Source organism: Zea mays, chromosome 4 (genome assembly GCF_902167145.1).
Source record: "Zea mays cultivar B73 chromosome 4, Zm-B73-REFERENCE-NAM-5.0, whole genome shotgun sequence".
Lineage (NCBI taxonomy): Eukaryota > Viridiplantae > Streptophyta > Magnoliopsida > Poales > Poaceae > Zea > Zea mays.
In genome coordinates, this window is record NC_050099.1 from 174,054,254 (window position 1) to 174,125,756 (window position 71,503).

Sequence of the window (71,503 nt, forward strand, 5' to 3'; positions counted from 1 at the left end):
GGGGCACCCCGTGGAGGTGAACAGACACTGGACGACATCATCGATGCCCAGTGCCCGTATCACAAGGACATGCGTCATACCCTGCGGAACTGCAGGGACTTCAAGCATTCCGTCAGGAATGGCCGACCATTCCAGCCTCTACCACCTCCCCCACCACGAGGAGGGCCTAGCGAGCCCAGATAGCCTCAGCAGCAGGAAGGGGGAGGGGGTGGAGCATTTCCACGCGTTGACGGGGAGGTCAATGTCATCTTCGGAGGACATGGGTCGCAAGAGAACAGAAGGCAACAAAAGCTCAATGACCGGCAGGTCATGGTGGACACCACTAATGCCCCAGCTCCCTATCGGTGGTTGAAGCGCCCCAATGCCTTAGGACTCAAATGTGATACAATTACTAGTCCTAGGAGGCTAGTAAACACATTTATACATCAGATAGTTCCAGATCTGCTTAAATGAGACAAACCTATAAAGGTGGCGATCAACTTTAAGAGTTGGTCCACAACTCGGGACATATCATCAGAGTGGGGCTAAAGCAGCCCGATATACTCATCAAAGCAAATCAGTGGTCCAACAACCATAGGCAAGGTTGGGAACAGACGTAACTCTTACCCGATCAACGATCTCCTTCTCTGAAAAACAACAGATAAGCAAGGGTGAGTACTTACGTACTCAGCAGCCCACCTTCAACTACGGAATGGGGAAATCAGATATAATGCATGGAATATGTGTAGCTCAGGATATTTTGCAGAAAGAGCAATATTTTATGCAAGGCTATTTTGTAAAACATTTTATATTTTCCAAAGCGCATCCTCTCCCAAAGGAGCAGGAAGTTTTTCAATATAGAACAAAATCCCCTGGACTAAACCATCTAGGTATCTCAGCAGTTTCCACTGGTTTTCATTTTCAAAAACAGCTACTGGACTTCCCGTCCACCATAGCTCACGGCTCAACCGCCAGACCTTTTAAAACCACTTTTCAAAAGCATTTTTGGAAAACAAAACACTAATTGTCATACCACACCAAACTCGTCCATTCCAGTGGACACGGACTATTCGAATAGGTTTGAACTCTGCGTAGAGGTGTACACTTTACCCACTAGTCCGGTTTCTGCAATCTCACCGTCGTGAGATTCGAATGCCGAATCTCTCTCTTTCCTCGCACGTCCTTACCTTAATGGTTATACCGGAAGGAGTCAGGCCACCGCCATGTCCAAACCGGACAAAACATTCCCCCTCCTTATTCTCCCGGTGCTCCCCAGCCATCATAACCCTAGAGTTTGGACCATACGAGTTCAGATTGAGTGACTGCCCATACAGTCTCGAGTGGTTGTACTTGTCATGAGTACAGGTAGTGAAGGATGACAAACCGGTCCTTATATGAGGGGACAATCCTTCTGCTCACACCTAACCCGGCTGAGCCAACACCTGAGGCCCTCCCCTAAACCAGGGAGTCCCTGATCATCCCGCTTAAAAGGTGATAAGGGTGACAACCCTTCATCATACCCGTTTTGAAAAGCATTTTCTTTTGAAAACTCACACCTTTTCTCAAATCATTTGTAACAAATATGTCAAGATTGATTGCGGCAAGCGGCTGGGTGGCCATAATAACTTGTCTCAAAATCATATCATGCATAAAATAACAGGACGAGGGTTGTGGTTGAAAAATCATAGGTAATTTATGCATCAAAGGGATCCAGTGAGCTTGTCGTGCTTATCCGGTGAAAGGGGGAGGAGCTCGCGGAACTGGCTTATGGCTCCACCGCCTTGCGTAGACTTGCAGATCTGGCCTCCACGAGACGGCACGAACGCTCCGATAACTATGCAACATGAAAAATTAAGCATACAAACCAGCAAGTATATCAACAAGTATTTAGTATAGTGGTCAGAATGGCGATATATGGATGGGTAGAGTCTTGAGCAGAATCTGTGTCATGTGGTGTTGTGATATTACTAGTGGTGGAGTGGAGGTGCTTACCAGGAGGGTGGATTGGAGGCGAAGCGACACTATGCACGTAGCCGGCAGAGCGGAGTAACTGAGTGGTTGGGGTGTTTGCCTTGGCTAAGGGTGTTGAGTGTGTGGAGAGGGAGAGGGTAGCTGGGTGTATTTATAGTTGGGTGTATGTGGTGCAGCACAGTGAAGTTCATTGTTGGTGAGAATAGTGACAAATGAATCGTCTGACTTTGTATGAATAGGAGAGTTATAGGCAGAATATGGGACAAGAGTATTTTGGGAGTTTTTTGGAATATGAACCATGCTTAAGGGATGACATGGTTGGATAGGGAATAATTTGATAAGAATTTAGAAACAAGAATTTTTGGAATCTGAGTTTGGAAGTCTGGTTCGAAGGAATCTCAAAGTTAAGCGTGCTCAACTTGGAGAAACCTGGGATGGGTGACCAGATGCGAAGTTCCCACTGGAAGGAAAATCACAGTCACCGGAGTTCGTATGACTGGAATATTGGTCTGGCAGGTCTTAGGTGGACTAGACAGCATCATGGATGAGTAGTTGAAATTTGGGGTGATCGGATGATCCATGAATAGTATCGATGAATAGTAACGACGAAAAAGTAACTATAGACTTCATCGATAAATAGTAACGATGATGAATAGTAACAGTAAATAGTAACGATGATGAATAGTAATGGTGAATAGTGATGGTGAATAGTCGTATGAACGAACGATAAACGATGAATAGTGACTATGAACGAACGATGAACGATGAATAGGAACTATGAACGAACGGACGAACGATCAGAATTTCGGTAGCATAACAGCAGGACAAAGATTATTTGGACGAACGATGAATAGGGACTATGAACGAGCGATGAACGATGAATAGGAACTATAAACGAACGATGAGCGATCGAATGATCGAACGATCGGAATTTCGGCAGCATAACAGCTGAACAAAGATTATTTGGACGAACGAACGGACGAACGATCGAACGATCAGACGAATGAACGAACGAACCATGAACGATCGAATGATCGGACGAACGAACGAACAAACTAAGAACAGGTGGACGAATGATCGAAGAATGACCGAACGATCCTTGTGCTAGTGTGTGCTTGTGTGGGAAGTGGAGTGGGCGTGTGGGGGGAGGGAGAGAGTTGCCATGAAATGGCTTGGGTGGCTTGAGAGGAGGCCCTTGCCCCTCTATTTATAGCCAAGGTGGGGGATTAGGGGGGAGGATGAGAGGATTAGTGGGAGGATGCGAGGATTAGTGGGACCGAAGGGGAATACCCGCTCTTCGGCATTGTGCTGACCGAAGGGGAATACCCGCTCGGGCACATCTACATGCCCGTCACTTTTGGAACTCCGGAAAATTACAAAACCAAATTCCTAAGGTTCGAGGTGGCAAGCTTCGTCTGCGGATACAACACCATCATCGGCAGGCCAGGATTGGCTAAATTCATGGTCATTCCGCACTATTCGTACATGATATTGAAGATGCCAGGACCTCAAGGGATCATCACCGTGCGCGCTGACTTCCAAGGCGTCGCGGAATGCTTTCGGGGAGCTATCCAGGCAGCCCTCACCACTAGACCGCCAACAACCTCCTCCGTGCAGGCGAACACAAAGCCTGAGGAAGACCTCGCAATACCCGCGAATGAAGCTCAAGCCGTGACCTCTATGCGGCCGACTGAGGAGACAAAGAGGATCAACCTAGGTTTCGCTGATGAATGCAAGACCGCCATCATCAGCTCCAGCCTCGACGACAAATAGGAAAGCACGCTCGTCTAGTTTCTGCAAGATAACCGAGACGTATTCGTGTGGCAACCTGCGGATATGCCAGGAGCCCCCAGAGAACTGGCCGAGCACAAACTGAAGGTCTATCCTCAAGCAAGGCCGACTCGACAAAAATTGCGTCGTTTCACGCCTGACAAGAGAGAAGTTATTCGCGCCGAGTTAGCTCGCTTAGTGGTGGCAGGGTTCATTAGAGAGGTATTGCATCCTAAGTGGCTAGCAAATCCTGTTCTTGTACTCAAAAAGAATAAAGTGGATTGGCGCATGTGCGTCAACTATACCGATCTCAACAAACATTGTCCGAAGGATCCCTTCGGACTCCCTATAATAGATCAGGTGGTTGATTGACTGCTGGATGTTCTATGTTGTCCTTCCTAGACTGCTATTCTGGATACAACCTACCAGAACGCATTCATCACCCCGTTTGGAGATTTCTGCTATACCTCCATGTCGTTCGGCCTCAAGAACATGGGAGCAACCTACCAGAGAGCTATTCAAACATGCTTAGTCGATCACTGGGGCAAGCGGGTGGAAGCTTATGTCGATGATGTGGTGATCAAAACAGAAAACTCAGAAAACTTCATTGAAGATTTGCAGCTGGTCTTCAACAGCCTGAGGCGATACCGGTGGAAGCTCAATCCAGAAAAGTGCGTCTTTGGAGTACCGGCAGGAAAGTTACTCGAATTCATTGTCAGCCACCGGGGAATTGAAGCCAACCCAGAAAAAAACGAGGCTATCATGAGAATGGAAGCGCCGCGATCATAAAAAGGTACAGAGGCTTACTGGATGCATGGCAGCCTTGAGTAGGTTCTTATCAAGGCTAGGCGAGAAAGGCATGCCATTCTAAAAATTGCTCAAAAAGGTGGACAAATTTCAGTGGACCACAGAAGCACAGGAAGCTTTAGAGGCACTGGAAAAGTTCCTGACTACGCCACCAGTACCCAAGCCACCATGCTGAGCCACACCAAATCAATCGGGAGAAGATCTGTTGTTATACATCTCCTGCACGACTCACGTGGTGAGCACCGCGTTAGTAGTCGAGCGGGCGGAGGAAGGACATACATACCCGGTGCAGCATCCGGTCTACTTCATCAGTGAAGTTCTTGGGCCCTCAAAAATGAAGTATCCCCAAGTTCAGAAACTGCTATTCATGGTACTTCTAACCGCTCGCAAGCTCCGTCACTACTTTGATGACCACAAGTCATAGAAGTCACAGGATTTCCAATTAGGGAATTCTCCACAACAAAGAAGCTGTCGGAAGGGTAGCCAAGTGGGCATGTGAGCTGGGAGCTCACGACATAGAGTTCCGACCTCGCACAACAATAAAGACTCAAGCATTGGTTGACTTCGTATCAGAGTGGACTGAACATCAGGTCCCAGACAACCCGGAGGCTACCAAAGTATGGCGAATGTACTTTGACGGCTCGCTGAAGCTGCAGGGAGCAGGTGCAGGGATCCTCTTCATTGCTCCTAGAGGTGAACAACTCAAGTATGCACTCCAGTAATTATTTCCAGCATCAAATAATGGGGCAGAATATGAAGCACTGATCCATGGGTTGAACATTGTCGTGTCATTGAGCATTAAGAAGCTGATGGTATACAGAGATTCACTAGTGGCCATAAGCCAGATAAATAAGGACTGAGATTACTCGACTGATTCTATGGGCAAGTACTGTGCAGCCGTCCAAAAAATAGAGGATAAATTTGAAGGGTTGGAGTTCCATCACGTGGAAAGAGATTGCAACGCGGCAGCGGACGCGTTGTCGAAGCTGGGATCCAGTCGGGCCCAGGTCCCATCCGGGATCTTCGTCCAAGAAGTATCACACCCGAGTATTCTCTCAGATCAGGCAGAAGAGAGCAACACCTTGAGCCAACCAGAGTTAGACCCCAATGACTGGAGAGAGCCTATCATTAGGTACATAAAAAATGAAGAGGAACCGGATGACAAGGTGGCAGCGGAATGCATCGCAAGACAATCAGCCCACTACACCCTCATAGGGGACACACTATACAGAAGAGGTGCGACAGGAATCCTCATGAAGTGCATTCGCTCGGCTATTGGGAAACAACTGTTAGAGGAAATCCATGCCCGACAATGTGGAGTACATGCTGCGTCCAGAACTCTAGTTGGGAAAGTTTTCAGATCTGGTTTCTATTGGCCAACAACGAAGAGTGATGCTGCCGAGTTAGTCCAAAGATGTGAAGCTTGCCAATTATTATCAAAGCAACAACATTTACCTGCACAGCAGCTGCAGACTATTCCTGTAACATGGCCATTTGCATGCTGGGGGTTGGATATGATTGGACCTTTCAAGAAAGCTCAGGGAGGCTATACTCACTTATTGGTTGCCATTGACAAGTTCACAAAATGGACAAAGTATAAGCCCATTGCCTCTTTAACCTCAACCAAGGCAGTAGAATTCATACAAGACATAATATTCAGGTTTGGGATACCAAATAGCATCATTACCGACCTAGGATCCAACTTCACCAGCTCTGAATTCTTCGACTTCTGCAAGCAACGCAACATCCATATTAAGTATGCATCAGTAGCGCATCCAAGAGCCAATGGCCAAGTAGAAAGGGCCAACGGAATGATACTGGAAGCGCTTAGGAAGAAAGTGTTTGACAAGAATGAAAAGCTTGCAGGAAAATGGATCAGAGAGCTGCCATATGTGGTTTGGAGCTTAAGAACTCAACCTAGTCAAGCTCTGCATGGAAATACCCCGTTCTTCATGGTTTATGGTTCAGAAGCAGTGCTACCCGCCGACCTAATATTACTTAGGTACACATCGCCATCATACATGCATGTAATGCCCCACGGTCAAGTATATAAGGCCTAGGGGGTACCCCATCAGATTCATCGACCATCTACTCAGCTCACTAGCTTTCTCCATACAGGAGACTTCCCTTGTAACCCACCACATAAAGATCCACACCAGGAAGTAGGGTGTTACACATCTCAAAGCGGCCCGAACCTGTAGAAAATCGCCTGCCGTCTCTCGTGTATCTCGCACGAACCATTGAGTTACAGTCAACAACACCGTCCTACCCAAAAGCACTGCGAGGGGTAACCCCGGGTGTGCGGTCGAGCTCCAAACACCGACAGTCGGAGTGAAGCCAAACCAGTCGCTCGTTGTTGAACGACCTTGTTGTTCCTGTCCACTTTGAAGTTGGCCAGGAACTTCACGTTTGATTCCTTGATCAGCTGCTCCTGATGCTCCTTTAACTTGAATTGTTCTTCAGCCGACAAGGTTTCCTAAGTCGGATCTATGATATTGCTAGTGGAAACGTCAGATCTATCTTTTGAACTGGTCATTGAGGGTTGATCTGATAGGTCTGCACGCAAAGTCCCCAGCGGAGTCGCCAAAAAGTGTGTATGTGCATTTTGGACCAAACACTAATGATCCCTAGGTCATCCTCGTAGTGAGTTTGAACCTTGGGGATGATCCCTAGGTTTCACCCACAGAGGGTCAAGACCTAAAATGGTTATCCTGAAGGTGGGGCAACATCTCTATGATGGTCACCACCTATTTGGGACAAAACATCAACGAACCCTAGGGCATTCTCTTGATGAGCAATATCTTGGGTTCGGCTCCACGAGGTGGATGGCGCACCGGTCCACGCCGGGTCGCCTGGCGGTGCTCGCTGCGATGGCGCTGACGGTCCGCGGCTCTAGGCCGGACGATCCACAACATAGCGGCAGAAGCAGCTTCTTCCCGGCGCACTGTTCAGACGGTCCGCGCTCTGGGCCGATGGTCCGCGATGACGTAGGGTCATCTTCTTCTCCTCGTAGGACCTAGATCCCACCCCCGGGGAGAGACCTTAGGGTGCTCCAGGTCAGTAGATTACCCAGGGTGTCCCTAGATGACGTAGAGTCGCCTAGAAATTAAGAGATCAATTCGAGAAAGAGATCTTGATTGAAGTAGACGAAATAGATGCTGCCCCTCAGGAGGGGTAAGATCCTAGAGTCGTCCTAGGTCGGCAGGCCACCCTAGGACGGATCTAGACAACGTAGAGTCAAATAGGGGTGGATGCGGATATGCGAAGGTTACAACTAAAGTTATGTTACATATACTTCTAGGGCAGTAAAGGTAAATAAAGTAGATAAATTCGATTGGAATGTGTTCGGGGGTTCTCAATCGACCGTACCCTTTATATTTATAGGGGAGAAGGTCTAGACCTGTTTCTAGGCGATAACCAGCAGATCCCACATGATTATATAAATAACCACACATGAGATAAGGATAATCACCCGAGTTAATCTCATCGCGGGCACGCGTACTGTTCAAGCCCAAGGGCCGAAATGTCCACCACTTTTGGTGCTCAACAATTTGCTTTGAATTATGCCACTGCAGTACTTGATGACGATGACACATTGTCGTTTGTCATTGTGTCATACATTTGATCCTTCCGGCCTTGTAACAAGATAAGGACCAGCCTATCCAAGAATCAGGACCTGTTTAGATCCCATAATCTCTACTACTCTATAAGAACCTAATGTATACCATGGTGCACGGTTCTGCCTCCTCACGGCGCATACGACCCACATGTTAGTGTCTTCCTTCTTCCCCGTGCATGCCCTCTCCCCTCTACCCCTGCATCCGCATGGTTCTCACCGCAATCCCCTTACCGATCAATGCCTTAGCCATGGAAGGAAAAATCCGGCCACTACCACAGAAGGAAACACATCCCCTCGCTGCTATCCACACCTCGTAGCAATCCAGCACGCAGGAATCCTATCGTCGATGACCTGCACGCGCAGGACCACCCCGCCCAATCGTTCTTCCCATACACTGCGGATGCCCCGCTCATATCCTCTGCACCCCAAACGCAATCCACGCCTCGCCGCCATGTAATGAATCGCAACCCAATCCCCTTGTCGCCATCCAGCGCACAGGACCACCATCGGCCCGCATCCCATCGCAAGTGTAGGACCACCCCGCCATCTCATTCTTCCCATTCTACGCGCCAGCCCCGCCCGGATCTTACGATACTCGAGTACTTCCCATTCTACGCACCAGCCCCGCTCAAATCTTGCGATGATCGAGTATAAGATGGAAGACACCTCCCTGAGCACTCAAATCTAAACACCACACCTCTCGGAAACACAAACAGACTTGGTTTACAAAATAGAGAACTACTCATGTGGATGTTCATCTGGCAATTTCATGTTTGTGTTTCTAACTTTTATATATGTTTCCTTTTCTCTAATTGACTGTAGCCTTATCATCTGTGCACCCTTTCTGTAAATAAATAGAGTTTTAGTTGTAGTTGAATCAATATTTGTGGGCAATGTGTCCTGCGCGACATTTTGTATATTGAGTGTACCACATGAACTATTTTAGCACTTGTCAGTTTTTTTATTTTTCAAAACATCAGTCACTCAAATCTGAACACCACACATCTCTTCACAAACATTAATATGATATACAGTATGTTGTCCATAGTTTTGTCTAAAAATATATCTACCTGACCTCAAAATTCATGGTTTCCCTTTATATGAAACTGTAGTTCCTGTCAGATCACGATATTTATATGAAATTGTAGACTTATCCAAAAATTTTGATGGTTCAAACTATGTCATATATACCAGGTTAACCTGTTCAACGTGTTGCAGTTCCTGTCACATCACGATGATCCAATCCCCTTAGCCTTATCCTTTGTCTTATTAGTCCATACTTCAATACAACGTGTTGTTTCAGTTCAGTGTCTCTATCCTGAACCTTTGTGTCTATGGTAAAGTACTCCCATCTAATGCCATTCTTAGTCACGGTAAATTGTTGAATTAGGAAGAAAATGTGTTGCGACACAGTTGTCTATCTTCACACTTTTGTGAATTGATTTAAGGGTGTCACTGTTTTTTCCCAATTCATCTATCGGTCTACTACACAAATTCATGATCTCCCTCTATTTTAATTGTGAGTCAACTATGTCTATCTTCACACTTTTGTGAATTGATTTAAGGGTATCACTATTTTTCCCAATTCATCTATCAGGCTACTACACAAATTCCTGACCTTTCTTTATTTTAATTGTGAATTGATTTAAGGGTAAGTTGCATTCCTCATCCCTTTTTAACATAATTCTCTCAGTCACCTTATTGATTTTTCGTGCTACTATCCTCACATTTTGCTCGACCTTTCACTTCCCAGTATGAAGCAAAAAGCTCTTCCCGGGCTTGACCTATCGAATGAAGCAGCCAAAAATCGTGTTGCTGATTGTTGTTTCCAGCAAGATTGTTGTGACAAGAGCTAAGGTTAGCAGCTGTTTCTTGAGTCCATTATCATTAGAGTACATCTCAGTTTTTTTTCTGATCGCGTTAGTGAAAGGGAAATATGCTTACACCTTTTCCTAAATTGATTTTGGTGGTTGAATTGCCCAACACAAATAATTGGACTAACTAGTTTGCTCTAGTCTATAAGTTTTACAGGTGCCAAAGGTTCACAACAAGCCAATAAAAAGACCAAAGATGGGTTCAAATAAAGAGAGCTAAAGACATCCCAAAGGCACCCTGGTCTGGCGCACCGGACTGTACGGTGCACCACCGGACAGTGTCCGGTGCACCAGGGAACTTGACACTGAACTCGCTACCTTCGGGAAAATGGGAGGTCGCTCCGCTATAATTCAACGGACTGTCCGGTGTGCCAGTGGAGCAACGGCTACTTCGCGCCAACGGTCGACTGCAACCGCATTAAATGCGCTACAGTGCGCGCCAGAGTCAGAGCACGCGTAGAAGGGGCACCAGATAGTCTACAGGACCTGTCCGGTGCACCATCGGACAGCCCAGAGGCCCCACCAGTCAGAGCTCCAACGGTCAGAACCCAACGGCCGGCTGACGTGGCTGGCGCACTGGACTGTCCGGTGCGCCATGCGACAGACAGCCTCCCAACGACCACTTTTGGTGGTTGGGGTTATAAATACCCCCAATCACCCACCATTCATTACATCCAAGTTTTCCAACTTCCTACACCTTACAAGAGCTATAACATTCAATACAAGACACACCAAAGAGATCAAATCCTCTCCCAAGTCCTTAGTTCACTCCAAATCAAATAGTGACTAGAGAGAGAGTGACTTGTGTCCATTTGAGCTCTTGCGCTTGGATTGCTTCTTTTTCTCATTCTTTCTTGTGATCAACTCAATTGTAACCGAGGCAAGAGACACCAATTGTGTGGTGGTCCTTGCGGGGACTTTGTGTCCCGTTTGATTGAGAAGAGAAGCTCACTCGGTCTAAGTGACCGTTTGAGAGAGGGAAAGGGTTGAAAGAGACCCGGTCTTTGTGACCACCTCAACGGGGAGTAGGTTTGCAAGAACCAAACCTCGGTAAAACAAATCCTTGTGTCTCACTCTTTATTTGCTTCCGATTTGTTTTTCACCCTCTCTCGGACTCGTTCATATTTCTAACGCTAACCCGGCTTGTAGTTGTGCTTAAGTTTATAAATTTCAGATTCGCCCTATTCACCCCCCCTCTAGGCGACTTTCAATTGGTATCGGAGCCCGGTGCTTCATTAGAGCTTAACCGCTCGAAGTGATGTCGGGAGATCACGCCAAGAAGATGGTGATCGGCGGTGAGAAGTCCGCTACAAGCCACGGGAAGGCTCCATCAAGGGAGTCCGCCAACAAAAAGAAGGATGGATCCCCTTCACGCATTCGATCGCACAAGAGTGGCGAGAAGAAGAAGAAAATGAAGAAGGTGGTCTACTACGATACCGATTCTTCCTTGCCCTCTACATCCGGATTCGACACCGCGTCCGTCACTTCTAAGCGCCAAGAGCGCAAGAAGTATAGTAAGATCCCCCTACGCTATCCTCGCATTCCTAAGCATACTCCATTACTTTCCGTCCCATTAGGCAAACCACCGACATTTGACGGTGAAGATTATTCTAGGTGGAGTGATATGATGAGATATCACCTAACCTCACTCCACAAAAGCATATGGGATGTTGTTGAGTTTGGTGTACAGGTACCATCCGTAGGGGATGAAGATTATGATGAGGATGAGGTAGCCCAAATCATGCACTTCAACTCCCAAGCCACCACTATACTCCTCACCTCTCTAAGTCAAGAGGAGTATAACAAGGTGCAAGGATTGAAGAGCGCCAAAGAGATTTGGGACGTACTCAAGACTGCGCACGAAGAAGATGAGGTGATCAAGATCACCAAGCGGGAGATGATCGAGGGGGAGCTCAGTCGCTTTCGGCTTCGCCAAGGGGAGGAGCCACAAGAGATGTACAACCAGCTCAAGACCTTGATGAACCAAGTGCGCAACCTCGGGAGCAAAAAATGGGATGACCATGAAATGGTCAAGGTTATTCTTAGATCACTTGTTTTTCTTAACCCTACTCAAGTGCAATTAATACATGGTGATCCTAGATACACACTAATGTCTCTCGAGGAAGTTATAGGAAAATTTGTGAGCTTTGAATTGATGATCAAAGGCTCAAAGAAAATCATCGAGCAAGATGGCCCCTCCACGCCCGAAGCACAACCGGTCGCATTCAAGGCGACAGAGGAGAAGAAGGAAGAGTCTACATCAAGTAGACTACCCATCGACGCCTCTAAGCTCGACAATGAGGAGATGGCGCTCATCATCAAGAGCTTCCGCCAGATCCTTAAGCAAGGGAGGGGGAAGGACTACAAATCTCGCTCCAAGAAAGTGTGCTACAAGTGTGGTAAGCCCGGTCACTTTATTGCAAAATGTCCATTATCAAGTGACAGTGACAGGGGCGACGACAAGAAGGGAAAGAGGAGGGAAAAGAAGAGGTACTACAAGAAGAAGGGCGGCGATGCCCATGTGTGCCACAAGTGGAACTCCGACGAGAGCTCCACCGACTCCTCCTCCGACGAGGACGCCGCCAACATCGCCGTCACCAAAGGACTCCTCTTCCCCAACGTCGGCCACAAGTGCCTCATGGCCAAAGACGGCAAAAGGAAGAAGGTAAAATCAAAATCCTCCACTAAATATGAAACCTCTAGTGATGAGGATAACTCTTGTGATGAGGAGGATAATTTGCGCACCCTTTTTGCCAACCTAAACATGCAACAAAAGGAAAAATTAAATGTATTAATTAGTGCTATTCATGAGAAGGATGAACTCTTGGACTCTCAAGAGGACTTCCTAATTAAAGAAAACAAGAAGCATGTTAAGGTTAAAAAATGTTTATGCCCTAGAAGTAGAAAAATGTGAAAAATTATCTAGTGAGCTAAGCACTTGTCATGATATTATTGCCAACCTTAGAAATGAAAATGCTAAATTAATTGCTAAGGTTGATTCAAATGTTTGTGATGTTTCAATTCCCAATCTTAGAGATGATAATGTTAGTTTACTTGCTAAGGTTGAAGAATTGAATGTCTCTCTTGCTAGCCATAGAAATGAGAATGAAAAATTAATTGCTAAGGCTAAAGACTTAGATGTTTGCAACGTTAACATTTCCAATCTTAGAAGTGAAAATGACATTTTACATGCTAAGATTGTTGAACTAAAATCTTGCAAACCCTCTACATCTACCGTTGAGCATGTTTCCATTTGCACTAGATATAGAGATATTAATGTTGATGCTATTCATGATCACCTAGCTTTAATTAAGAAACAAAATGATCACATAGCTCAACTTAATGCCAAAATTAATGAGCATGACTTAGAAAATGAAAAATTTAAATTTGCTAGAAACATGCTCTATAGTGGGAGACGTCCTGGCATCAAGGATGGCATTGGCTTCCAAAAGGGGGACAATGTCAAACTTAATGCCCCTCCTAAAAGATTGTCAAACTTTGTTAAGGGCAAGGCTCCCATGCCTCAGGATAATGAGGGTTACATTTTGTACCCTGTCGGTTATCCCGAGCACAAGATTAGGAGAATTCACTCTAGGAAATCTCACTCTGGCCCTAATCATGCTTTTATGTATAAGGGTGAGACATCTAGCTCTAGGCAATCAACCCATGCTAAATTGCCTAAGAAGAAAACTCCTATTGCATCAAATGATTCTAACATTTCATTTAAAACTTTTGATGCATCTTATGTTTTAACTAACAAATCTGGTAAGGTAGTTGCCAAGTATGTTGGGGGCAAGCACAAGGGGTCAAAGACTTGTGTTTGGGTACCCAAAGTTCTTGTATCTAATGTCAAAAGACCCAAAACTGTTTGGGTACCTAAAACCAAGAACTAAATTTGTTTTGTAGGTTTATGCATTCGGGGGCTCAAGTTGGATCATTGATAGCGGGTGCACAAACCATATGATAGGGAAGAAGAAGATGTTCTCCTCCTATGAGAAAAACCAAGATCCCCAACGAGCTATCACATTCGAGGATGGGAATCAAGGTTTGGTCAAAGGGTTGGGTAAAATTGCTATATCTCCTGACCACTCTATTTCCAATGTTTTTCTTGTAGATTCTTTAGATTATAACTTGCTTTCAGTTTCGCAATTATGTAAAATGGGTTACAACTGTCTTTTTACAGATATATGTGTTATTGTCTTTAGAAGAAGTGATGATTCAATAGCATTTAAGGGAGTGTTAGAGGGTCAGCTATACTTAGTAGATTTTGATAGAGCTGAACTCAACACTTGCTTAATTGCTAAGACTAACATGGGTTGGCTCTGGCATCGCCGACTAGCACATGTTGGAATGAAGAATCTTCACAAGCTTCTAAAGGGAGAACACATTTTGGGACTAACAAATGTTCATTTTCAGAAAGACAAGGTTTGTAGCGCATGTCAGGCAGGAAAGCAAGTTGGTGTTCATCATCCACACAAGAACATTATGACGACTAACATGCCACTCGAGCTCCTACACATGGACCTATTCGACCCGATTGCTTACATAAGCATCGGCGGGAGTAAGTGCTGTCTAGTTATTGTGGATGACTATTCTCGCTTCACTTGGGTGTTCTTTTTGCAGGAAAAATCTCATACCCAAGAAACCTTAAAGGGATTCTTGAGACGGGCTCAAAATGAGTTCGGCTTAAGGATCAAGAAGATAAGAAACGACAACGGGACTGAGTTCAAGAACTCACAAATCGAAGGCTTCCTTGAGGAGGAGGGCATCAAGCATGAGTTCTCCTCTCCCTACACACCACAACAAAATGGTGTAGTGGAGAGGAAGAATCGAACTCTGTTGGACATGGCAAGGACCATGCTTGATGAGTACAAGACCTCAGATCGGTTTTGGGCTGAGGCGGTCAACACCGCCTGCTACGCCATCTACCGGTTGTATTTACACCGAATCCTCAAGAAGACATCATACGAACTCCTAACCGGTAAAAAGTCCAATGTCTCATATTTTAGAGTCTTTGGTAGCAAATGCTTTATTCTTGTTAAAAGAGGTAGAAAATCCAAATTTGCTCCTAAGGCTGTAGAAGGCTTTTTACTAGGATATGATTCAAACACAAGGGCATATAGAGTCTTTAACAAGTCCACTGGACTGGTTGAAGTTTCTTGTGACATTGTGTTTAATGAGACTAACGGCTCTCAAGTAGAGCAAGTTGATCTTGATGAGCTAGATGATGAAGAGGCTCCGTGCGTCGCACTAAGGAACATGTCCATTGGGGATGTGTGTCCTAAGGAATCCGAAGAGCCTCTACAAGCACAAGATCAACCATCTTCCTCCATGCAAGCATCTCCACCAACTCAAGATGAGGATGAGGCTCAAAATGATGAAGGAGAAGATCAAGAAGTTGAGCCATCTCAAGAGGAGAGCAATGATCAAGGGGGAGATGCCCATGATCAAGACAAGGAAGATGAACAAGTTCCAAGACCGCCACACCCAAGAGTCCACCAAGCAATTCAACGAGATCACCCCGTGAACACCATCCTCGGCGATATTCAAAAGGGGGTAACTACTCGATCTCGTGTTGCTCATTTTTGTGAACATTACTCTTTTGTTTCCTCTATTGAGCCACACAAGGTAGAGGAAGCACTTCAAGATTTGGATTGGGTGGTGGTGATGCAAGAGGAGCTCAACAACTTCACTAGGAATGAGGTATGGCATTTGGTTCCACGTCCTAATCAAAATGTTGTAGGAACCAAGTGGGTCTTCCGCAACAAGCAAGATGAGCATGGTGTGGTGACAAGGAACAAAGTCCGACTTGTGGCCAAGGGATATTCACAAGTCGAAGGTTTGGATTTCGGTAAAACCTTTGCACCCGTAGCTAGGCTAGAATCAATTCGCATTTTACTTGCCTATGCTACTTACCATGGCTTTAAGCTTTACCAAATGGACGTGAAAAGTGCCTTCCTCAATTGACCAATCAAGGAGGAGGTCTATGTTGAGCAACCTCCCGGCTTTAAAGATAGTGAGTACCCTAACCATGTTTACAAACTCTCTAAGGCGCTTTATGGGCTCAAGCAAGCCCCAAGAGCATGGTATGAATGCCTAAGAGATTTTCTTATCACTAATGGCTTCAAAGTCGGAAAGGTCGATCCTACTTTATTTACTAAAACTCTTGCAAATGATTTGTTTGTATGCCAAATTTATGTTGATGATATTATATTTGGGTCTACTAACGAATCTACATGTGAGGAATTTAGTAGGATCATGACACAGAAATTCGAGATGTCTATGATGGGGGAGTTGAAGTACTTCTTAGGTTTTCAAGTAAAGCAACTCCAAGAGGGCACCTTCATTAGCCAAACGAAGTATATTCAAGACATTCTAAACAAGTTTGGGATGAAAGATGCCAAGCCCATCAAGACACCCATGGGAACCAATGGGCATCTCGACCTCGACACGGGAGGTAAATCCGTAGACCAAAAGGTATACCGGTCGATGATAGGTTCTTTACTCTATTTATGCGCATCTCGACCGGATATTATGCTTTCCGTATGCATGTGTGCAAGATTCCAAGCCGATCCTAAGGAAGCTCACCTTAGGGCCGTAAAACGAATCTTGAGATATTTAGTTTATACTCCTAAGTTTGGGCTTTGGTACCCTCGGGGATCCACATTTGATTTAATTGGTTATTCGGATGCCGATTGGGCAGGGTGTAAAATTAATAGAAAGAGCACATCGGGGACTTGCCAGTTCTTGGGAAGGTCTCTGGTGTCTTGGGCTTCAAAGAAGCAAAATTCCGTAGCTCTTTCTACCGCCGAGGCCGAGTATATTATCGCAGGCCATTATTGCGCGCAATTACTTTGGATGAGGCAAACCCTCAGGGACTATGGTTACAAATTAACCAAAGTTCCTCTTCTATGTGATAATGAGAGTGCAATCCGCATGGCGGATAATCCCGTTGAACATAGCCGCACTAAACACATAGCCATTCGGTATCATTTCTTAAGGGATCACCAACAAAAGGGGGATATCGAGATTGCATATATTAACACCAAAGAACAATTAGCCGATATCTTTACCAAGCCACTAGATGAACAAACATTTAACAAACTTAGGCATGAGCTAAATATTCTTGATTCTCGGAATTTCTTTTGATGTTTTGCACACATAGCTCATTACTATACCTTTGATCATATCTCTTTCGTGTGCTATGACTAATGGGTTTTTAAGTATATTTCAAACTAAGTCATAGGTTGAAAGGGAAAAGGAGTCTTCGGCGAAGATAAAGGCTTCCACTCCACTCCATCGAAATTACTCATCCTTTGCCGTCACTCCGCGCCGCTCTCCAACTTTGGTATAATCTTCACTCATATTTTGTTCGCCAAAGGGGGAGAAAATAGTTAAAAAGGGCTTATATCTCACTCAAGTATCCATTTTTGGCGATTAATGCCAAAGGGGGAGAAAGTATTAACCCAAAACAAAAGGACCGCACCACCACCAATTTTCAAAATTTAAGTTAAGAAAAGATTTTGAAATGATGAATTTTTCAATTGGTATCTTATTTTTGATAGAATTTCAAATTGGAACACCCTCTTCAAAAACTAATATCTAAAACCCTCTTGAACACTAAGAGGAGGATTTTATTGAGGGGGAGTTTTGTTTAGTCAAAGGAAAAGCATTTGAAACAGGGGGAGAAAATTTCAAATCTTAAAAATGCTTCTCAAAATCTTATTCATTTACCTTTGACTATTTGCAAAAGGACTTTGAAAAGAATTTACAAAAGAATTTGCAAAAACAAAACATGTGGTGCAAGCGTGGTCCAAAATGTTGAAAATGAAAAAGAAATCAATCCATGCGCATCTTATGATATATATTGGTTTCATTCCAAGCAACCTTTGCACTTACAATTATGCAAACTAGTTCAATTATGCATTTCTATATTTGCTTTGGTTTGTGTTGGCATCAATCACCAAAAAGGGGGAGATTGAAAGGGAAATAGGCTTACACCTTTTTCTAAATTGATTTTGGTGGTTGAATTGCCCAACACAAATAATTGGACTAACTAGTTTGCTCTAGTCTATAAGTTTTACAGGCGCCAAAGGTTCACAACAAGCCAATAAAAAGACCAAAGATGGGTTCAAATAAAGAGAGCTAAAGACATCCTAAAGGCACCCTGGTCTGGCGCACCGGACTGTCCGGTGTGCCACCGGACAGTGTCCGGTGCACTAGGGAACTTGACACTGAACTCGCTACCTTCGGGAAAATGGGAGGCCGCTCCGCTATAATTCACCGGACTGTCCGGTGTCACATCGGAATGTCCGGTGTGCCAGCGGAGCAACGGCTACTTCACGCCAACGGTCGACTGCAACCACATTAAATGTGCTACAGTGCGCGCCAGAGTCAGAGCACGCGTAGAAGGGGCACCGGACAGTCTACAGGACCTGTCCGGTGCACCACTGGACAGCCCAGAGGCCCCACCAGTCAGAGCTCCAACGGTCAGAACCCAACGGCCGTCTGACGTGGCTAGCGCACCGGACTGTCCGGTGCGCCATGCGACAGACAGCCTCCCAACGACCACTTTTGGTGGTTGGGGTTATAAATACCCCCAATCACCCACCATTCATTACATCCAAGTTTTCCAACTTCCTACACCTTACAAGAGCTATAACATTCAATACAAGACACACCAAAGAGATCAAATCCTCTCCCAAGTCCTTAGTTCACTCCAAATCAAATAGTGACTAGAGAGAGAGAGAGAGAGTGACTTGTGTCCATTTGAGCGCTTGCGCTTGGATTGCTTCTTTTTCTCATTCTTTCTTGTGATCAACTCAATTGTAACCGAGGCAAGAGACACCAATTGTGTGGTGGTCCTTGCGGGGACTTTGTGTCCCGTTTGATTGAGAAGAGAAGCTCACTCGGTCTAAGTGACCGTTTGAGAGAGGGAAAGGGTTGAAAGAGACCCGATCTTTATGACCACCTCAACGGGGAGTAGGTTTGCAAGAACCGAACCTCGGTAAAACAAATCCTTGTGTCTCACTCTTTATTTGCTTTCGATTTGTTTTTCACCCTCTCTCGGACTCGTTCATATTTCTAACGCTAACCCGACTTGTAGTTGTGCTTAAGTTTATAAATTTTAGATTCGCCCTATTCACCCCCCTCTAGGCGACTTTCAGTTAGAGTATATCCAACCTTTTCTCTTTCCAGGTGAGAGATGAGACGTTGTTTTTGAAAATATCTATCCAGTCCTCATAAAGTTCATAAAAGTCCGACAATGCTAAGTACATGGTAATTGCTAATGGGCATGAATAATTAGGGTATGTTGTTCAAGTATGTGCCCAATTGTTGTTTGTCCCCCTTTTATCGTTTTGTTTCCTGATTTCGACAATACCATTACCTGGGACGCTCACGAAACTTATATAATATACTATCCTTCTATGGAATCAATGTGTTGATTAATATTTGCTACATATTTATTATTGTTTATTTTTATCAATGACAAAGCACATGTATAATCTTACATATCTTTTAAGATTAAGATTTGTAAACGTTCACTTTTGGTGATGCTAATAAAAGTATAGAATAACATATAATATTTTTGCATATCTATGTATTTTATCACTATTTGAATTGCGTACAAATTTCATGCCATTAGTGTTAATTTGTGAGATATGGGATTGATGATATATATATGTTGTTCGTTTTCATGTAATCGTTGTACACTAATATTTATCGAATAATTTATACGCCGTCGCAACGCACGGACACATACCTAGTAATAATGTATGTTTAAACTTACTAAAGTTACTTTAGTAGTGCTATTAGGCGCTAAAATTTATAACTTCACTTTTAGCACTTCTATTTTGACCTCCAAATACTAAAGTTTATCTAAAACATATTGCTAAACAGACTCTTAGTCAAACAGGCCTGGCCCGGACTCCAAAATGTAGATAAGGCCCAGTCCATCTAAAGAGTCGAACAGGCCTGGCCCGGACTCCAGAACAACGCATGACGTCGAAGAAAATCTCAGGGACACCCTCCATCCAATCAGAACCGACCTTGACCCACCGATAATAAATTTACAAAAAAGCCCCAAAACAAACAGGCTCTTCTCCTCTCGTCTTCCTCTCCCCAACCCGTCGAGACCATCCTTCCCTTCTTCCCTCCTCGCCAGAGGAGAGTCTCGCTAGCTAGGGTTTCCACCAATGGCGGCGCCCACCACCTCCCGCCGCGGCCCCGGCGGCGCGCGCAACATGGACGATGAAAACCTCACCTTCGAGACCTCCCCGGGGGTCGAGGTCGTCAGCAGCTTCGACCAGATGGGCATCAAGGACGACCTCCTCCGCGGCATCTACGGCTACGGCTTCGAAAAGCCCTCCGCCATCCAGCAGCGCGCCGTCCTCCCCATCATCAACGGCCGCGACGTCATCGCGCAGGCCCAGTCCGGCACCGGCAAGACATCCATGATCTCCCTCACCGTATGCCAGATCGTCGACACCGCCGTGCGCGAGTAATAATATCTATTTATTACTGTTACCATCCTCCTTCATTCCTTGCATGTAGATTATTGGGCGAGCAAGCTATTGTTGTTTTTTAAGAACACTGGTTGCTCCCCAGATATAACGTGAAACGAATCAGATAGGGTCTTCTTATTTATGCCCTGTTTGGAACCTCTAGAAGTAAAAATTAGTTGTTAGGTTCCAAACACCCTCAGATAATACTGCATCTAATTGTTAGCTACCTCACAGCTAATAATTAGTTCATTAGCTGGCTTAACCCAACTAATAATTTATTAGCTGACTAACTATTATCTCTATGGGTTCCAAACAGGGCCTTAGTCTGTCAGTCTGTCTGTTTGATTTATCCTCTGTAATGGGTTATGGTCAGCCCAGGAATTAGGGCAATGTCTGTTTTTGTTCTCGATTTCTGGTTTGTTCAGATATAGGAGTACAGCAGAGGTGGAATTCGAATTAACTTCGTTATTATATTCACCTATCTCACAGGGTGCAGGCTTTGATTCTCTCGCCTACTAGGGAGCTTGCTTCCCAAACAGAGAGAGTTATGCTGGCTATTGGTGACCACCTCAACGTCCAAGTACATGCTTGCATTGGTGGAAAAAGTATCGGTGAGGATATCAGGAGGCTCGAGAATGGGGTGCATGTTGTCTCGGGAACTCCAGGCAGAGTCTGTGATATGATCAAGAGGAGGACCTTGCGAACAAGAGCCATCAAGCTTCTAGTTCTGGTTCGGTCACTCTCTTATTTTGCTTTTCGAAAATTTTGTCTGTTCAATGCGTAAAAAAGAACAAACCCAGTGCTGGCGGCTCCCACATGAGTGGGGTCTGGTGCATTTTCGCAGAGAGGCTGCATTGGACACATGACCTTTGGCTCAGTGAGGAGGCTTCTCACCACTGCGCCAGGCCTGTCCTCCTGTCTGCTCAATGTGTAAGGGGCTAATTCCTTCTGTGACTATACAGGATGAAGCTGATGAGATGTTGAGTAGAGGTTTTAAGGATCAGATTTATGATGTCTACAGATATCTCCCGCCAGAACTTCAGGTTACTACTGGAACCTATAGTTTGGGACAAATGAGAGATAGTTTTTTCCCTCTTCTTTTTCTCTTCAGTTTTGTAGCTTGTCAGAAAATTTGCGCTTCTCCCCCATAGCATTATCCAATCTGCCACCAAGTTCATTATACCATATTGTGATGACTTACGACAGGCACGTTTCCAATTTCCTATAACCCACATCTTCCAAAAGGAATACCTTGTATCTGTTTTAGTCTGTACCATATCCATAGTTACACATGTACCGGCTGTCCTTTTGCTCTGTTCGTGTTATTTTGTTATCTGTTTATCTTGATATGTAACCACACACTTGCCACATTTCTTAATAAGCAAACAATGGGAAAACCAGTTGTTTTTGTCAATTTTCTGTTTTTTGATGACAATAAGTACTGGCTTTTACTCGAACTGATGTGGTTGTGTATTTGTTTTTCTTTAAACAGGTGGTTTTGATCTCTGCAACTCTTCCTCATGAGATCTTGGAGATGACTAGCAAGTTCATGACGGAACCAGTTAGAATCCTTGTAAAGCGTGATGAGCTGACCCTGGAGGTAAATACCATTGAAAGTTATGCTCTGACTTTTATTGATCTCCATTTGGCTACTAAGTTTAAAATGTCATGTTTGTAGGGCATCAAACAATTTTTTGTTGCTGTTGAGAAAGAGGAATGGAAGTTTGATACTCTTTGTGATCTTTATGATACACTCACCATCACACAAGCTGTTATTTTCTGCAATACTAAGAGAAAGGTACCTTGTTTTTGTATCTTTGCTTTTCATATCCTGCTTTTTTCTCTCCCAAATCTTTTGGTCACTTGCTACTGATGGTTTGGATGCTAAGTGGAAAATTTTCTTTTGGGCCTAGGTGGATTGGCTTACTGAAAAAATGCGCAGCAATAACTTCACAGTATCGGCTATGCACGGTGACATGCCCCAACAAGAAAGGGATGCCATTATGGGCGAGTTCAGGTCCGGCGCAACTCGTGTGCTAATAACTACGGATGTTTGGGCTCGAGGACTGGACGTCCAGCAGGCGAGTATTCGTACAATTTTTTTTGTATTTGTATCGTCCTTTGCACTGCTGGTGAATTGCCTGATTGAATGTGTCCTGTTGCTATGCGTTTTCATATTGTTCGCTAACGCTCGGGGTATTGACTGAATTTCTTCCATTTTCAGGTTTCACTTGTCATAAATTATGATCTCCCAAATAATCGAGAGCTTTACATCCATCGCATTGGTCGCTCTGGTCGTTTTGGACGCAAGGTGAAGTTTCTACCTAATAATCTGTGAAGCACCTAATGACCTGCTTATGGATTATTATAATCTAGGCATCTAGATTATATAATCTACCTAATAATCTGTGTTGTTTGTTTGTCTCTTAACTTATTTAAGATGGATTATATAATCTAGAGCGTGAACAAACAGGACCTTAGTTCACTTGTGCTGGGCCATGAGGACCCTAAATGGGTGATGGGTCACATTCACATTTATCGTAGGAAGTTTAGCTATTGTCGTATTGCGATTATGATAATAACCATGTATTACTGGGCTGATTGTAATGACGAAAAGCTGTTTGTGTGGGCATTGCAGGGTGTGGCGATCAATTTCGTGCGCAAGGATGACATCCGTATCCTGAGAGATATAGAGCAGTACTACAGCACGCAAATTGATGAGATGCCAATGAATGTTGCTGATCTTATTTGAGCAACCGCTCCTCGCAAGGTTTGGCTTGGTGTGGCGGTGAGAAGTGGACGAGAGGGGCTTTGTAATCTGAGTGGAGCAGAGATTTGTTTGTTTACTTTTTTGGTGACGGCTTGAACTGTATGTATATATATTTTAGCATGCTCCAGCTCATGTAACACTTTTTGGGAGACCTATGTTGGTGGCTTATTGTGACAATGACACGGAGAACTGTGCTGCTGTGAATTGCTGTTTGATTATTATTAATTATTATGGTTTTGGTTGGTTGCAATGCCGAGAATTGGTGATTCTTATATTGTGCTTATGAGCAACGATCTTGAATTCGTCGGGGGTGGCTGCCGTGCTTTGCTGCTGCTGCTGTTGTTGGAAAAATATATAATGTGATTGTAGTTGGGGATATCATAGATGTCGTGGCACGGCATCGGCCATGACAAACTGGACGTGCTTTCCACTCTTCTCTTTCCTTTCTTGTGCTGTCATGTCTTGTCCTGGCTTAGTTTTGATTTGATTAATAAATCTGTTTGTGCATGAAGCAGCAGCCTCGCCGACAGCTGATGGGCGACGCAGGATCCGATGCCTTCGGAGGTGAACCGGCAGCTGCTGTGGAGGAGGGGGAGGGCCAAGGCCAGGAGGTGCCTGTTGCTGCTGCTCGCCGTGCCTGCCTTGGCCACCGTCGCCCTCGCTGCATTCGGCCGCTTCCGGAACATGTGTAAGCCTAAGCCCGCATGCATGGATCATCATATTCATCCTGCTGGCTGCTGCTTCATTCATTGCATGGTCATGGATCTGCAGTGGATCGCCGGGATCAGCAGCAGCTGGAGCGGCTCCGAGCAGAAAGGAAGGCTAAGATTGGCAGCTTTAGGGGAAGCCACCACAACTTGCAGAGGCTCGTCCAGGTAGGTAAATTCTCCAATGGAAGCCAGCAAGCAGCACTGCACAGCCACGAACAAGAGGGAAAAAATGGCATCTTGATTGATTAAATTGCAATGCAGAAATATGGTCCTGATGCTGCAGCCGGTGTTGACAGCAGAACGGAAAAGCTCAAGAGGACGCACTCGCGGTTGAGCTTCCACGTGGGAGAGGGAGACGAATGAACGTCCAAAGTCTTATACGCACACTTGTTTGTTTGTTTCTTTTGGATGAGATCTGCATCTTAAATTAATGGGATGGGTAACTGTGGATGTGGATGGTTTACCATTCAGTCATATGTATGCTTAGTTACCATGGTTATTAAAGCGGTAAAACGTTAAAACGTTATGAACCAACTTTTTAACTTTTAAATGTTTAAACAAATGTTGAAACGTCTTTTTAGACTTGACATAGAAATTCAAATATAGAATAAGTTCACACATAAGCCTTCGTGACTGATCTTTGAGCTGGTCTTTCGAAGTGGCCGTAGAGGTGAGGCGCAGCGCAGAGGCCGACGGTCTACGACGTAGTGGGAAGTGGCAGATGCAGAGGTGATTCACTGTGAGGGGCAGCGAATGGATCTGGGCCGTCGAGGGCAGCGACAACAAGTGGATGCGGTGGCTTACTGGAGCTTGGCCGGGCAAGTGGATGCATCGGCAGCAAGTGGGCACTGGATAGTGGCACGGCGGCGCACTAGCTTGTGGGGGGACTAATGGAGGGAAGATGGAGGAGGGAGGAGGGGGGCCAGCGGCGTACCTAGGGGCAGGAGGGTGGTCACACTGTCGTAGGCGCGGCTGGGCGGCCGACCGGGAGATCTCCAACGCTGGCTGAGGAGTGAGGAGGCGCGATCTGCAGTCGCAGGCGCGGCTGGGCGGGCTCCAGCGCTGGTTCGAAGCGAAAGCAAGTAGCCGAGTACGTAAAGCCCAGGAAGACCCACTAGTAACTAGAACGTCCTCAGTCCTCAGAACGTCTAAAACGACATAAAACGTGTTTCGGACGTTTAGACGACGATTAAACGTCCAAAACGGACGTTCTACGCTGATTTGTTAGAACGTTCGGACGTTTTAGTTTCTAATCGTGTTTTACCGCTTAAACGACGCTTAAACGTCGTTTAAGCGACGTTTTAATAACCATGTTAGTTACTTTATATATTGACATAAATTTCTCTTCTCATCTGGACATGGAGGCTCGTGTTCCGTTTGTACTGTATTATTATATACGTCCCATGAACTCAGAATACACGTTACATTTCTTATACTTTGTCCCAAATATAAATTCATTTTAAATAAGTAATAGATTTATATAAAACTTAAGGTATGTGTTATATATATAGATAACTAGTGTGTGTAGATAACTAGATATAGACATAAAAATCAAGAGATAAAACGAATACCGTTTTGGGATAGATGAAGTATTTTGTAGCCACTGGAGCTCTGGACCTGACATTCGACCGAGCTATGAGCGGTCGTCGTGTTTCTCTCCCTCTCATGCCATCCCCCTCCTGTCGTGCCCCTGCCTCAGTTGTTGTTGTTCCTTGTGCCTGAGGCCCATGGTGTCTTAGCTTCATCTCACCACCTCATTTGGTCATCGGGACCCTTCATCTAAGCCAACAAGCGTCCAACAAAGAATTCTAGGAGGCACACAAGGGCGGAGCAGGGGAGGGGTCGAGCGCCGGAACAGGGGTTAGCGATCGCGGGCTCGCCGCCATCATCGCTGGTGTCATGGCTATGGTCTCTGATCTCGGCCCAATGGCGTTGTCACCAAACTTCCCTCCAAAGTCACCTTCTCCACCGCCTCCATCGCAAAAAATGAAAAGAAAATCCAACTCGAATAGCGATAAAAACAAGCGAGTCGAACAATTTGTGGTAGCACGAAACGTATCTGGTGCCTCACCGAATAAAACAACGGATGAGAATGTGCCTAGTAGCATTTCAGAGTTGCACCAGGTATGGTACACTGGACATGGCACACAAAGAGCTTGTGGAAGTGCTCCGATACACTTTGTACTCGCCAATATGTCTGGTGTTGGACTTTATATGGCACTGGACATGGTACTTAGAGAGCTGAAAGGATCACGATGCCCAAGGGGGGGTGAATTGGGCTTTTCTAAAAATCAACACTAATTAAAACCTAAGAAAGAGCCCAACTTCACCCCAACAACTAGCACTAAGATAATAATACTAGAAATACAACAATGCTAGAACAATACTTCAAATACTTGCTAAACAAATACACAATGTAAAGTGCTTGAATTAAGTGCGGAAAGTAAAGCAAGGTTTAGAAGACTCCTCCAATTTTTCCCGAGGTATCGAAGAGTCGGCACTCTCCACTAGTCCTCGTTGGAGCACCCGCGCAAGGGTATCGCTCCCCCTTGGTCCTCGCAAGAACCAAGTGCTCACTACGAGATGATCCTTTGCCACTCCGGCGCGGTGGATCCCTCGAGACCGCTTACAAACTTGAGTCGGGTCACCAACAAGATCTTCACGGTGATCACCGAGCTCCCAACGCCACCAAGCCGTCTAGGTGATGCCGATCACCAAGAGTAACAAGCCGTAGACTTTCGCTTGACCAAGAGAAGCCTAATGAAAGTGATGTGTGCTCTATGTGGCTCTCGCTAGCGCTAATGAGGAACAAATGCGGGATTAAGATTCTCTAATCTCCTCACTAGGCTTTTGGTGCTTGCAATGCTCTAGCAATGTGCTAGAATTAATGTGGGCAGCAAGACATTGAATATGGTGGGTGGAGGGGGTATAAATAGCCCTCACCCACCAACTAGCCATTACCAGCACTGTTCTGCGCATGGGCGCATCGGACAGTTCGGTGCGCCAACGGTCGACTCCAACGGCTAGTTCTGACAGCTAGCTGTTGGGCTGATGGCACACCAGACAGTGAACAGTCACTGTCCGGTGCACACCGGACAGTCCGGTAGACTGTCCGGTGCGCCACTAAAATTCATTTCTGAAACTGGCGCTTTCGGGTTTCTGTGGGAGAAAACTCTTCCCCAGGGCCACCTTGGCCCCACCTGACAGAGGGTGCACCGGACAGTCTGGTGCACACCGGACAGTCCGGTGCCCCAAGGCCAGAAACCCTATTTCTTGTTTTCAGCTGTTTTTTAAATCGGTTTTCGTTCTAACTTGTGAGTGAGTTCTAGAGTGACACCTAGCACTATATGTGAGTGTGAATGTGCACCAACACTACATTAGAACTCTCTTGGTCAAACTACTCATCGACAACCCCTCTTTATAGTACGGCTAAAGTAGAATAAAAGACCTAACTAAATCACGAGTGTCCACATCTCCTTGACACTCGGACTCCGTAGTCCTTCACCTTTTGTTTCGTCGTTTTAGCCGTCGCTTCGAGTTCTTATCTCCGGGATTGTTTTCACCGTTGTAGTACTTCTACCTGTAATGCGACCTAACTTACCATTTGTCTCTGCAAAACACACGTTAGTCACATGTAACATTACGTTGTCATTAATCACTAAAACCAACCAGGGGCCTAGATGCTTTCAATCTCCCCCTTTTTGGTGATTGATGACAACCCTACAAGATTTGTGAGAGTAGTTTGTTTTGAAATTTTGTCAATAGAGAAGATGGTTAGTTATACTCAATAATCTTTGACAGAAAGAATGTGTACCATAATAATAAGAATGAGCGCATACACATCGTAAGTTTCTTGTTCATATAAAAGAGAAATCAAATCGATGAACAAGAACTAAAAGACTGGTGATAACATATAAGGTGAAAACATAATACACACACATTCAACATAAGCATCGAGAGTATATATAGAGTTAGTGAGCCAAAAGCACCAAGCTAGTACAGAGAGTAACAAGCACATTTATTACATCAAAATGACTCTCTACTAACTCCCTAACTCCCCTAGCTCTCACAACTCATAGCTCTCCCCCTTTGGCGTCAAACACCAAAAGGGAACCCAAACCTACACACCAGAAGAGGGAGGAGGTGGCGGGGGTGCATCCGGTCGCGGTCGAGGCAGTAGAGCGAATGCCAGCTGGGGGTCAGAGTCAGTCTCAGATCCAGGATCTGCTGTAGAAGCTGGAGCTGGTACTGACTCGGATTGAGGCTGCGCTGCAGGGGCTACCGGATCTGAAGTGGTCACAGACACCACCACAACAGCAGTGGTAACAGCAGAAGCTGGTGGCACTGGCGGCTGAGGGCAGACGGAGCTGAAGACCGGTGACGTGAAAGCCAGGGTGACCGGCCGGAGCGGAGAGGAAGAAGGACCAACTGTAGGAAGAGGGGGTCCTGGCTGAATCGCTGGCACAACAGGAGCCTGAAGAGGTGGAGGCGGTGCTGACTGAACCGGAGGAATCGATACACCAGAATGCTGTAGCATAAGAGTCATGAATGCCCTGCTCTCAGCCCGGTCCTGAAGAAGCTGCTACTGTAGAGAATCCTGCCTGTCCTGAATTGTCTGAAACATCGAGAGCATTCTCTCAGACAACTGCTGGTGGGCTGCTGCCTGACGGGTCTGCTCGGCTGCCAAGTGAGCCTGCTGCTGAGTAAGTGTCTGGAGGATTGAAGCAAGAGCAGGGTCAATGGCAGGAGGGGCAGTAGGGGTAGCACGAGAACTCCCAGCCTCATGATCATGTGAGCGTGGAGGCATAGGAGGCGGAGGCGGAGGTGGAATCCCAAAATCATCATCATCATCATCATCATCATCATCAACTGCTGCGTCCTGAGCTTCGAACTGATGAAGAGTAGTATCCTCGGCCTGAGAGTCAAATACTGGAGCAGGTGCTCGCACAGGATCCTCAGGCGCTGGACGGTAGGACCCAAAGATGAGGCGTGAGGCCTCAAGTGTGCCCTGGAACTGTGGAGGCCAAATCAGCTGAGCAAAAATGTGACACAGATAGTGAGCATAAGGCAGTTGTCGACGAGCATGCAGACCATCCCGAACGGTGTCCTCGATCTCACAAATAAGGAAATCCACAACATCAAACTCTGAGTGAGAGACCAGGGCACCAAGGAGCCAGAGCTAGATATGAGTGGTAGCCTCCCTGTACCCCATCCGCGGCAGAAGTGTCCGTCTCATAAGCTGATATAGAAACTTTGCTGCTGTGGTGAAGTCTACCGGAGAGCGTCGCGACCCATCTGAGAAGGGCGATCGGAACAGAGCCGCGACGTGAGCTGTACCAGGAGCAACACCACCGTGAGGGCGTCGAGGAGGGTCAGAGGTGCCATAGCATAAGCTGTGAAGACGAGTCGATGACTCGTGAAATCCAAATAGCTAGCGAATCTGCCTGGCATGAATAGTGACATCCTCTCGCTCAAAATGGAATCTCATCCAGTGATGATCAGGGTCGATCCATACATAGAAAACTTGGACCCATTCCTCAACATATCTGCCGCTGGTAGTCAAAAGAGTGAGAAGACCAGGCAGATAGGAGAGGTGTACCTCAGAGTCAGCACCAGCGGCAAGCAGAAATGCAGGAAGGTCCAGAAGCCGATGAACTCGCAGAGCAATCTGTGCAGACATCTGAGCTCTAAAAAAGGACTCCTGAATACGGGTGCTGAAGAGGTCAACTGCAGCAGGGTCCCTCTGAGCCGGTAACCAAGACTCCACGGGTACATATCTGAACCGACGTACCTGTGCCGCTGTAGCACGCTGAAGGTTAAACAACCTGGGATCTGCAGCCAGAGGTCGCACCTCAGTCTCATCACGCTCCCGGAAGCGAGCAGGTGGGATAGGTGGAGCGGAAACGGGAGCGGGAGGAGGAGCAGTGGAAGCTGGTGTAGTGGAGGTGGTGGATGGCGCAGCAGGGGTGATGGGAGCAGGCAAAGTGGGTGGTGGAGTGGAAGTAGTGGTGGGAGTGGAGGAGCGAGGCTGGGAGGCGAGGCGACGAACTCGGTATGCAATCTGATCTGAAGGAGTCTGAGGCTGATCTCCTAGCTCGGCCTGCTCAGCGGCTGCTGCTGTTGCTGCTGCCGCTGCTCGGGCTGCCCTGTCCATACGCCGCTTCTTGCGGCCTTCCTGCTGCTCCAAGTACACGGTCTTTCCCTTGACCTGCCTGAAGGGGCGACGAGGATCCTCATCATCGCCTCCCCCTGGCGCCGACACATTCTTCGTGCGCGACATCCTGACCTAACGACTGCAAATGAGAGAGAGAAGCTAAGCACAAGTCGATAATAGCCGATAGAATATCAAAAGAGGAGATGTCTACCTGGAAAGCTCACACGAGAGGTGAAAATCCAGGCAAGACAGGAGACGGCTCACGGGCAGTCAAGGTCACTGAAATGACAGAAGAGGTGAGCACGTATTAGTCACATAGTCATAAGTATATGAAATGTGAATAAATACATACATAGAGAAATATGGCACAAAAAACGAGAGATATGGCGATCGAGAGGTCAAACAACGTGAAAACGACGTTTGAACGAGAAATAGTGCCATAGAAGGTTTGGAATTCGAATTGAGGTATGAAATGATGTGGAATTGAGCCGATACTTCAAGAATAGGTTTATATGGGTGAATATGAGTGAAGTGTATGCTTGGTTTGAATTTAGGCGAAGAAAATGAAATTTGGGCACTCGGCTCGGAAACGATTGCTCGAAACGGGGAATTGAGTGAAATTGAAGCCTGGAATATCGGATTGGCGTGAAATTTGGCGAATATGTTACTGTAGGTGTTGTGAAGGTGCCTGAAAAATTTGGGTTCAATCGGAGCATTTTTGGCTGGTTTGGGCATTTCACCGAACACGTGATGTGCGGTGAATTAGGTTTTTGGAGATATGGCTATTTGAGGATTGAAACCCTCCCAAAGGGAGCTAGTAACCTGCAGGGATACTCAAGAAGCACATGGGAACACTTCCAACCAGAAGGATTCACAGGAATTCACAAGAATTTGAAATTGGCTCTTAAGGGATGGAAGAGAGGCTCACTGCACTGACAAACAGAGAGAGAGGAGAGGGAGCCAGACCTACTCACCAGAGGGGAGAGGAAGTGAGCACCGAGGAGAGATCGCCGGAGGGTAGCCGCCGGTGAGAAGATCGCCGGAGAGAGGTGGCAAACCGCCAGAGCGCAGAGAGAAACTAGAGAACAGAGAAGAACTGGCTGGCCTCGGGTGCGAGCAGGGGAAAAGATTTTTTAAAAACGAGTTATGGGCGCACCGGACAATCTACAGTGCCTGTCCAGTGCACACCGGACAGCGCACAGTAGCTGTCCGGTGAACCACCGGACAACGCACAGGAAAGGGAGTTCTTGCGCGCGCGTGGCCGGTGCACCGGACAGTGCACAGTGCAATGTCCGGTGCACACCGGACTGTCCGGTGAGCCCAGACAGAGGGAAAATTTGGATTTTTTGAATTTTTCTATCTAGTTTTCAACCAAACCAAATCCCAACTTATAATCACACAAAATAACACTTGTTGGGACAGGTATTGGCACCCTCATATATTTTCTCATAATTTTCAAAAATATTTTGCCATAGGCTAGATAATTTTTAGAGAAAATAGGCAAATGGTGAAATTTGCATTTTGGCCTTGCACTAGGGGTTTTCATGAGTGATTTGAGTTTTGAATACTCCCCCTAAGTGCAGAACCTCATGCATATTTCAAGAACCAACAATTGTATAAAAAGTAAGAATTTAAGTGCTAAAAGCTTAAAAACTAAGACTTGTCAAGTTTGATCCGAGTTGAGCTTTTTCACTCGCTTTGTTGACGGTTATCTCAACTAGGTTAGACAAGCCCTAGATGTAATACAAGAAATTTAAACATTCAATGCAAGCTTTACAACACCATTTGACATCTTAAATAAAATTTCTGAGATCAAGTATATTTAATTCATTCCTCAACAAGCAAAAGCGGGTCTTATCAAGTGGCTTAGTGAAAATATCCGCTAATTGATCTTCCGACCTCACTCCTTCTAAAATGATATCTCCTTTAGCAACATGATCTCTAAGGAAGTGATGACAGATATCAATGTGCTTGGTGCGAGAGTGTTGTGCATGATTATTAGCAATTTTAACATCACTCTCATTATCACACAACAAAGGTACCTTTTCTAGAACTACGCCATAGTCTAGAAGAGTTTGTTTCATATATAAAATTTGTGTGCAACAAGCACCCACGGCAATGTATTCCGCTTCGGCTGTTGACAAGGCAACACTATTTTGTATCCAATACCACTCTTGTTGTTTTTCATGACAGTGTTCATAAGCAACTCATTTTGGAGGTATTGATCCTTGTTGAACTTTTGCACACTTGTTGCAAGATGTTCATTTTCACTCTTAAGTTTCTTGACCTCATTTTAAGCCTTTCATTATCCACTGCCAACTCATTGTTGAAATCATTGTTCTCAATAGCAACCTTTCCTCTAGTAGTTGCATCAGTCAAGTATCTCTTTAATTTTTGGTTGTCTAAAGTCAAGACATCAACTTTTTCGGTCAGTTCATCATGTAGACTAGTTTGCTCTCCTTGACTCAAATCATCACATGAGGTTGCTACATCAATCTTAACAACAGGGTTAATAGCCTCATGTGTTTTGCAAGATAAAAGTTCATTTTCAACAAGAAGATTATCATGATCAAATTTAATCTTAGTATAGTCTTCCTTGATTTTTACTAGTCTATCTTGCAACTCCCTATTAGCTTCATTTAACTTGTCACATTTATCCTTAGCATCTTTTAGGGAGGTTGTGAGCTCATTTACAGTGGATGACATAGTTTTGTTCTCTTCTTTCATTTCATCACTAGCTTTCATAACTATGTCATATTTGGCATTTAAAGATTCATTTTCATTCTTCAACTTATCACATTTAGCTTTTGACTTCCTAATGATTTGAGTATATTCTTTAAGCAAGTCAGCTAGTTCATCATATGAAGGTGAAGCAAATTCCTCATCACTATCTCTATCACTATCATCAGTAATATCAATATCATTTTGTACCTTCCGTTCACCTCTAGCCATGAGGCATAGGTGAGAAGTCGATGATGGCGATGGTGGTGGTGAAGAGAAGTCCCCGGCGATGGCAGCAACTTTTTCATCATTCTCTTCTTCACTTGAAGAAGAACCACTTGAAGACTCAATGTCAGTGAGCCAGTCACCAACAATATATGCCTTTCCATTTTTCTTTTTGTGGAACCTCTTTTGCTTCCCATCCTTCCTCTTGAAGAATCTCTTTTCCTTCTTCTCATCATCGTTGTCATCTTCTTTCTTGCCCTTGAACTTGTTCTTCTTGGGCTTGTTACATTGATGAGCAAGATTACCAAGCTCTCCACAGGTGTAGCAATCCATCTCAGAAATGGGCTTTCTTTTGCTGGAAAAGAATTTCTTCTTTCTTGAATTAAATTTGATGCCTTCTCGGTTGAGCTTCTTTAACATCTTGGTGGTCTTCCTCACCATCAAGGCAATGTTAGCATCAAGGTCATCATCACTTGAGGATTCTTCCTCAATTTGTATTTTAGCTTTTCCTTTTTCTTTCTTGATTTGCTTTGAGAGCCAAATCCTTTCTCTTGGAAGATGACTCATCTTTGTCATTGATGTGCATGTACATCTCATGAGCATTGATCTTTCCCAATATCTGTGTAGGTGTGGTAACTGAAAGATCCATTTGATGTAGCACAGTAACAATGTGTCCATATTTGTCTATTGGGAGGACACTGAGAATCTTCCTCACAACATCCGGTCGTGAGATTTGAGTAAGCCCCAATCCATTTACTTCCTCTACAAGAATATTGAGACATGAGTACATAACATTGGCATTTTCATTAGCAAGCATTTCAAAAGAATTTAACTTTCTCATAGCAATGTGATATCTCTCCTCACGCTCACTTCTAGTTCCTTCATGTAGAGCACAAATGTCCATCCACAAATCATGAGCATTTTTATGATTTCTAACTCTATTGAACACATCTTTGCAAAGGCCTCTAAAAAGGGTGTTTTTGGCCTTAGCATTCCATTTCTCATAATTAAACTCATCACCTACAAGATTTGTGTGATCTCTAGGTTCGGGGAATCCTTGTGTGGCGGCTTTATAGACACCAATGTCTATAGTCTCTAAATATGCTTCCATACGAATTTTCCAATATGGAAAATCGTCACCATAAAAAATGGGAGGAGGTCCATCCCCATCGGACATCGTAACTCTAGCGGTTAAGCTAATCTAAGAGCAACAAGGCTCTGATACCAATTGAAAGGATCACGATGCCCAAGAGGGGGGGTTGAATTGGGCTTTTCTAAAAATCAACACTAATTAAAACCTAAGCAAGAGCCCAACTTCACCCCAACAACTAGCACTAAGATAATAATACTAGAAATACAACAATGCTAGAACAATACTTCAAATACTTATCGAAGAGTCGACACTCTCCACTAGTCCTCGTTGGAGCACCCGCGCAAGGGTATCGCTCCCCCTTGGTCCTCGCAAGAACCAAGTGCTCACTACGAGATGATCCTTTGCCACTCCGGCGTGGTGGATCCCTCGAGACCGCTTACAAACTTGAGTCGGGTCACCAACAAGATCTTCACGGTGATCACCGAGCTCCCAACGCCACCAAGCCGTCTAGGTGATGCCGATCACCAAGAGTAACAAGCCGTAGACTTTCGCTTGACCAAGAGAAGCCTAATGCAAGTGATGTGTGCTCTAGGTGGCTCTCGCTAGCGCTAATGAGGAACAAATGCGGGACTAAGATTCTCTAATCTCCTCACTAGGCTTTTGGTGCTTGCAATGCTCTAGCAATGTGCTGGAATTAATGTGGGCAGCAAGACATTGAATATGGTGGGTGGAGGGGGTATAAATAGCCCTCACCCACCAACTAGCCGTTACCAGCACTGTTCTGTGCATGGGCGCACCGGACAGTTCGGTGCGCCAACGGTCGACTCCAACGGCTAGTTCTGACAGCTAGTCGTTGGGTTGATGACACACGAGACAGTGAATAGTCATTGTCCGGTGCGCCACTAAAATTCATTTCTGAAACTGGCGCTTTCGGGTTTCTGTGGGAGAAAACTCTTCCCCAGGGCCACCTTGGCCCCACCTGGCAGAGGGTGCACCGGACAGTCCGGTGCCCCAAGGCCAGAAACCCTATTTCTTGGTTTCAGCTGTTTTTCAAATCGATTTTCGTTCTAACTTGTGAGTGAGTTCTAGAGTGACACCTAGCACTATATGTGAGTGTGAATGTGCACCAACACTACACTAGAACTCTCTTGGTCAAACTACTCATCGACAACCCCTCTTTATAGTACGACTAAAATAGAATAAAAGACCTAACTAAATCACCAGTGTCCACATCTCCTTGACACTCGGACTCCGTAGTCCTTCACCTTTTGTTTTGTCGTTTTAGCCGTCGCTTCGAGTTCTTATCTCCAGGATTGTTTTCACCGTTGTAGTACTTCTACTTGTAATGCGACCTAACTTACCATTTGTCTCTGCAAAACACACGTTAGTCACATGTAACATTACATTGTCATTAATCACTAAAACCAACCAGGGGCCTAGATGCTTTCAAGAGCATGTAAACTATATCTGAGGGGTCGAGTACTCACTAAACATGATACTTAGAGAGGTATGCAAGCGTATGTTTGAGGAATGTACTCACGAATGTGTCTAGTGTAACATTGTTGCTTGCACTAGATGCCATATATAGAATCTAGCCGTTGGAGAGGCATGGTGTGTCCGATGCATTAAAAAAAGTGAGCACCAGACACGTTTTGTGCCTCCAAAAATGCTGAGTGGGGTAGTAACGACTAGTTTCACACATTGCGACTATTTATACCCCTCAACTCACCTTCCTGAGATGTGTTGCCTATTCCGATAGATGAAGCACCCACGTGAGAGTGACAAAAGCCCTTTGCATAGTGGGACGATTAGAGAATTGATAATAGCATAGTTACCAACTTCATTAGTCCATAGAGAGTGACTTGTGTGTAACCATCACCCTCATGAGATTTGACACGGTCCACTAAGAGTCTAGCGCTTGTTATTTTTGGTGATTGACATCACCTAGATAGCGATCGTGAGTGTGGTGATCACCCATAGAGTTTATGCATGACTTGGCTTAGGACTTGTATATGGTTGTGAGTGGTTTACTGTGTTGGAGCAGCTCGTACATAGCACTTCATTCTTGCACGAAGTAATGGAGAGACACCCATGCACGAGTGCTCCAACGAGAATTAGTTGGGAGCATCGACTCTCCGAGACCTCAACAAAATATTGATGAGTATTCTAACTTTTACTTTACTATACATGTTTACATTCGAGCAAATACCTCAAGTATTTACTTTCCTAGAAATTGCCATGCTAGTATAGTGTTGGAAACTAGAGTTTAAAATCTTTGTCACATATTAGGTACTAGAGTAAAATTAAGCTTGAAATTAAAATTTATTTTAATCAAAAAATTGAAGAGAAGATCAATTCAACCTCTATTTGGTATCACAATCCTTTTTAATTAGTACTAGTCGATTACCCGTGCGTTGCGACGACTCACAACAAAACCCACGTAAACTATCCACTAAAAAGATCTCAATATTTTTTATTGACCGTCTCCGCTCTCTGCATAATATTTTTTGATTTGACTAACTGATGTTGTTGTTTACTGCATCCAATATGTCTTGGTACAACACGGCCAATGAAGGGAGCGATTAGAAGAGAGTTCACAACGATTGACTGAACGAATAAAGATTATAGAATGACATAATTTCACTATACAGGGACCAAATAAGAGGAAGTTTGTGAGCTCAAGTTTCTAACATAAGTCACATGAACTCAAACTTATAAAAAAGATAGATCAAAATATGGAGTGGTTAGTAAAGTCAGGCATCAATAAAAACTGGATGCGCTCCATATAAATTATGGTACTTCGTAGCAATTACTAACGTTTAAAACCAACAAATAAACTTTCCTTTTACTGTTAGCGTGACAAATTATTGTTGCTCCATCCAATTCAGCAACCTCAAATGCCATGGAGTCCATTGCGCCAAGGTGGTCTCAGAAACGACCTAATGCATGCAAGAGCCCAGAACATAAGGGAAGAACACCTTGTGGTAGTGCCCGCATGGATCTCCAAATCCTAACACATATTTTAGAGGATCCATGAGGCATATCAGAAGAACACAAACTATGTGCAGACAATAAATAAAGTATTAACACACCCAAATTATGTTTAGTCCTTAGCACAACAAAAAAACTAACACCCAAAACAACAGAGGAATAACACAATAATTCTTGCAATGATAGAAGCATGGGTGACAGGTACATAGAGGCGGTAGAAGCATACCGAGTCGACACCGTGGTAAGGGAAAGGCCATGTAGACAGGCGATGCCAAGCCATTGAACATGTACCATATGCAGCAAATCAGGGACCCCCATCCCTCGCCTCCCCACTTCCAAGGTTTTGTAGAGCAGAAAGGGAAGGGAAGAGGCGGGCATACCTGTTCGTTGCCGGAGAATGACACAACGAAGACCTAGGCATCTAGAGGCGGCATAAGTAGTATACCGCTAGATACATATAGGGAGAGAGCACGCAAGCGGAGAAAGAAGCCCAGCCGGAGCAGCTCCAAACCGAGAGGCATCCGCACCATGCGTCAGTCCGAGAAGGGCGAGATAATACAAGTGCCTTCCCAGACCTGGACCATCGAGGCGACACAACACCACCACCAACTCCGTAGCATATGCCGACTGCTACCGCGCTACAGGCCTTGTTTGTCCAATATCTCAGACCTGAACTCCTCATCGCCAAGATAACCTAAGCGTGCCAAACACCATCGTGTCCTTCTCGGCGGCACGCATGAAGAAAGGCCAGGAGCAAGACCGAGTCACCCCATACCCTCGTCGATGAGCCTCGGCCGGCTCGCGGCTGTGACCGTGAGCGGGGCAGTAGGCTGGGGAGGAAGAACATGGCGAAGGCCGGGAAGACGAATGGGACGTCCGACAACGGCAAAAACGATGGTGTGCACATGGTGTGAAACGTCCTCGTGGACGTGCAATAGCCACGCGGGTCGATGTCGGGATTGGTGTCTGACGAATACGGGGAGGAGACGCCTGCTATCACGCCCTCTGCCGAGAATGGGGTGGCGCGGAGGCGGAGACATAAGGGGAGAGAGAAAACAAGGCATGATGGCGAACGAGGTGGCGGCAAATGAGGCGAGGACCATCATTATCGTGCGGAGGTATAGATGGCCAAATGAGTTTTGTCTGGAGGGCCGACCCGAGGCACGATCCATTTAATAGTGCCTAGGCCAGCCCGGCACGAGCGTCGTGTCGTGTTTGGGCTATAGCCTCGGCCCGCAGTGCTGGCCCGGCCTGACACGATTATATATATTTTTTATTTTTCAAAAAATAATATATACATATATGCAATTTATATTGAATATAAAAAACATTTGAGCATGATGTTCTACTGGTTAGATGGCTTCATGTAGTGCCTATTGCCCTTCTTTCATCAGGGCGTGGGTTCGGTCGCGCGTGCTGTGCCTAGGTCAGAGCTGCGGCCCGCACGTGCTAGGCTGTCGTTTGGCCATCTATATGCGGAGGTGTGTTTTGGGCCGTGCATGTTGGTTGCATGGAGAGGACGAGTGCGCAACAGGTTAATTTGGAATAGATATAAGGTTTTTTTTTAAAAAAAAATATAATGCGGAACGACCTTTGAAACTGATGCTTTAAGTATAGTAGATATTAGAGCTTCATGGTCACTCGTTTAGCTTAATCACTTTTAGTAAAAATATCCGGTAGAGATGGACCTTCTTCTATCTTTGACGGTGACGATTTTCTAAATAAAATTCAAGTAAAACAACTGCCGTACAAGCATCATAAATTAACAAAATTGGAGGCTCTTGTATCCATTAATTTTTTAAATTGGGGTATAACTCCCTTTTTAGATAATTTAGCTCCACAAAAATATAATAGTAGTAGCAACAAATTAAAATATATAGTTGGAAGCATGAAATAACTTCTTTTTTTATAATTTATATAAATCATTTTAAAATCACGCCGAACTTAATAAAACGAGGATCTTTTAGATATTATCCGACAAAATAATTAAATTCTCATATGGGTTGAATGAAATGCCAGCTGAAATATCTTGATCAACCATGGGCTCATTACTGTTCGTGTTCATGCATGATTATTTACGACAGGATTATGATGCTGTGTAGTGCTTTTATGGACTAGCCATATATTTTGTGCTTTTGCATCAAATCTTGCTTGTCATATACTGACTACTATAAACTCCAAAGAGCTTGTTTGAATGTATTTAACAATCCATGCAAGTTAAAGTAGATTAAAGTAAAAATTAGTTAAATTTTTACTTAATTCCCTCTAACACACATGACTGAGATTATAGGCCATTCGCATCGGATTAAAGTCCTCTAATTTATAAAACAAAACACCGAGGAGAAGTCGGAACCAAACGATAATCACGAAACAAGCTATCCGACGCAGTTTTGACCACAGCCGACGGCAATAGAAGTAGAGAACTCCGACTTCTTCACTCACACACACATGGCGCTGATGAGCCTTGGCGCCGCCGGGTACACCACGGCCACCGCGCCGCCTCGTCCCCGAAGATGTACCCTGCCGTTTCGCGCCGCCGCCTCCCCTGCGGCACTGGACCGCCGGCGACGGCCGCATAATGTGGCTGGCGACTTCTTCGTCGGTGAGCAGAGCAAGATGCACCCCCCCCCCCCCCCCCCCCCCCCCCCACCCCCCAACAAGAACTTTGCCTGACTGACGCGCGGTGTTTACCTTTTCACCCATCGGCCGCGCGCGCAGACCACCGCTGCATCGACTGCCAGACCTGCCGATGGATGGCGCCGGTACGCAGGCAGCTTTCTCCCATCCTCCACCTTCAATCGCTCGCTTGGCTAACCATCATTCATGGCGTGAGGCGTGCCGGCATCTATGCAGGAGGTGTTCAAGAGGGTGGATGGCAAGGCCGCCGTAGCGGCGCAGCCCAGCTCCGAGGAGGAGAGGACCAAGGCCCTGCAGGTGTGTGTGCGTCTCTCTGCTCCCGCCATATATATTGTTGCGGCTGTATCTGTATGTACTGCTGCGGCTGGGTCTAACTCTGAATGCTTTCCTTTTGTTGTTGTCATTAAACTCTGAAGGTGCTTTGTGATAGCGTATGCAATATTGCAGCTGCAAGCAACACTACCATCTTTCACATAGTTAAAATAATTTCTGTGATTTTCAGGCGCTGCTATCCTGTCCAACATCCTCAATTCACACTGAGAAACCTCCAAAAGACATTCTTAAAGTGCAAAACATGTTTCCTCTACCAATCGACGACAAGCTACTCCCAGTATGCATGTTTTCACCGCTTCCTTTTCCTTATGGCCTTTCGAACCGTGTATAATATGCAGCTATGGTTGAAATCTTCTCCCTTTTGTCTATATATGTATTAAGGATCTAAGACGTAGTTGCAGTGCAGCTATCTGCCATTATTTATGAAAACTTCAGTCTGGTATACTATGCATGCAATCACGTCACCAACATGTAATGTGCAGGGTGTTTATCTCTGTGGGTATAATTCTGAAGACTCATATGGGGCAACATCGTACCTGGTAATTCATCCACAAGGAAACATACTGATTGACAGGTACTAGACGGGTCTCCAGCCAGTAGCTAGGAATCCAAATCAAATAGTTTCACAATGTAAGGTCATGCTACTATATCCATCAGTAAAAGTAACTTCATAATATACCATGGCATTGCCTAAATGACTGATGTTTTATGATCTGAGTAGACTATAAAGAAAAGAAGAAAGCTGCACAGGTCTTTTATTAGAGCACAAAGTTTTATGCTTTTGATTTCCCGCTGATGATCATGTACTTCAGAATCATACAATCATAAAGATGCTTTAATATATATCTTTTTATTTTCTTTCAGCCCAAGGTATACTCCAAAGCTGGCCAACAATATTGAAAAGCTTGGTGGAGCGCGCTACATGTTTTTGACCCACATGTATGTTTGGACCTCAACCATACACAATTGTGTTCTTTCTTTATGTAGTTGTCATTGTCTGTTGGAAACTCAAGGATCTCACTAATTATAACTATACAGTGATGACGTAGCAGATCACAGGAAGTGGGCTGAGCAGCTAAAATGTGAAAGAATAATACATTCAGGAGATGTAAGGATTGCATCTCTCGCTATATTCTTCTATTTTACATGATAGAATGGCAAAATTTCTGATAAATCTTAATCGCAAACCGGCCCCATGTACAATCCTTTTTGGAACTCTGCTCTCATATTGATTAGCAAGGCCTCATCCTGAAGAGTGACAATCACACACTGCCCATGCATGATGCTTCTACTTTAATGCATGTACTTCTGCTTTAATTAATACATCATTGCAGTATGGGCACTAATAAAGCATCTGATATTCATATATCGGTTTTCAAGCTCGGTTTCCCTCATAAGCCAGGTCAATCCTATTCTGTTTAATTGAAAGGCAGAGCTCCTGCCGGTGTGTTAAAAAAAGCATCTGACATTCATGTATCTTATTGAAGAACTGTTTAGTGGTCTAGATTATCCATGTCAGGGCCTAAGGAGGCCTACGGAAGGGCTGCGATAGCAGCAGCCATGGGCCCTCAAGGGGGATTAGATAAAGATAGTTAGAGATAAGATTAGAAGATTAGTTGAGATTATTTAGGATATTAGTTGAGATTATCTAGGAAGGTTATCAGTTAGTAGTTTGTTGATAGTTTTTAGGAGAGCTTTAAGGAGATAAGGATCTCTAGCTAGATAAGGACAGTCACATGGCCTATTTATTTAATCAATGGATGAGAAATAAAGTAGGCAAGAATTAGAAGGGATAAACTCTCCTCTTGCTCGGTCATGGGCAGAGGCCCCCGACCGACGTTTCTGCCCATCCATACACCTCTCCAATCCCTCACCGATATAGCGACCATAACATCTGGGATAGAGAGGGGTATCGATGGGCAGAAACGTCGGTCGGGGGCCTCTGCCCACGACCGAGCAAGAGGAGAGTTTCTCCCTTCTAATTCTTGCCTACTTTATTTCTCATCCATTGATTAAATAAATAAGCCATGTGGCTGTCCCTATCTAGCTAGAGATTCTTATCTCCTTAAAACTCTCCTAAAAACTCTCAACAAACTACTAACTGATAACCTTCCTAGATAATCTCAACTAATATCCTAAATAATCTCAACTAATCTTCTAATCTTATCTCTAACTATCCTTATCTAATCCCCCTTGAGGGCCCATGGCTGCTGCTACCGCAGCCCTTCCGTAGGCCTCCTTAGGCCCTGACAATCCATATTTCTTCAAATGGAGGAAATTTCCATAAGAAATAAACTTACAACATTGGAATAGTTAGCAAGCATTCATCGCATTCATGATGTAGGTTCTATTATCCCTGCGTGTCTCCCAGTGAACTCTGCTCTTTGAAACATGTCCTGATGGTATTTACTGCAGTAAGTAACCATTCTGACGCAGGTGGAGGAGGCTACCGCAGATGTTGAGTGGAAACTTGAAGGAAATGGTCCATGGAACTTAGGAACAGATTTTGAACTTATTACTTAAAAATAAATATCTAGGCGAGAATTCTCTTTCTCAAGTTTCTAGAAGACAGGGGGATTCTCAATTCTGGTCGGGCCTAATGAATATTAAGGACCAGCTCCTTAGAGGGGGGCACTTCAAAGTGGGAAATGGTCAAGCTACCAGATTCTGGAAGGACAAATGGGTAACCAGTCGACCTCTTAGTGAGCAATTTCCGAATCTCTTTAATATAGTGCGTAACAAATCTGCCTTGGTTGCATACGTTTTTTCTGATACAAACCTTAATTTGTCTTTTCGACGTACAATCATGGGGAATAAATTAGTGGAATGGCACAACATGCTAAACTTGCTATCTGAGGTTACTCTGTCTCTGTCTAGAGATAAATTTGTTTGGGACGGTCAAAGGAATGGAATCTTCTCGGTCCAATCTATGTACCATTTGTTGATGAATATTCCCAACAACGAACGGAACAAGAAGCTTTGGAAACTTAAGCTCCCCTTGAAAATAAAAGTTTTTTTGTGGAATTTATGTCGTGGAGCAATCCTTACTAAAGATAATTTAGCCAAAAGGCGATGGAATGGTAGCTTGACATGTAGCTTTTGCAATCGAAATGAAAGTATCCACCATCTCTTTTTTGACTGTTATATGGCCAAAAGCATATGGAGAGTAATTTACTTTGCCTTAAAATTAGAAATGCCCGTTAGCATTAATCATATTATCGGGTCTTGGGGAACAAATAGGGGTCCGGGGTATAAAAAAGTTTTACTCTCTCGAATAGCTGCTTTATTTTGGGCTATTTGGCTCAGTCGAAATGAGGTGGCTTTTAATCAGAAACCAATTCCATCAATTGTGCAGGTTATTTTCAGATGTACTCACTGGTTAAGATTCTGGAGACTGCTACAAAAGGAGGAATCGCAACAACAAATCCTCATTGCTTCGCAAGTTTTGGAAGTGGTGGCGATGGAAGTCTTCGCAAACCATGGATGGCGCTCAAATTCAAGAATTGAGTATGGCTAGTGTTAGTCATAGTATTGTAATTTAGTTCCTTTGAGTTAGTATCACTATTCATGCAACAGTTCTTAATTGTAATAATCGACTTGTATTGGCTGTACGCATTATCATGCTAAAGCCGGAACTCTTGTTTCCATTATCAAAAAAAAAATACGCCAGGCCATACCCCAGTAAGAAATTCAACTTGATTGACTTGGATCTAGTAACAATCAATTTTTAGCAACACGGGTTTAGCACCTTGCTCATTACATTCATTGCATCTAGTTTGAGAATCGAGTCAAACATTTTTCTAGGGCTCAGTGTGCTTGTACTTCAAACCGCTAAAGGTGCTGTTCACTGGAGACCATGTTGCAAAGTCAGAAGAATCAGACGATCTGAACCTCTTTCTGATGTACAGCAAGCAGTCAGGTAGAAGCGTTGATCCCTTCCTGCTAGTTTTCATATCTAACCAGTGATACTAATGTGGACTACACCTTTAGGATGGAAATCTGATTGTCTGTCTGTCTGTATGTTGTACAACAAACTTGCAGTGAGCCTTCAGCTGGAAAGCATCAGGAAGCTACTGGAGCTAGAGTTCGAGTGGCTTTTACCTGGTATGCACTCCTTTAAATATTTATATCCTTGAGATGGAATTGTAATCCATTTCTACCTCATATTACTTTTATCTATCCTACGTTGTTTATCCATTTGTTTTTTTAATAAAAAAAACTCTGTACTGGAATGGACTTGATCACAGGACATGGCTATCGAATCAAGTACAAAGATGTGCGTGCCAAGAATGTAGCCATGGAGTCCCTCCTAGCTAATTACACAAGCTAGGAGCCTATGAGCATCTTACTTGAGTTAGTGCTCGCAAATAAGCATTCCAGGAGGCTGAATGTTGATGCTATGTTTCCAGAGAATAGTGTGCATGATGCTCATCAGCTCTTGAATGTGCATTTGTTACCAGAGACTGTACCTTGTGCTGCACACCAAGCAAGTGAATGAATCAAGCATACATGACTCGGCCCAATGAATGCTTTTTCCAGAAATCTTGCAAGACCATATGATTGATTTGTTATATGCATGATGATATATTCGACAAATGCAGCACAACTGAAAGCCCCCTGCTTCACATCATCACCTAGCTCTGCTCTTCTGGTTAATCAATCCATTTTGTAAAGATAATAACAGCTATGGCGATGTGCTAGTGCGTGCGTCCGTACAATACCTTGAGGCCACAGTGACGCTACTCAAATATAGCAGCATCCTGTTTGTGTGGGATCATCGGAGAAAAAGGAGGCCATGCAAGACGCGATCATCACCAGCTAGCACTGCGGAGGAGACACAGAAAATTCTCCATCGTCGGCCACCAGAGGGAGAGGACGAGCGTCGAGCGCGCCCCCATGGCCAAAACCCACGAAGAGGGAGCGGGAGCGGAAGCGGAAGAGGTGAACGAGCACCCGATCGAGGAGGTCCGGAACACGGTGCCCACCACCGACGACCCGTCGGAGCCGTGTCTGACGTTCCGGACATGGGTGCTGGGGATGTCCTCCTGCGTGCTGCTCTCCTTCGTCAACGAGTTCTTCAACTACCGGTCGTCCCAGCTGAGCATCGGCACGGTGCTGGTGCAGATCGCGTCGCTGCCCATCGGCCGCCTCATGGCGTCCACGCTGCCGGGGCGTCCCGTCCGCGTGCCTCTCATCGCCTGGTCCTTCTCCCTCAACCCGGGCCCCTTCAGCCTCAAGGAGCACTGCCTCATCACTATCTTCGCCGGCGCCGGCTGCTCCGGCGTCTACGCCCTCAACATCGTCGCCATCGTCAAGGTGTTCTACCGGCGGCAGATCAACCCGTACGCCGCCATGCTGCTGGCGCAGACCACCCAGCTGCTTGGGTACGGGTGGGCTGGCCTCTTCAGGAAGTTCCTCGTCGATTCCGCCTACATGTGGTGGCCCATCAACCTTGTCCAGGTCACGCTCTTGAGGTTATCAGTCGATCAGTTTTTGATTCCTAGCTATAGCTTCAATTCAATTCTTGTCGATGATATACGAATTTCAATATGAAAAATCACGATACGTACTAGAGCCATGCACGAGGAGGAGAAGCGTCCCAGGGGCGGTGTGACGCGTCTCCAGTTCTTCGTCATCGTCGTCATCTGCAGCTTCGCCTACTACCTCATCCCGAGCTACCTGTTCCCGTCGCTGAGCACCGTGTCGGTGCTGTGCTGGCTGTACAGGGACTCGGTGACGGCGCAGCAGATCGGGTCGGGCCTGCGGGGCCTCGGCATCGGCTCCTTCGGCCTGGACTGGAACACGGTGGCCGGCTTCCTCGGCAACCCGCTGGTGTCGCCGGCGTTCACCGTCGTCAACGTCATGGCCGGGTTCGCGCTCACCACCTACGTCGCGCTGCCGCTGCTCTACTGGACGGACACCTACAACGCCAGGCGCTTCCCGCTCATCTCGCCGCACGTCTACGACGACGCCGGAAGGCCCTACGACACTGGCCGCGTCCTCAACCGCGACACCTTCACGCTCAACCTCGTCGGCTACGACGCCTACAGCCGCATCAACGTCAGCGTGCTCTTCGCTGTCAACTACGGCATCGGCTTCGCCAGCCTCATGTCCACGCTCTCGCACGTCGCGCTCTACCACGGAAGGGAGGTCTGGGACGGCCTCTGCCGGAAGCGGCAGCACCAGAAGACAGATGTCGACGACGTGCACACGAGGATCATGAGGCGGAACTACAAGCCCGTGCCGCAGTGGTGGTTCCACCTCATGCTCGCCGTCGTGCTCGCGCTCTCGCTCTTCACCTGCGAGGGCTTCGGCCAGCAGCTGCAGCTCCCCTACTGGGGCCTCCTCCTTGCCTGCGCCATCGCCTTCGCCTTCACCCTCCCCGTCGGTGTCATCTTCGCCACCACCAACATGCAGCCGGGGCTCAACATCGTCACCGAGCTCATCATCGGCTACCTCTACCCGGGGAAGCCGCTGGCCAACGTGGTGTTCAAGACGTACGGCTTCATCAGCATGGGCCAGGCGCTGGCGTTCCTGGCCGACTTGAAGCTGGGCCACTACATGAAGATACCCCCGAGGTCCATGTTCTTCGCGCAGCTCGCCGGAACGCTCACGGCGTCCACGGTGCACTTCGCCACCGCGTGGTGGCTGCTCACCACGGTCAAGGACATCTGCGACGTGGGCAGGCTCCCCGCCGGCAGCCCCTGGACGTGCCCCGGCGACGACGTCTTCTACAACGCCTCCATCATCTGGGGCGTCGTCGGCCCGCTGCGGATGTTCGGCAGCCTCGGTAACTACTGGCAGATGAACTACTTGTTCCTCGTCGGCCTGCTGGCGCCGCTGCCCGTGTGGCTGCTCCAGCGTGCGTACCCGACCAACCGCGTGCTCGCCGGCGTCAACCTGCCGCTCGTCTTCGCTGGCGCCAGCGGGCTGCTCCCCGCGCGCAGCGTGAACTTCATCATGTGGGGGCTCCTCGGATTCATCTTCAACCACGTCGTGTACCGCCGCTACAAGGCCTGGTGGATGCGACACAACTACGTGCTCGCCGCCGGACTCGACGCCGGCGTCGCGTTCATGGGCGTCCTCACCTTCGTCGCGCTGGGTTACTTCGACGTCTACGGGCCGCAGTGGTGGGGCAGCGTCGCCGACGACCGCTGCGACCTGGCCGCTTGTCCGACGGCGCCAGGAGTCGTCGCTAAGGGATGCCCAGTGGTGGCGGCAGAGTGATAACATAACACAAAAGGATCTGTCGTCGTCGGATCAGAATCAGAACCATGCATCCGTCTCTGCATGCATGTCCAAGTTAATTAACGAGAAGATGGATCTGCTTGTAAATTAGTTTAGCCCTTGTTTTATTTAGTAGTACAAATGTTGTGTGTATCTCTACTATATTAAATTACCAGTTTCAACATTCTTTCCGTGTCATTCTTTTATAAAAAACCCATTTTATTTGTTTTAAATCAACCTGCGCCTCTCTGACTCACCTGAACGAATATATGGATGGATAGCCCATAAAACACACATCCTCTATTTCTCTCTACTGTCTACGGCTCTAATCTCCTTCCTCTACCTATTCGCCGCCCCTCTCTCCTGCCCCTCCCCCACCGCTGCCCCACGACCGACGTGCATCTCTATTCCCCGCTGCCATGACAGGCCGGTTGCCGGATTCGTAATGGTAAGGGAGATTTTGATTGTCTGGTCGCGTCTAGGCTGGCCTGATGTCATCCGAACTGTCCCAGCGACGCAATTCGGGAAGGTCCCGTAGAGGGATCACGAATTTTGGACTCGAGCGATAGAGTTTCTCCGCTCCAGATTGAGCCCGGAGAGAGATCGTGTCGTGGCCCTGCCTCCTCGGCGTCTGGCACGCGTCGCCTCCTGACTCACCCCTCGGTGTGTAGGTCTTCATGGTTATGGTGGCCACCCATGCCTCCTATCCTTTCTATTTGCTGGTGAGGCCACTCCTAGTAGGTCAGCTAACAAATTTATTAACCGTGTGATTGCTACCCCAGCCTACCCCACCGGTTATCCTCAATCGCTTGGCTTGGCGTGTAGATGCAAGGGATGAGCTATGTCCTGTTGTCATGCCTGTGGTTTGGTTGCAAGATCTTCGGATCATGTGCGGATGTATTGCGGGTCCCATGTATTTCTAAGGATACTGAACATGTGATCTGGTGCAGGGGTACTTTAGTAGTAGAATTTGTGTGTGTCTCTCATCATAGGGTTTAATTATGGCCTGGTAGGTCTACTGGAGTGGAGTTTGAAATGACACTAACCAACATTGTTATAGTGTTTTTTCATTATTTGTTATACCTTTTATAGTTATAACAATCTATCCATCCTATGATGTGCTCGGTAGATGTTAATTTAGGAACTATAAGATTAAGGTAAATTATTCATTTATTGTCACAAGTAGCTTTGTGTAGTCACCGAAGGAACTTGTTAATAATTTTGCATAATGTTTTGGGACAGGAAATACTAAACTGGGCAGGGAGGTAAGCATATTACTGTGTCTTGTAATTTTATACATGTATTCGTTTTTGGCATCAGATATTTAGATGCGAGTGTGACATATTACTTTGAAATTGTTAGCCCAATATCTTATCCGTAGCTGGCATCAGGTTTGTGTGCTGGTGATCGTTTCAGTTTATATGTAACTGCGTTGATCTAAATGTTGAACATCATAGCCTGAGGAGTGAAAGGGAAATGGGTTCAATCATTTCCTATAATCGATTTTGGTGGTTGACGTCCATCATAAACCACGTGGACTAATTACTTTGCCAAGATGTCTCTTATCTCAGGTGCATAAGGTTCAACATAAGCCAAGAAAGAAATTAAGTTAGGGACTCAACAAAGTTTGGAGCAAAGAGTTGAGAGTGTGCTGCCAGTGGCGCACCGGACAGTGTTCGGTGTGCATCAGACACTGTCCGGTGCCCCAAGCCAAGCACCACTCGAACTAGCCACTCTCGGGTTTACCAAGGGTTGCTTCGCTATAATTTACCAAACTGTCCGGTGTGCACCGGACATGTCCGGTGAGCCAACGGAGCAACGGTAACCTAGGCACTCAGCGGTCGACTACTGGTACAGTAAAAGCGCACAGTGTAGAAGTCAGATGTCAGGCTGCGAAGTCAGAATGCACCGGATATGTCCGGTGTACCACCGGACTGTCCGGTGCAGCTACAGGACAAAGGGCTTCAACGGTCAACCACACCAAACCCCAATGGCGTGCTGACGTGACACGCACCGGACAGTGAACAGTGCCCTGTCCGGTGCGCCACCAGATTGTCCGGTGTGCCCATCGATAGCAAACTCAGCCAATAGCTAGGAAGTGGTTGGAGGCTATAAATACCCCCAACCACCTCCATTCAAGCGATCCAAGTTTTCTGAAGTTCACATTCAATACAAGAGCAATATCATTCACTCCAAGACACATTCAATAGATCAAACCCTCTCCAAGCCTCCAAATCAACTCAATTCCTTAGTGACTTGAGAGAGGGTGTTTTTTTGTGTTCTTTTGTTGCTCTTGTTGCTTGGATTGCTTTCTCCTTCTCCATTCTTAATTCTCTAAGTGCTTTGTAAAGCTAGCAAGAGACACCTAAGTGTGTGGTGATCCTTGCGGGGTCTTAGTGACCTAAGTGATTAAGGAGAAGCCTCGACTGGTCTGTGTGACCGATTGAGAGAGGGAAAGGGTTGGAATAGACCCGACCTTTGTGGCCTCCTCAACGGGGACTAGGTTCTTTGGAACCGAACCTCGGTAAACAAATCACCGTGTTCACTTGTGTTGATTACCACTTGATTTGTTTCCCCTCTTTCCTCTCTTTAAAGTTCCCTTGCTCATATTGATTTGAGTTTGCTCCCAAACGTTATCCGTATTGATTGAGCAACTCTAAGCAAGGAAAACTATCTTTCGAGCTCTGATTTAACTCTAACGCTAACCTCGGCCTTAGTGCGTGTTTAAAGTTTATAAATTTTAGGTTTCGCTTATTCACCCCCTCTAGGCGACTTCCAATTGGTATCACAGCCAGTGCTTCATTAAGAGTCTGACAAACTCGAAGTGATGTCTAGAGATCACACCAAGAGGGAGATCGTCACGGGCGACAAGGCCATAGGCTCAAGAAGGACTCTATCAAGGGAGTTCGGCGACAAATACAAGGCGGAATCCTCTTCCTCCATCAAGTCACATAGGAAGGGTGACAAGAATAAAAATAAAATGAAGAAGGTGGTCTACTACGAGACCGACTCTTCATCACCTTCCACATTCGGCACCGAGTCTACAACTTCGAAGCGCCACGAGCGTAATAAGTATAGTAAGATGCTTCTTCACTATCCTCGCATTCCAAAATGCGCTCCTTTACTTTCGGTACCCCTAGGCAAACCACCATATTTTGACGGTAAAGATTATTGTATGTGGAGTGACAAAATGAGGCACCATCTAACCTCACTCCACGAAAGCATATGGGATATTGTTGAGTTTGGAGCGCAGGAACCACAGGTGGGCGACGAGGACTACGACTCAGATGAGGCCGCCCAAATTAGGCATTTTAACTCCTAAGCAACTTCTATACTCCTCGCCTCATTGTGTCGAGAGGAGTATAATAAGGTGCAAGGGTTGAAAATTCAAAAGAAATTTGGGACGTCCTCAAAACAGTGCACGAAGGGGACGAGGTGACCAAGATCACCAAGCACGAAACGATCGAGGGAGAACTCGGTCGATTTGTCCTCAACAAAGGAGAGGAGCCACAAGCAATGTACAACCGACTCAAGACGATGGTCAACCAAGTGCGCAACCTCGGGAGCACCAAGTGGGATTACCATGAAATGGTCAAGGTTATTCTTAGATCTCTTGTTTTTCGTAATCCCACTCAAGTTCAATTAATCCGTGGAGATCTTAGATATAAACAGATGTCTCCCGAGGAGGTTATTGGCAAGTTTGTGAGCTTTGAACTTATGATCAAAGACTCCAAACACATTGTCAACTTGGAGCAAGGCGCCACCTCCACACCCGAGGTGCAACCCGTTTCATTCGAAGCAACAGAAGAAAATAAGGAGGAGTCTACACCAAGTAGATTCCAATCAATGCATCCAAGCTCGACAACGAGGAGATGACTCTTATTATTAAGAGCTTTCGACAAATCCTCAAACAAAGGAAGGGGAAGGACTACAAGCCCCATTCTAAGAGGGTGTGCTACAGGTGTGGTAAGTCCAGTCACTTTATTGCAAAATGTCCATATACAAGTGACAGTGACAGGGACGAAGACAAGAAAGGGAAGAAGAAGATGGAGAAGAAGTATTACAAGAAGAAGGGTGGCGAGGCGCACATGGGACGGGAATGGGACTCCGACGAAAACTCCACCGACTCCCTCTCCGATGAGGACGCCACCAACATCGCCATCAACAAGGGACTTCTCTTCTCCAACATCGGCCACAAGTGCCTCATGGCTAAGGACGACAAGAAGAAAAAGGTACATTCTAGAGATACCCCTAAATACACTACATCCGATGATGAGGGTAGCTCTAGTGATGTTAATGATGATTTAACTTCTCTTTTTGCCAACCTTACTAAAGACCAAAAGAAAAAAATAAATGAATTGCTAGAATCCATTAACGAGAAGGATGATCTCTTGGAATGCCAAGAGGACTTGCTCGTTAAGGAAAACAAGAAATTTATTAAATTGAAAAATGCTTATGCTCTAGAGGTAGAAAAATGTGAAAATTTATCTAAAGAGCTTAACATTTGCAATGATTCAATTTCCTGTCTTAGAGATGAGAATGCTAGTTTAAATGCTAAGATTGAAGAATTGAATGTTTGCAAACCTTCTACATCTACTGTCGAGCATGTCACCATTTGCACTAGATGTAGAGATGTTAATGTTAATGCTTTAAATGATCAAATTGCTATGATTACAGAACAAAATGATCACATAGCTAAATTAAATGCTAAAATTGTTGAGCATGAGTTAGAAAATGAAAAAATTTAAATTTGCTCGTAGTATACTTTATAATGGGAGACACCCTGGCATTAAGGATGATATTGGTTTCCAACAAGGGAGCCAAAGCAACACCAAACTTAATGCCCCCAAGAACGTCTAATTTTGTTAAGGGTAAGGCTCCCATGGTTCATGATGGAGAGGGTTACATTTTATATCCTGAAAACTATCCTGAGCACAAAATTAGGAGAATTCATGCTAGAAAACCTCATACTGTTTTTCATCATGCTTTTATGTATAGTAATGAGGCTTCTAGCTCTAGGCATTCAACTCATATCAAAATGCCTAAAAAGAAAATTCGTAATGCATCAAATGAGCATAACATTTCTTTTAAAACTTTTGATGCATCTTATGTGTTAACTAACAAATTAGGCAAGGTAGTTGCCAAATATGTTGGGGGCAAACACAAGAGTCCAAAGACTTGTGTTTGGGTACCCAAGGTGCTTGTTTCTAATGTGAAACGACCCAAGACCGTTTGGGTACGTAAGAACAAGGCCTAAATTTGTGTTGTAGGTCTATGCATCCGGTGGATCAATTTGGATACTCGATAGCGGGTGCACAAACCACATGAAAGGGGAGAAAAGAACGTTCTCCTCATACGAGAAAAATGATGATCCCCAAAGAGCAATCACATTCGAGAACGGAAATCAAGGTTTGGTCAAAGGGTTGGGTAAAATTGCTATATCTTCTGACCATTCCATTTCCAATGTTTTTCTTGTAGATTCTTTAGATTACAATTTGCTTTCTGTTTCACAATTATGTAAAATGGGCTACAATTGTATTTTTACTGATATTGGTGTTACTGTCTTTAGAAGTGATGATTCAATAGCATTTAAGGGAGTGTTAGACGGTCAGCTATATATAGTTGATTTTAATGATAACAAGGCTGAACTAGACACTTGCTTAATTGCTAAGACTAATATGGGATGGCTGTGACATCGCCGACTTGCCCATGTTGGGATGAAGAATCTTCATAAGCTTCTAAAGTGAGAACACATTTTAGGACTAACAAATGTTCATTTTGAGAAAGATAGAATTTGTAGCGCATGTCAAGCAGGGAAGCAAGTTGGAGTCCATCATCCACACAAGAACATCATGACGACCGACATGCCGCTTGAGCTACTCCACATGGACCTATTTGACCCGATCGCTTACATAAGCTTCGGCGGGAGTAAGTATTGTCTTGTGATTGTGGATGATTATTCTCGCTTTACTTGGGTATTCTTTTTGCAGGAAAAATCTGAAACCCAAGAGACCTTAAAGAGATTCTTAAGACGAGCTCAAAATGAGTTCGGATTGAGGATCAAGAAGATTAGAAGCGATAATGGAACGAAGTTCAATAATTCACAAATTGAAGGATTTCTTGAGGAAGATGGCATCAAGCATGAGTTCTCTTCTCCCTACACACCTCAACAAAATGGTGTAGTGGAGAGGAAGAATATAACTCTACTGGATATGGCAAGGACCATGCTTGATGAGTACAAGACACTGGATCGGTTTTGGGCGGAGGCAATTAACACCGCTGCTACTCCATCAACCAGTTATATCTTCATCGAATCCTCAAGAAAACATCATATCAACTCCTCACCGGTAAAAATCCCATGTTTCTTATTTTAGAGTTTTTTGGGAGCAAATGCTTTATTCTTATTAAAAGAGGTAGAAATTCCAAATTTGCTCCTAAAGCAGTAGAAGGCTTTTTACTTGGTTATGACTCAAACACAAGGGCATATGGAGTCTTCAACAAGTCCACTGGATTAGTTGAAGTTTCTTTTGACATTGTGTTTGATGAGACTAATGGCTCCCAAGTGGAGCAAGTTTATCTTGATGAACTAGATGATGAAGAGGCTCTGTGTGTCGCGCCAAGGAACATGTTCATTGGGGATATGTGTCCAAAAGAACCCGAAGAGCCTCCACAAGGACAAGATCAGCCATCATCTTTCATACAAGTATCTCCACCAACTCAAGATGAGGATTAGGCTTAAGAAGAAGAGGATGAAGATCAAGACGATGAGCCACCTCAAGAGGAGGACATTGATCAAGGGGGAGATGATGATAATGAAGACGAGGAAGATGATCAAGAGATTCAGTATCAAAGACCGCCACACCCAAGAGTCCACCAAGCAATTCAAAGAGATCACCCCGTCAACTCCATACTTGGTGACATCCACAAGGGGGTAACCACTAGATCTCGAGTTGCTCATTTTTGTGAACATTACTCTTTTGTATCCTCTATTGAGCCATACAGGATAGAGGATGCACTGAGAGATCCGGATTGGGTGGTGGCAATGCAAGAGAAGCTCAACAACTTCATAAGGAATGATGTATGACATTTAGTTCCACGTCCTAACCAAAATGTTGTAGGTACCAAGTGGGTATTCCACAATAAACAAGATGAGCATGGTGTGGTGACAAGGAACAAAGCCCAACTTGTTGCAAAAGGTTATTCGCAAGTCGAAGGTTTGGATTTCGATGAAACCTATGCACCCGTAGCTAGACTCGAGTCAATTCGTATATTACTTGCCTATACTACTTACCATGAATTTAAGTTGTATCAAATGGACGTGAAGACTGCCTTCCTCAATGGCCCTATTGTCACACCCGGATTTCGGGGCACCAAGACCCGGGCGCGAACATAAACACCAGGTGTGCTGGGACCAAGTCTCACACATGTGATGCATAGTGGCACAGGATCGAATGTCACAACTTTACTGTATAATAGGAGTTCTATACAAAATAAATAATTACATTATAAGGAGACAACGGTCTAGCAACCCAAAGTTGACTGGGAGACGACGACCTAGACGTCTCACGAACACATCGCAGCAACCTTCATGCGCCTCATCTTGCGGTACCTGTTCTTGACCTGGGGCGTGTGAGACAGCGAGAGTGAGCTCACATACGTTCATCGCTCAACAAGTTGTGGGGAATAATGTGCATGAACTCGCCAAAGGTGGGAGCTCACGTGAAGTGTAAGGCTTACCAAAGAAGATGGTTGAAGCCGAGCATTGCTTTTAAAGTTGGTCAAAATTTTATTAGCAATTACTAAGTATAAGTAAATACCAACCCAATTAAATAGTAGAACAAAAGTAACATCACCTGCGATGCAATGCATATGACAAATTGAATTTAGGTTCCATAATTTAATCATGTGAGTGTCCGAGCTGCTCATGACCGTGAGCACGGCTAGTATACCAGTTTTACACTCTGCAGAGGTTGCACATCTTTACCCACAAGTCATGTTACCCATCTGCCAAGAGACGGCTAATCCCATACACCTCTACCGAGGAGGCGAGGCAGGGTAACACTATGAGGCCTTGACAAAGTTCCACTAGCTTCAGAAAACCCGCTACAGTTTATAGAAAGCTCCAGTGCAGGAGTCCCTCGACTGACCACCATCGCAGCAAAATCAACCAAGGACCTCCCTACACTGACCACTCCCCTACTGCCCTTGCCCCTTTCGGGTAAGGTAATCATCCACTAGCTTTCCTAGTTAATCAGCCAAGGGCATCCATAAACCCTTGTGGTAGCACTGTTTTCCCGGGTGGTTCTCCATGTTCCAATTAACATAATGATCTTAACATGAACAATAAATAACAACTGATAACAAAAGTATAATCATGAATAGTGTAATCTTCATACCCAAAACCACATAAAGCAATAGCAGGTACTACCCAAAAAGTTTAGTGGAGTCAAGGTATAAAGATAATCAAACTAGGGTAACCTGTTGGGTCCCATCAAAATTAACCTATGCAGATCATTATGATTAATCAGAACATGACTGGGTAAAAAGAAGTGATCAAGGGCACAACTTGCCTAAGACTTGAGATTTCAGGTACCAATCTTGCTCTTTAGATGACACGTGACCTCACTGCTAAACGTAGCAATACAGACAAACATGTATAGGCAAAATTAACATCACACCAAACATAAGAAAAAACTGCGTAATAATAATCTACGCGTTGTTACGAGATCGCGGAATCGAGAACCACCAAATTCGGGGTTACGGTTATGAAGTTATGGTTTATGGGAGTTCTATGTGATTTAATTGTCAAACTATATTATAAATTGTTAGTGTAAATCATATGAGAGGTTATTCTATAAATAATTATCTCAACTTTAATTTAAGTCATTATTTGATTAAAGATCATCTAGTCAAATTATAACCATGAGATTAGAATACTATATTAATATTAAAGAAGTTAGTCCAATAGACAAAGATTGATCCAGTTAGTTACCTAATTATAAAAGTAGGGGATATCATATAACAAATGTTGCTACTGCGTAGTAAATATTTATACTAAGCTAACACAACTGAAATGGATGAAATCGGACTTAATATGAATTTTATACGAATTAAACAATTTCTGGAATTATTTTTGTATTAAAAATCATTTTCTATAATTAATTTTCTGTTTCCATTGTTCTTTGGACTGGGCGTCAAAAACAAAGAAACGCAGGGGCTAACTCAAAATATTTCCTAGACTCGGGCTTCCCACGGTGGACGATGGGTTGAATAATAAAAACCCGAAGGTTTATTTAACAATTTTACCAGGACGAAAGGGTAACTTCTGTTGTGAGCCAACCGATCAAATTTTAGTGGCTCAGATTAGATCGGCGTGATTGCGAACCGGTACGCGCCATCAGCCGTGAGATCGAGATCCAATGGTTCGGATTTTATGAGACTCAAACTAACCACATCCGTCCGATACAAGATCTACGACACCCGCTCTACCCCTCTCAACACCCATGCCTAACTAAATCTGGACCGCCCGCGCAGATCGGACGGTGCCCACGCAACGTCTTCCACACCTGGCAGAGGACGGCGACGCAGGCCCCCACAGCGGTGCCCATGGCCGGCGTGCAGTGCCCTCGCGGCGCTGGTGCTCTCAACTTAACCCCGACAGGTGCTACACGATGCAGTGGAACAGGCGAGTTGATTCGGAGATTCCTTACCATGATTCGTGAAATGCAGAGCCTTCGCCCCGGTGCACGGCGGTCCCCCAATGGCGTTCATGGTTGGCAGCCCGCCAATGTTGTCCCTCGGTCACCAATTCCCCACCAACCCAAATGTCCCCAGCTTCCATGCGTCACGGCGATGCCCCTGGACCCGTCGTCGAGGCCAGAGCAACGATGAGGACGCAGATGAGTGGTGGCGGCAACACTCTCTAATGCTCTGCTCGATACGCCGCCCGACTTGGTTCCTACCGTGGCTCTGGTTCAAGGGGAGGTCGCGGCAAGAAATATATATGGCCGAGGTGGAGGTCCGAGCGTCGAAACGACCCTAGATTCTAGGTGGCGTTTGTTACGGTGTTCACGCGAGAACAACAGATCTTGTTGAGACGAGCCCAGAGCAAGAAGATGGCTATGACAGCCGATCCCCACATGGCAGTAGCAGCCATGTACATACCGCGAGTGGTCTTGGGCCACATAAGGGGAATTGGTGAGGTGGGCCGAGGCACAGGGGGAAAGTTGGCCCAAAATCCCTTTTATTATCTTCTTATTATTTTTTTTCTATTTTCAGTTTTATCCCAATTTCAAATTCGAAATTCAAATTTGATTCAAAGTTCAAGGTTTCCAAGATTTAAATGCACCAGCAAATAAAATTCTAACATGATGTGCATAAATACATACATATTTTTAGTTTTGTTTATTTTATCCAAATATTTTAAGTATACATTGCACACACGTAAAAATCATTTCCTTGAATGTATATTCCATTTGAAAACATGCACATAGTTATTTTAAAGAGAAGATTTTCTAGTGTATAATATTTATTAAGGTTTTTTAAACTTAATTTCTTTGGAGAATGTCTTTAATCACAATATTCAACAAAGGTTGGTTTGAATTATATGAGGGTCTTTTATTTAATCTCTTATTATAAAAGACGTAAATCTTGGAATACTATCTCCTAGGTCTCAAATTAGATTTTTTAATACAAATTTTGGGCTTTACAAATCCTACCCCCTTAACAGAAATCTCGTCCTCGAGATTTGTAAGGAAGAGGATACAACAAATTTAGCTTGTAGCCTAGATTTCAGTTTCTAGCTAGTTCAAAAATCAAGAGTCTCTTTTTTTATTAGTGAGTGATTAGGAGAGCATGGGTATCCAGCTACTTATTATGTAGGATATAAGAGATGTATAGGCTAGGGCAAGAATAGCTAGGGGTAAGAAAGTTTATGGTAAGGAAGAACTCCGTGTTGGATGGTAAAGCATCTGAAGATTGAGTTTGACTTCCTTGACGAGGTTGATCCTTTCTTCTTCGGCCTTGGTCTCATTTATTTGAGGTTAGTGTATATCATCGAAGTTGGGAGAATATGGTTAAGATAGATATGGAGGAGATAGCCTACATGATATAGGTCAAAAGTTTGTTTTAGGTGGGGGTTGATAGATTATGCAATCCATCATGACTCTATTGGTTGGGTTGTTTGCCCATAGATTGGTTGGATAGGTTATGTAACCTATTATATGGGTCATGTTGTTGTGTATGGCCGAGTTTATCTAAGATCTCAAACTTGTTTATATGGGCATGGTCTAATCTATTTTTTCCACTATTAACTGGTTAAGTGACTGACCTTAGGTTAGCTCAACTTAAGGTTAGACTTCGTTAGGTTAGATTAACCTATTAGATGAAATCAGATTTAGAATAAACTAATATGACTATTTTAGACTAGATAAGATCTAAATAAATTCTTTGGATTAGCTCATGGTTGTTATTCTAGAGTAGGATAAATATGCTAATTAGGGCAAGATGACTTCATAAGGATAATGTAGAATCTTTTGAGGTCAGTTAGATCTATTAGGGTGACATAAGATCTTTTCAAGATAAGATGAGTATCTTTTAAGATAAGATTGATCTATTAAAATAAGAGAGAATCTTTCAAGATAAGATGGATCTATTTGATATATTCTAGTGGAGAATATTCTTAGTTGATCTAGTTTATCTTATAAATATATCTAGTTTAATAGATCCATTTTTTTAATAGGGAATATTCTGTGTTGTCTATTTTGTAAATACTTTCCCTTATGTCTAGGTGTACATGTAGATGCAATTGTGGACATTACTCCACAAACCCATCACACTCAATCAAAGATCCAAATCAGACAAGCATCATAAGAACAAACATTCAAGCACATTAATACCTAAAAAAATAATTTTGTTTTTGTTCCTAAGAGTAGGTCTCCTATTCCTAAAAGTCACTTTAGGCACAAGATTTCAAAGTGTGAAATCCACATTTGTCTTTAGAAAAGAAAAGGTAAAAATAAACAGAGTAAAGCGGAAATAGATGAGAAAAGATTAAGAAAAGTTTAGAAAAGATCAGAGTAGCAGAGGTAAGAAAGACAATGGTTGTCCCGTTCTATCTAAGTTTCGTCCTACAGTCAACATTCCTCTGATACCACTTCTGTCACACCCGGATTTCGGGGCACCAAGACCCGGGCGCGAACATAAACACCATGTGTGCTGGGACCAAGTCTCACACATGTGATGCATAGTGGCACATGATCGAATGTCACAACTTTACTGTATAATAGGAGTTCTTTACAAAATAAATAATTACATTATAAGGAGACAATGGTCCAGCAACCCAAAGTTGACTGGGAGACGACGGCCTAGACCTCTCACGAACACATCGCAACAACCTCCATGCGCCTCATCTTGCGGTACCTGTTCTTGACCTGGGGGGTGTGAGACAGCGAGAGTGAGCTCACATACGTTCATCACTCAACAAGTTGTGGGGAATAATGTGCATGAACTCGCCAAAGGTGGGAGCTCACGTGAAGTGTAAGGCTTACCAAAGAAGATGGTTGAAGCCGAGCATTGCTTTTAAAGTTGGTCAAAATTTTATTAGCAATTACTAAGTATAAGTAAATACCAACCCAATTAAATAGTAGAACAAAAGTAACATCACCTGCGATGCAATGCATATGACAAATTGAATTTAGGTTCCATAATTTAATCATGTGAGTGTCCGAGCTGCTCATGACCGTGAGCACGGCTAGTATACCAGTTTTACACTCTGCAGAGGTTGCACATCTTTACCCACAAGTCATGTTACCCATCTGCCAAGAGACGGCCAATCCCATACACCTCTACCGAGGAGGCGAGGCAGGGTAACACTACGAGGCCTTTACAAAGTTCCACTAGCTTCAGAAAACCCGCTACATTTTATAGAAAGCTCCAGTGCAGGAGTCCCTCGACTGACCGCCATCGCAGCAAAATCAACCAAGGACCTTCCTACACTGACCACTCCGCTACTGCCCTTGCCCCTTTCGGGTAAGGTAATCATCCACTAGCTTTCCTAGTTAATCAGCCAAGGGCGTCCATAAACCCTTGCGGTAGCACTATTTTCCCGGGTGGTTCTCCATGTTCCAATTAACATAATGATCTTAACATGAACAATAAATAACAACTGATAACAAAAGTATAATCATGAATAGTGTAATCTTCATACCCAAAACCACATAAAGCAATAGCAGGTACTACCCAAAAAGTTTAGTGGAGTCAAGGTATAAAGATAATCAAACTAGGGTAACCTGTTGGGTCGCATCAAAATTAACCTATGCAGATCATTATGATTAATCAGAATATGACTGGGTAAAAAGAAGTGATCAAGGGCACAACTTGCCTGAGACTTGAGATTTCAGGTACCAATCTTGCTCTTCAGATGACACGTGACCTCATTGCTAAACGTAGCAATACAGACAAACATGTATAGGCAAAATTAACATCACACCAAACATAAGAATAAACTGCGTAATAATAATCTACGCGTTGTTACGAGATCGCGGAATCGAGAACCACCAAATTCGGGGTTACGGTTATGAAGTTATGGTTTATGGGAGTTCTATGTGATTTAATTGTCAAACTATATTATAAATTGGTTAGTGTAAATCATATGGGAGGTTATTCTATAAATAATTATCTCAACTTTAATCTAAGTCATTATTTGATTAAAGATCATCTAGTCAAATTATAACCATGAGATTAGAATACTATATTAATATTAAAGAAGTTAGTCCAATAGACCAAGATTGATCCAGTTAGTTACCTAATTATAAAAGTAGGGGATATCATATAACAAATGTTGCTACTGCGTAGTAAATATTTATACGAAGCTACCACAACTGAAATGGATCAAATCGGACTTAATATGAATTTTATACGAATTAAACAAGTTTCTGGAATTATTTTTGTATTAAAAATCATTTTCTATAATTAATTTTCTATTTCCATTTTTCTTTGGACTGGGCGTCAAAAACAAAGAAATGCAGGGGCTAACTCAAAATATTTCCCAGACTCAGGCTTCCCACGGTGGACGATGGGTTGAATAATAAAAACCCGAAGGTTTATTTAACAATTTTACCAGGACGAAAAGGTAACTTCTGTTGTGAGCCAAATGATCAAATTTTAGTGGCTCAGATTAGATCGGCGTGATTGCGAACCAGTACGCGCCATCAGCCGCGAGATCGAGATCTAATGGTTCGGATTTTATGAGACTCAAACTAACCACATCCGTCCGATACAAGATCTACGACACCCGCTCTACCCCTCTCAACACCCATGCCTAACTGAATCTGGACCGCCCGCGTAGATCGGATGGTGCCCACGCAACGTCTTCCACACCTGGCAGAGGACGGCGGCGCAGGCCCCCACGGCGGTGCCCATGGCCGGCGTGCAGTGCCCTCGCGGCGCTGGTGCTCTCAACTTAACCCCGACAGGTGCTACACGATGCAGTGGAACAGGCGAGTTGATTCGGAGATTCCTTACCATGATTCGTGAAATGCAGAGCCTTCGCCCCGGTGCACGGCGGTCCCCCAATGGCGTTCATGGTTGGCAGGCCGCCAATGTTGTCCCTCGGTCGCCAATTCCCCACCAACCCGAAGGTCCCCAGCTTCCATGCTTCATGGCGATGCCCCAGGACCCGTCGTCGAGGCCAGAGCAATGATGAGGACGCAGATCAGTGGTGGTGGCAACACTCTCTAATGCTCTGCTCGATACGCCACCCGACTTGGTTCCTACCATGGCTCTGGTTTAAGGGGAGGTCGCGGCAAGAAATATATATGGTCGAGGTGGAGGTCCGAGCGTCGAAACGACCCTAGATTCTAGGTGGCGTTTGTTACGGTGTTCACGCGAGAACAACGGATCTTGTTGAGACGAGCCCAGAGCAAGAAGATGGCTATGACAGTCGATCCCCACATGGCAGTAGCAGCCATGTACATACCGCGCGTGGTCTTGGGCCACACAAGGGGAATTGGTGAGGTGGGCCGATGCACAGGGGGAAAGTCGGCCCAAAATCCCTTTTATTATCTTCTTCTTCTTATTTTTTTTCTATTTTCAGTTTTATCCCAATTTCAAATTCAAAATTTGTCGGCGTTTCGACCCCGGGGGTCCCTGGACCGACAAGTGAATTGTCGCCGCGTGTCCCAGCCCAGATGGGTCGGCGCGAGACGGAGCACGGAGGGGGGAAATAAGGAGACAGGCATAAAGGGGAAACCCGCGGCCTTCATGTTTGTCCCGCGCCCAGGTCGGGTGCGCTTGCAGCAGGGGGTTACAAGCGTCCGCGTGGGAGGGAGCGAGAGGCCTGCACGCGCCGTCCCGTCCTCTCCGCGCGGCCAACCCTCCGTACGAGTGCCCTGGGCCTTCCTTTATAGGCGTAAGGAGAGGGCCCAGGTGTACAATAGGAGATGTAGCAGTGTGCTAACGTGTCTAGCAGAGAGGAGCTAGCGCCCTAAGTACATGCCGTCGTGGCAGCCAGAGAGGTTTTGGCACCCTGTTCATGTGAAGTCGTGGCCGTCGGAGGAGCGCTGGAGCCTTGCGGAAGGACAGCTGTCGGGGCTGTCGAGTCCTTGCTGACGTCTCCTTGCTTCCGTAAGGGGTTGAGAGCCGCCGTCGCCACGGAGCACGAGGGGCGCCATCATTACTTGTTTACCGGGGCGAGCCAGATGGGACGCCGGTCTTGTTCCCCGTAGCCTGAGCTAGCTAGGGGTAGGGTAATGATGGCCCCCCTGCGACGTGGTCGGTCCGAGCCCTGGGTCGGGCGAGGCAGAGGCTCCTCCGAGGTCGAGGTCGAGTCTGTCTTCCGAGGTCGAGGTCGAGTCCGAGCCCCGGGTCGGGCGAGGCGGAGTTCGTCGTCTTCCGGGGCCGAGGCCGAGTCCGAGCCCTGGGGTCGGGCGAGGCGGAGTTTGTCGTCTTCCGGGGCCGAGGCCGAGTCCGAGCCCTGGGGTCGAGCGAGGTGGAGTTCGTCGTCTTCCGGAGCCGAGGCCGAGTCCGAGCCCTGGGTCGGGCGAGGCGGAGTTCGTTGTCCGAGGCCGAGACGGGGGCCGAGCCCTGGGGTCGGGCGAGGCGGAGCTTCCTATGGCGCCCGAAGCCGGACTTGGCTGCTGTCAGCCTCACTCTATCAAGCGGCACAGCAGTCGGAGCGACGCAGGCGACGCTGTCCTCTTGTCAGGCCGGTCAGTGGAGCGGCGAAGTGACTGCGGTCACTTCGGCTCTGTCGACTGAGGGGCGCGCGTCAGGATAAGGTGTCAGGCCATCTTTGCATTAAATGCTTCTGCAATACGGTCAGTTGGTGTGGCGACCTGGCCAAGGTTGCTTCTTGGTGAAGACTGGGCCTCGGGCGAGCCGAAGGTGTGTCCGTTGCTTGAGGGGGTCCTCGGGCGAGGCGTGAATCCTTCGGGGTCGGCTACCCTTGCCCGAGGCTGGGCTCGGGCGAGGCGAGATCGTGTCCCTTGAGTGGACCGAGCCTTGACTTAATCGCACCCATCAGGCTTTTGCAGCTTTGTGCTGATGGGGGTTACCAGTTGAGATTAGGAGTCTTGGGGGTACCCCTAATTATGGTCCCCGACAGTAGCCCCCGAGCCTCAAAGGGAGTGTTAATACTCGCTTGGAGGCTTTTGTCGCACTTTTTTGCAAGGGGACCGACCTTTCTCGGTTGCGTTTCGTTCCGGTGGGTGCGCGCGAGCGCACCCGTCGGGTGTAGCCCCCGAGGCCTCGGAGGAGTGGTTAGACTCCTTCGAGGTCTTAATGCGTTTCATGATGCTTCGGCCAGTCTGGTTGTTCCCTCATGCGAACTGGCCGTAGCCCGGGTGCACAGTCGAGTCCCAAGTTCTCGGGCTGGTATGTTGACGTTGTCAATGGTTTGGCCGGAGCCGGGTTTTGCGAGAGCAGCCCCCGAGCCTCCGCACAGAGCGAGAGGACGGTCAAGGATAGACTCGACTTTTTTACATATGCCCCTGCGTCGCCTTTCCGCAAGGAGGAGGGGGGGGGGGAAAGCGCCATGTTGCCCTCGGAGGGCACCGAACATGGTGTCTCCAGTGAGTTGCTAACGGGTAATCCGAGTGGACGCCCGTGCCCCATTCGTTAGGGGTCGGCTAGTGGCTCGGAGGCGCGCTCCAAAAGTACCTGCGGGTGATTTGCCGGACCCGGTCCCCTTTTGACGGGGTCCGAGGGTTCGATGCCTCCCTCTGGTGGGATTCTGTTACAAAATCGTTCCTGTTGGTCTCGGAAATGTCCTAGGGTACCTCGGGAGCGTAGCCCGAGCCTTGGTTATGTATCGAACGTACCCAGGGTCATCCCTCGCTCTGCGTCTAAGGCGGCTGTCGAACCCTTCGGGGGCCAGCCTACGAACCCCTGATCAGTAGTGGGCGCGGAGCCCGAGTAGCCTGAGGCGGCCGTTGAACCCTTCCGAGGGGCCAGTCTTCGAACCTCTGACCAGTAGTGGGCGCGGAGCCCGAGTGCTCTGAGGCGGCTGTTGAACCCTTCCGAGGGGCCAGCCTTCGAACCTCTGATCAGTAGGGGGGCTCGGGGCCCGTTTCCTTCGCGGAGAAGGATCCCTTTCGGGGTATCCCCTTTCCCGGTCCCTGTTGTAAGAGAGAGAAAGAGGAAAAGGGAAAGGATACGAAATCGAACGACGTGGCGCACCTTTTTTGACGCGGTCATTATGGCGGAAGCGAAGCGTCGCCTGCTTCACCTGCTAGAGGTGCCGCCTGTCCTACCGCAGAGTTAATGCGACGGGACGAGTGGTTCGCGGGGCAGCCGTTGCGCGTGCGTGAGCCATTCGAGGAACGGAACACGGGCGCGTCGTCTTCACGCCGTGGGAGAGGGTTCTCTCGTTGTCCCAGGAGGGGATGCGAGCTTGGCTAACGACTTGACCGCTGCTTCCGCCTGCCTGCCACCGCCATTACTGCCAGCCCATTTCTGGCCGTATCGACCGTCGTGCCTTCTCCCGCGGCTGGCTGACCCGTGACCGATGTGCCTGGTTGGCACTGTTGGGTCATGCGCAGGGTTGCCTCGAGTCACGGTACTGGTTCCGCAGTCAAGGAGGCACGGTAGTGGCGCGAGTGGCGGTGCAGTTTCTTGCACGTAGTAACCGGTGCGCTGGTTACATGACGTGTGGGCCTGGGCCTCCATGCTGGACGCGTCGAAGTCGAAAGGGTGCGCCCCCTTGGTGCGGTTGCATGCCGCCTGCATGGCGGTCCGCTCTTTCACCCGCTGGTCTGGGCGAAAGTGGAGAAGCGCTTGTAACCGCTGGGCAGTTACGCGCACCGCGCGTGGTGGTTTGGCTTCTTCCGCCTTGGGCCAGCTTGCATGACGCGTGGGGCCCAGCCCCCGTGTCGTAGGGGGAGGACCTTGGAGCATGTTGGAGAAGACTCAGTCCACGACGGATGAGGACGCAAGTGGGGAGAGTTGCCTTTAAAAGGAGGGTGACTCCCTTGAAAGGCAACCATGTCTTCGCGCTCCCCTCATGCATCGCGTCTTTCCACCTTCCGAGCCCCCGGATGGGGGCGCCCGCGGTTCTTCCGCTTTGTCGTCGTTGGAGGAACGCAACTTGGCGGAAGTTGGTACCTTTCAGCCATCGTTCGGCTTCAAGGATTTTCATCAGGCAGCCCGGCCGCATCCCCTCGCCGGTGGTCACCCAAGATGGTGACCACCAGTTCCAGGGTGGGGAGAAGCAAGCCGGGCTGCGGCCTTCGCCCCTCCCTCAGCTTCAAGGATGTTCATCATCAGTGCTGGGGAGGGGAGTGCACCGAGTTGGGGCCTGTTTCCGCGTGGGCAGCGACCCGCTCCTTCCCTTAGTGATGGGGGGGAAGGGCGTTCGCCGTTCGTGGCGCTGGCAGCTGCAACGTGTCTAGCTCTCCGGCCCGAGCAGCTTCGGCGCTGCTTCCGGTGCCACCTCCCGCCGAGACAACCGGAAGAGGTTTCTCCGCCGACGAAATAGTCGGTGCCGCCCGCGGACTGACCTCCAACTCTACGGCCTTCTGCTTGTCCTCGCCCCTCGAGTGGGGACGTGGGCGAGGGCCTTGTGGCAGCAGCATCCGCCCTGAGGTCATCGCTGCTGCTGTTCGGCCGCTCGGGGCAGAAGTCGTTGTCGCTGCTGCTCTTCGGGCGGCGGCAAGCCATCCGTCGGCCTTCTGTTGCTCCGCAGGCCCTCCAATCGTGGGGGGTTGTTCGTACCTGCGGAGGTGGAACCGGAGTTCCATTTGTAATGGCACCTTGAGTGCCGGTGTCTGTTCATTGTGGCTGTCGGGGCCTGAACATGTACGTATTTTTGGCACGGAGCCGTGTTTTTTCCTCATTTCGAGCACTAGGACTCACCTGTCGGCTAACTGAACCGCTTAACCAAGTGTGAGTTGCCTCGTGCGAAGGTGATGAGTGAGGTATCCGTATCCCGGAGGCGTAGGAGTCCCTCGGCTCCTCTTGCTTAGTTAAGGGAACCCTCGGCCGCTCTTCGATGAGCCGAAGCCGGAGGTAGCGGTGTTAGCATGGACAGAGGTAGAGTTGGCTCGAAAAGAAGACTTCGTCGGCCGGAGCCTGGCCGGGCCGTCCACTAGCGGGGCCAGCGTCGGAGTCGAGTTGCTGAAACCGCGAGCCGGGCCGGTGTCCTCGGAGGACAGCTGGCTGAGGCTTCGGGGCGGCCGGCCGAGCCGTCTGCTCGGGCCGGATTCCTGGAGGAGACCCTGGCGGCGATGGCCCGGGCGCGGTGCTGACGTCGTCCTTCGGAGTGGAGATCCTCCGACCGCGTTGTCGTCCGAGGCTCGGTCAGACTTCGCCGAAGGTGGAGTTGACGCCGAGGGTGCTGCTGCTCCCCCTCCGTCGACGTCTGAGCCTGCAGGATCGGTTCATCTTGTAGTGTGCGTATGTTTTCTGCGGCCGCCGAGGCCCAAACATACTGTCGTCGTGTTGTAAAGCTGCGTTTCTTTTCCTCTTGTTTCGAGCATCTGGACTTATTTGTCGGTAACAGAATTGTTTGTCCGAGCGAGAGTTACTTTTCACGGAAGGTGATGAGTGAGGTATCTGTATCCCGGAGGCGTAGGAGTCCCTCGGCTCGGTCGGCCTTGCCGCTTACGTGTACTCTTACTCGTCCGTAGGATTCTGCTACCAATATAATCGAGAAGGCACGAAAAATCGTTTCGGGAGAAGAGTTTTCGAGCGTGAAGACTTGTTCGGTCCGCGGAATCGCTTATCCGAGCGTGAGTTACTTATCGCAGAAGGTGATGAGTGAGGTATCCGTATCCCGGAGGCGTAGGAGTCCCTCGGCTCGGTCAGCCTTGGCTGCTTACGTGTACTCCGTCGTTTTCAGGATCCCACTTTCAAAGTAGTCGAAAAGCACGAAAGACGTTCTGGCAGAAAAGATCTTTTCCGAGGAAAATTTTGACGCGGAGGGGGTTCCCCCCTTCTAGCCCCCGAGGGAGGGTCGGGCTTTGCCGAGGCAAGGCTGACCCTTCCTTGATGGTTAGACTTTGTGTGTGAACGAGGTGTACGAACGACTTGAAAGCATCTTAAGGGTAGAAGCGACGTTGCTGTCGGATGTTCCAAGCGTTGTTGTAGACCTTGCCTTGACTGATGGCCAGCTTGTACGTCCTGGGCTTCAGAACCTTGGCGATGACGAACGGCCCTTCCCAGGGAGGCGTGAGCTTGTGCCGCCCTCGGGCGTCTTGTCACAGCCGAAGCACCAAGTCGCCCACCTGGAGGTCTCGGGACCGAACCCCTCGGGCGTGGTAGCGTCGCAGAGACTGCTGATACCGCGCCAAGTGGAGTAAGGCCATGTCCCGAGCCTCTTCCAGCTGGTCCAGTGAGTCTTCTCGGTTAGCTCGATTGCTTTGGTCGTCGTAGGCTCTCGCCCTCGGGGAATCGTATTCTAAGTCTGTGGGCAAGGTGGCCTCGGCCCCATAGACTAGAAAGAACGGTGTGAAGCCCGTGGCTCGGCTCTGCGTTGTCCTCAGACTCCAGACCACCGAGGGGAGCTCCTTCATCCATCGCTTGCCGAACTTGTTGAGGCCGTTGTAGATCCGTGGCTTGAGTCCTTGTAGAATCATGTCGTTGGCACGCTCTACTTGCCCATTCGTCATGGGGTGAGCCACGGCGGCCCAGTCCACCCGGATGTGGTGATCCTCGCAGAAGTCCAGGAACTTTCTGCCGGTGAACTGGGTGCCATTGTCGGTGATGATGGAGTTCAGGACCCCGAAGCGATGGATGATGTTGGTGAAGAACGCCACCGCCTGTTCGGACCTGATGCTGTTTAGGGGTCGGACCTCGATCCACTTGGAGAATTTGTCGATGGCGACCAGCAGGTGCGTGTATCCCCCGGGTGCCTTCTGCAGGGGACCGACGAGGTCCAGGCCCCACACAACAAACAGCCAGGTGATGGGTATTGTCTGCAGAGCCTGAGCGGGCAGGTGGGTCTGCCTTGCGTAGAATTGACACCCTTGGCAGGTGCGGACAATTCTAGTGGCGTCAGCCACTGCGGTCGGCCAGTAGAAACCTTGTCGGAAGGCGTTTCCAACAAGGGCTCGAGGCGCTGCGTGATGACCGCAAGCCCCTGAGTGTATTTCTTATAAGAGCTCCTGGCCTTCGGCGATGGATATGCATCGCTGGAGGATGCCTGAGGGGCTGCGGTGGTAGAGCTCCTTCCCGTCCCCCAGCAAGACGAACGACTTGGCGCGCCGCGCCAATCGCCGAGCTTCAGCTCAGTCGAGGGGCAGCTCTCCTCGGTGGAGATATTGCAGGCACGGGGTCTGCCAGTTTCGATTAGGCGTGACCCCGCTCCGCTCTTCCTCGACGCGCAGTGCCTCACCCTCGGGGGCCGAGGGTGCCTCAGGCCGAGCCGAGGGTGCCTCGGGCTGGGCCGAGGCCTTCTTGGGCTCGGGCGTGTCGTCGGTCTTGACTGAGGGTTGATGTAGGTCTCAGGAGAAGACGTCCGGGGGAATCGTTGTTCGCCCCGAGGCTATCTTAGCCAGCTCATCCGCAGTCTCGTTGTATCGTCGGGCGACGTGGTTGAGCTCGAGCCCGTAGAACTTGTCTTCCAGGCGCTGAACCTCGTCGCAGTAGGCTTCCATCTTCGGGTCGCGGTAGTGGGAGTTCTTCATGACTTGGTCGATGACAAGCTGTGAGTCACCACGAGCGTCGAGGCATCGGACCCCTAGCTCGATGGCGATGCACAACCCGTTAACCAGAGCCTCGTACTCGGCCACGTTGTTGGACGCTGGGAAATGGAGGCGCAACACGTAGCGGAGGTGTTTCCCGAGGGGTGAGATGAAGAGCAGGCCCGCGCCCGCTCCTGTTTTCATCAACGACCCGTCGAAAAACATGGTCCAGAGTTCCGGTTGGATCGGAGCCGCTGGAAGCTGGGTGTCGACCCATTCAGCCACAAAGTCCGCCAAGACTTGGGACTTGATGGCCTTCCAAGGGGCGAACGAGATTGTCTCGCCCATGATTTCCACCGCCCACTTTGCAATCCTACCCGAGGCCTCTCGGCACTGGATGATCTCCCCCAGGGGGAAGGATGACACCACAGTCACCGGATGAGACTCGAAGTAGTGTCGCAACTTCCGCCGCGTCAGAATCACCGCGTACAACAGATTCTGAATTTGTGGGTAGCGGATCTTGGTCTCGGACAGTACCTCACTGATGAAGTAGACCGGCCTCTAGACGGGCAATGCATGCCCCTCTTCTCGTCTCTCAACCACGATCGCGGCGCTGACCACCTGAGTGGTAGCGGCGACGTAGATCAAGAGGGCTTCTCCGGCAGCGGGGGGCACCAAGATGGGCGCGTTCGTGAGGAGCGCCTTCAGGTTCCCGAGGGCTTCCTCGGCCTCAGGGGTCCAAGTGAAGAACTTGGCCTTTCTCAAGAGGCGGTACAGGGGTAGGCCTCTTTCGCCGAGGCGCGAGATGAAGCGGCTCAGAGCCGCAAGGCATCCCATGACCCTCTGTACGCCTTTCAAGTCCTTGATGGGCCCCATGTTGGTGATGGCCGCGATTTTCTCCGGGTTGGCCTCGATGCCCCGCTCGGAGACGATGAACCCCAAGAGCATGCCTCAGGGTACTCCGAAGATGCACTTCTCGGGATTGAGTTTTACGCCTTTCGCCTTGAGACATCGGAATGTCGTTTCAAGGTCGGAAAGGAGGTCGGAGGCTTTCCTCGTCTTGACTATGATGTCGTCGACGTAAGCCTCGACCGTTCGATCGATGTGTTGGCCGAACACATGGTTCATGCACCTTTGGTATGTCACACCCGCATTCCTCAAACCAAACGGCATAGTAACGTAGCAGTACATGCCGAAAGGTGTGATGAAAGAAATCGCGAGCTGGTCGGACTCTTTCATCCTGATTTGGTTATACCTTGAGTAGGCATCGAGGAAAGACAGGGTTTCACACCCAGCAGTGGAATCCATGATTTGATCGATGCGAGGCAGAGGATAGGGAACTTTCGGACATGCTTTGTTCAGACCAGTGTAGTCTACACACATCCGCCATTTCCCTCCTTTCTTTCTCACAAGCACAGGGTTGGCAAGCCATTCGGGATGGAATACCTCTTTGATGAACCCTGCAACCATCAGCTTGTGGATCTCCTCGCCTATGGCTCTGCGCTTTTCTTCGTCGAATCAGCGCAGAGTCTGCTTCATGGGTCGGGCTCCAGCTCGGATATCCAGTGAGTGCTCAGCGACCTCCCTCGGTATGGCAGGCATGTCCGAGGGACTCCACGCAAAGACTTCAGCGTTTGCGCGGAGAAAGTCGACGAGCACCGCTTCCTATTTGGGGTCGAGCTCGGAGCTGATCCGGATCTGCTTGGAGGCATCGTTGCTGGGGTCGAGAGGGACAAATTTGACCGTCTCTGCTGGCTCGAAATTGTCGGCATGGCGCTTCACGTCTGGCGCCTCTTTGGAGAGGCTCTCCAGGTCAGCGATGAGAGCCTCGGATTCGGCGAGGGCCTCGGCGTACTCCACGCACTCCATGTCGCATTCGTACGTGTGCCGGTACGTGGGGCCGACGGTGATGACCACGTTGGGGCCCGTCATCTTGAGCTTGAGGTAGGTGTAGTTGGGGACGACCATGAACTTGGCGTAGCATGGCCTCCCCAGTACT

At 46.9% G+C, this 71,503-nt stretch overlaps 3 protein-coding genes and 1 pseudogene across 7 annotated transcripts; all 4 read left to right on the top strand.

Moving 5' to 3' along the window:
* The first annotated feature begins 20,060 nt into the window (after window positions 1–20,060).
* LOC732749 (RH2 protein-like) lies at window positions 20,061–23,499 on the top strand. Its single transcript, NM_001112378.1, is given in 8 exon segments — window positions 20,061–20,521; window positions 21,015–21,255; window positions 21,488–21,568; window positions 22,018–22,125; window positions 22,204–22,323; window positions 22,439–22,606; window positions 22,750–22,836; window positions 23,164–23,499. Coding segments are annotated over 8 exon segments (1,224 nt in total). The 5' UTR covers window positions 20,061–20,216; the 3' UTR covers window positions 23,278–23,499.
* Window positions 23,500–23,646: 147 nt separating this feature from the next.
* On the top strand, window positions 23,647–24,579 carry LOC103654089 (uncharacterized). Of its 2 annotated transcripts, none has more exons than XM_008680889.4 (3): window positions 23,647–23,983; window positions 24,067–24,174; window positions 24,267–24,579. In XM_008680889.4, exons 1-3 carry the CDS (start codon window positions 23,848–23,850, stop codon window positions 24,278–24,280), a joined length of 258 nt encoding a protein of 85 aa, XP_008679111.1. In that variant the 5' UTR covers window positions 23,647–23,847; the 3' UTR covers window positions 24,281–24,579. The 2 variants fall into 2 exon arrangements, with proteins under 2 accessions (XP_008679111.1, XP_008679110.1); XM_008680888.3 differs by having other exon boundaries at window positions 24,067–24,170.
* A 14,975-nt stretch (window positions 24,580–39,554) lies between these two features.
* Window positions 39,555–44,697, top strand: LOC100286347 (Zn-dependent hydrolase, including glyoxylase pseudogene; annotated as a pseudogene). Of its 3 annotated transcripts, NR_174123.1 has the most exons (12): window positions 39,555–39,791; window positions 39,908–39,951; window positions 40,043–40,123; window positions 40,329–40,436; window positions 40,642–40,733; window positions 41,024–41,098; window positions 41,198–41,267; window positions 42,596–42,842; window positions 43,515–43,666; window positions 43,964–44,078; window positions 44,201–44,263; window positions 44,407–44,697. The product of NR_174123.1 is annotated as a Zn-dependent hydrolase, including glyoxylase pseudogene, transcript variant 1 (transcript). The 3 variants fall into 3 exon arrangements; NR_174125.1 differs by lacking the exon at window positions 42,596–42,842 and having other exon boundaries at window positions 43,515–43,840; NR_174124.1 differs by lacking the exon at window positions 42,596–42,842.
* Window positions 44,698–44,985: 288 nt separating this feature from the next.
* Window positions 44,986–47,569, top strand: LOC110017798 (Oligopeptide transporter 5). Its single transcript, NM_001350207.1, has 2 exons — window positions 44,986–45,633; window positions 45,886–47,569. Exons 1-2 carry the CDS (start codon window positions 45,056–45,058, stop codon window positions 47,384–47,386), a joined length of 2,079 nt encoding a protein of 692 aa, NP_001337136.1. The 5' UTR covers window positions 44,986–45,055; the 3' UTR covers window positions 47,387–47,569.
* Window positions 47,570–71,503: the final 23,934 nt, after the last annotated feature.

Bases quoted from the DNA above. Each gene is read 5' to 3' on its own strand.
- LOC103654089 (XM_008680888.3), top strand. From the start codon at position 23,848: ATGCCTTCGGAGGTGAACCGGCAGCTGCTGTGGAGGAGGGGGAGGGCC. The intron at 23,984-24,066 runs GTAAGCCTAAGC...ATGGATCTGCAG, and splicing joins CGGCCGCTTCCGGAACATGT to TGGATCGCCGGGATCAGCAG. The intron at 24,171-24,266 runs GTAGGTAAATTC...ATTGCAATGCAG, and splicing joins ACTTGCAGAGGCTCGTCCAG to AAATATGGTCCTGATGCTGC.
- LOC110017798 (NM_001350207.1), top strand. From the start codon at position 45,056: ATGGCCAAAACCCACGAAGAGGGAGCGGGAGCGGAAGCGGAAGAGGTG. The intron at 45,634-45,885 runs GTTATCAGTCGA...CTGGCTGTACAG, and splicing joins GTCCAGGTCACGCTCTTGAG to GGACTCGGTGACGGCGCAGC.